The 71,434-nt window shown below is 31.5% G+C and overlaps 9 protein-coding genes, 1 long non-coding RNA gene and 1 pseudogene across 15 annotated transcripts in view; 5 read left to right on the top strand and 6 right to left on the bottom strand.

Annotated features, from left to right (window-relative positions):
* The first annotated feature begins 13,686 nt into the window (after positions 1–13,686).
* On the top strand, positions 13,687–18,404 carry LOC114382217 (F-box only protein 6-like). 2 transcript variants are annotated; one of them, XM_028341487.1, is made up of 2 exons: positions 13,687–13,925; positions 16,685–18,404. In XM_028341487.1, exon 2 carries the CDS (start codon positions 16,687–16,689, stop codon positions 18,001–18,003), a length of 1,317 nt encoding a protein of 438 aa, XP_028197288.1. In that variant the 5' UTR covers positions 13,687–13,925; positions 16,685–16,686; the 3' UTR covers positions 18,004–18,404. The 2 variants fall into 2 exon arrangements, with proteins under 2 accessions (XP_028197288.1, XP_028197287.1); XM_028341486.1 differs by having other exon boundaries at positions 16,755–18,404.
* Positions 18,405–20,099: 1,695 nt separating this feature from the next.
* Positions 20,100–21,232, top strand: LOC114382482 (nuclear transport factor 2B-like). Its single transcript, XM_028341941.1, has 2 exons — positions 20,100–20,505; positions 20,917–21,232. Exons 1-2 carry the CDS (start codon positions 20,209–20,211, stop codon positions 20,989–20,991), a joined length of 372 nt encoding a protein of 123 aa, XP_028197742.1. The 5' UTR covers positions 20,100–20,208; the 3' UTR covers positions 20,992–21,232.
* Positions 21,233–22,051: 819 nt separating this feature from the next.
* On the bottom strand, positions 22,052–23,212 carry LOC114382481. The gene is made up of 2 exons (XM_028341940.1): positions 22,913–23,212; positions 22,052–22,733 (listed from the first exon to the last, which is right to left on the bottom strand). The coding sequence occupies exons 1-2, from the start codon at positions 23,027–23,029 to the stop codon at positions 22,392–22,394; spliced, it is 459 nt and encodes a 152-aa protein (XP_028197741.1). The 5' UTR covers positions 23,030–23,212; the 3' UTR covers positions 22,052–22,391.
* A 1,428-nt stretch (positions 23,213–24,640) lies between these two features.
* On the bottom strand, positions 24,641–35,460 carry LOC114381306 (annotated as a pseudogene).
* A 1,860-nt stretch (positions 35,461–37,320) lies between these two features.
* On the top strand, positions 37,321–37,816 carry LOC114382034. The gene has a single exon (XM_028341267.1). The coding sequence runs from the start codon at positions 37,381–37,383 to the stop codon at positions 37,588–37,590; it is 210 nt and encodes a 69-aa protein (XP_028197068.1). The 5' UTR covers positions 37,321–37,380; the 3' UTR covers positions 37,591–37,816.
* A 718-nt stretch (positions 37,817–38,534) lies between these two features.
* Positions 38,535–39,867, bottom strand: LOC114382035. Its single transcript, XR_003660146.1, has 3 exons — positions 39,719–39,867; positions 39,352–39,470; positions 38,535–39,210 (listed from the first exon to the last, which is right to left on the bottom strand). It is a non-coding gene; the product is annotated as an uncharacterized LOC114382035 (long non-coding RNA).
* Positions 39,868–40,446: 579 nt separating this feature from the next.
* Positions 40,447–41,454, top strand: LOC114382033. The gene has a single exon (XM_028341266.1). It carries the CDS (start codon positions 40,955–40,957, stop codon positions 41,162–41,164), a length of 210 nt encoding a protein of 69 aa, XP_028197067.1. The 5' UTR covers positions 40,447–40,954; the 3' UTR covers positions 41,165–41,454.
* A 1,543-nt stretch (positions 41,455–42,997) lies between these two features.
* Positions 42,998–45,826, bottom strand: LOC114382032. Of its 4 annotated transcripts, none has more exons than XM_028341263.1 (3): positions 45,050–45,826; positions 43,861–43,903; positions 42,998–43,523 (listed from the first exon to the last, which is right to left on the bottom strand). In XM_028341263.1, the coding sequence occupies exons 1-2, from the start codon at positions 45,414–45,416 to the stop codon at positions 43,869–43,871; spliced, it is 402 nt and encodes a 133-aa protein (XP_028197064.1). In that variant the 5' UTR covers positions 45,417–45,826; the 3' UTR covers positions 42,998–43,523; positions 43,861–43,868. The 4 variants fall into 4 exon arrangements, with proteins under 4 accessions (XP_028197064.1, XP_028197063.1, XP_028197066.1 ...); XM_028341262.1 differs by having other exon boundaries at positions 45,035–45,823; XM_028341265.1 differs by lacking the exon at positions 43,861–43,903 and having other exon boundaries at positions 45,050–45,823.
* A 2,296-nt stretch (positions 45,827–48,122) lies between these two features.
* LOC114381514 (MADS-box transcription factor 1-like) lies at positions 48,123–52,579 on the bottom strand. 2 transcript variants are annotated; one of them, XM_028340788.1, is made up of 8 exons: positions 52,326–52,579; positions 50,034–50,118; positions 49,646–49,713; positions 49,447–49,546; positions 49,235–49,276; positions 49,089–49,130; positions 48,735–48,868; positions 48,123–48,459 (listed from the first exon to the last, which is right to left on the bottom strand). In XM_028340788.1, exons 1-8 carry the CDS (start codon positions 52,508–52,510, stop codon positions 48,384–48,386), a joined length of 732 nt encoding a protein of 243 aa, XP_028196589.1. In that variant the 5' UTR covers positions 52,511–52,579; the 3' UTR covers positions 48,123–48,383. The 2 variants fall into 2 exon arrangements, with proteins under 2 accessions (XP_028196589.1, XP_028196590.1); XM_028340789.1 differs by having other exon boundaries at positions 50,040–50,118; positions 52,326–52,569.
* An 11,462-nt stretch (positions 52,580–64,041) lies between these two features.
* On the top strand, positions 64,042–67,480 carry LOC114381982 (amino acid transporter AVT1H-like). Its single transcript, XM_028341212.1, has 3 exons — positions 64,042–64,429; positions 65,421–66,028; positions 66,644–67,480. The coding sequence occupies exons 1-3, from the start codon at positions 64,138–64,140 to the stop codon at positions 67,190–67,192; spliced, it is 1,449 nt and encodes a 482-aa protein (XP_028197013.1). The 5' UTR covers positions 64,042–64,137; the 3' UTR covers positions 67,193–67,480.
* A 3,349-nt stretch (positions 67,481–70,829) lies between these two features.
* Positions 70,830–71,434, bottom strand: part of LOC114382309 (15-cis-zeta-carotene isomerase, chloroplastic-like) — a 3,076-nt gene continuing 2,471 nt past the window's right edge. The window contains exon 4 of the mRNA XM_028341629.1: positions 70,830–71,336. Coding sequence (XP_028197430.1) covers positions 71,001–71,336 — 336 coding nt within the window. The 3' untranslated portion in view covers positions 70,830–71,000. The remainder of the gene's footprint in view (positions 71,337–71,434) is intronic.

Raw genomic sequence — 71,434 nt, forward strand, 5'->3', positions numbered from 1 at the left:
ACATTTTTCATCAAAAAGAAAACGAATCAGACAAGCTGGCTGTATCTTCAGACTTCAATTTCATAAAAATCAGTGGCATTAAACAAAGTTTTATCTTATTTTTTACTACTCATTTGTTTTGTTCTTTTCATGTTATAACTAAGTGTGAAATGTCCACTAATTTTTATAATAATTAATCTTTGCTAAATTATTTAAGAAACCATAAGTTTTAATTTGTAGACCAAATTATAAATTTCGTCTTCTTATTTGTTTTAGAATTTAATTTTGGTCTTTTTATACTTTAATCTCTTAATTTTTTGTAATGTAGTTGTTTGAGTTCTCAATTTAGAAATTGAAAGTTGATAGTTAATTGATTATGTTAGACATGGGTCATGATTTGATTGAAAGTTGATTTAATTAGGTGCACAAAATTAACTTCCAATAAAAACGCAACACATGACAGTAAGCAACCATCAACGTTTAGTTTTAGAATCTGAGACTGAAATAACGAGATTGAAAAAAAATAAGAGATTAAATTTGTTAATTAAATTATAGGGAGATCAAATTTATAATTTTGAGACAAACAGATAAATTAAATTTGCAATTTTGCCTAATTTTTAATTTTATTTTTTTATTTACAAAATTTAAATTGGAGATTTTACTTAAAAAAATTAGTTTAATTTTGCTTATACCAATGTTGGAATTTTATTTTTACTGTTTGGTTTCAGTGTTATTCAATCTTTTCTATTAGTGGTATTAAATTCATGTATCAAATATTTATTGTAGTTTACGGATTAGGTCAAACCGAGTACAATGTGTCTAACTTTTTTTTTCCCCGTTTGCCTTTATAATTTTTGAATTATGCGTAAACTGCAAAGCAAAGGAAAGAAATAGTGTGCAGCGAAGTAAACGAAGATACTATAATATGACAAATTGCAAGCGTTACACGCGTGTCAAATGATGCTGTTGAGCCCTATGTGCACCTGGTTTGATTGAAGACAAGTGTTAGTATAATGTGAATTGAAATTGGAGTAACATTGGTGCCATAAGTGGTCCACCACCCATTCACTTTGACTATATATTAATTAATGCATAGAATAATGGAGGTATCAGACGAAAACTCAACTTGTTATTGGAAAGAAATGATGAATAGGGAATTATTAATTAGGACAAAAAAATTCTGTATAATGTGTGAAAATTGTTCCTTGTCCAATGATTTAGACCCTTTAATTCACTAATTATTTATATTATCGCGCTGAAAATATAAAGGAAGTCCTAAGTTAATTACGTGCATTGGATTATATTATTGATTGTTATTCACCAAATTGATGGGAAGGATAAGGATTTGCAAAGGACAAACTTGTTTACATGACTTAGTTGAGTGGTGGGTCATTTCAATTTCACTGTGGGCATACAGTAGATATATGACTTTAGTGGGATATATGTATATTTAACAATTATTTGAGATTTGAAACAAACTTTTTACAAGATTGTGCAAGCAAAGGTTGGCATTGAGTGGCCTAGTCAGCTCATCAATTCCAGTAATTATTATAGAAATATATAAACAAACATTGTAAGATCTATGTATGCATGATTAAAGCAAGAGGTTCACATGAGCACTTTTGGCGATGTCTCTAAGCTTAATTATCTCCTCTGCACCTGCGAGATATCGACTTATTAATATTTCATTAAGTGCATAATAATAACCTATGTCAAATAACTATTCATCAAGTTGAACCGTTGTAGGTATGTATGTCCCTATATAGGTCCTAGCTAGTAACTAATCGTTTAAAGAATATCAGTAATCAGCTAGTGCTTATTAGAGTTGTGGCTAATTTTGCATGATATGTATCCTTAGTTTCACCATGGAATGGGACCAATCGATTAAAGTGATCAAGAAGAAACCAAAAGTGGGCAACCTCACTCATATCATGTATAGCGTGGTCAAAATCAGAATTTTTAAGCAATTTCTTAATTTATTTGATTCGACAAAAAATAGAATAAGAAAATTTGGATGGAAATAAATGAGAAATTATTTTTTTCTTATTTAATTGAAAAAAAAAAATATCCCGCATAAATATTTTTTTTATCTTCTCACAAAATGGAAATAAAAAAACAGAGGAAGATAATTTTTTTAAAATAAATTTATCCATTTATATTATTTTAAAATGAAATAAAAATATTTAATATGAATATACTTTCTATCTTATTACTTTTTATTTCGATTAAACACAAAAAAATATTCTAATTTTCTTTTTAAATAATTAAAGAGAAAAATACTTTTTCACTTTAATCTATTTTCTCTTCATTTTGTTTTTATTGTGTTTCTCCCTTCAAATAAAGAGTTTTATTCTTTTGGGAGTAAGTTTTTTTTTTCATTTTACTTTCTATATTGAGTTTATTAAATATTTGTGTGTTGGGTGGCTCAAATTCTTGAGCATTTTTTTACTATTGAATATTTGAATTTCAATGGTCAAAATTAACTTTGTTTCGCTTTTGAGCCACAAGTCTTTAAATGGTCCAAAAACTTATCTCTGGTTGAAGTTGTGTTGTTTTCATTCTATTTGTCTCTTTGGTTTTCCAATAAATTTGATCATGTAGTTTCGCATACCCTGGAATTAATATATTAACCGTTTTAAACAATATTAATTATTAATTTTTTAGTGAGATAAATTTTAATTTTTAAACCAAGTCAATCTTATAATTTCTTATCTACTTTCACGTAAGGTAACAAGTTGTATCCAAGCCATTTGATGAATTAAGAATTTAAGATGTCTATTATTACAAAGTTTGATATTGAGAAGTTTAATTGCAAATTTAGTTTTTCTATTTGGTAAATCCAAATGAAGGTCATTCTTACCTAGAATGGAGGATTAAGGAAAACGGCAGAAGAGAAGTCGAAGAAATCAGCTTCCATGTCTAATGAGCGTGAATGAGTTGGCAGTTGGCACTTTCGATAATTAAATTTTGCTTGTTTAAGGAGACTTTTTGTGAGGTATACATAAATACATAATAAAATTATTGCTGCAAGTGATATATAAAAATTAGATTTTGTATATACAAAAGACTATGATCCTCACAAACAAGCTTTTATCTTAAAAGCGTTTGTATACAATCCAAATGATTGTAGGTACGACATATTCAATCTTATCTTGAATTTAGTTCTATTATTGTGGATCGTGAAAGTATATAGAGTTTAATTCAATCTTATCCGAATGATTGAAGATGAAGATAATTAGATAAAGTTGATTTTGTTGATTGTTTTCCTTACCTTTTACATATGAACACTTCAAGGCAATAATGTTTGTACGGTAACAACGATGCTTTCTACCATATATACATGGTTAAGATTATAATTCATATATTTGAGATACATTAGCTGATAATGATTATCACTTATCTGTCTATTTACTTGCTAAAGAGATAACCACCTATTCCATTAATTAAGAAAATATCTCATTATAAATAAAGGAGTGCATAAATAACGAGATATTATAATTATGTTATAACTTTTTATTCATTTGTTAATTGGAGCGGAGTATCTTTTCAGGTATCACTCCATTATCGAGGAGCTTGACATATTAAATAAGAGATCGCTGGTGAAAGATTGGTCTAAAGAGTATTTTAGAATTTAGTAAGAACACAAAGTAAAATAAATTTTTAATTTGTATAAATTTTATCGTATTAGCTTCTTTAAAAATTGATTTTTAACTTGTGCTAAAAAAAATGCATAAGATAAATTTAATTTATAAGAAAATATATTTTTTCTTATAAATACCGAAAAAATTATTCAAATAGACCCTTACACTTGTCACACTTTCATCTTACAAATCATATATTTAAACTACTAATCACTTGTCAAATTTTTATTATACCAGCCAAAAGTAAGAGAACTAAATCAAAATACAAAGTGCAAAAACTGAACACAAAGTGCAGAGATCGAATTTCCTGTTCAATTAGTAGTTACTAGTTTAGAGAATTTGCTTATTGTGCAGTTGTAGTGAGAATGGCATGCATGCAGTTTTGAGGTTACTGAGATGAAACCCATCCACCATGCATCTTATTACTGTCACGATGGAATAAGAATCATATCATTGAAAGGGCGGCACTATTCAATGCTGATGCATATAAGTGACCTTATTTGTGAATTTGTGATTAACACATTTGAGAAATTCCCTTAAGAGGAATCTTCCCGTGCATCCCCACCGGCCACGCCACTTTATTTTGTTGTTGATGGTGGCACATCATATTCCCAATGTGATGCTACAAATATGCATGCATATGGTAATTAATTAATTAAAGGGATTCAACCTGAATAGCTAAGTTTAGTGTGGGGCTTAGTCCCTTAGATTTCCCACCAGATTTTGTTGTGTCAGGTCTATCTTCACATTTTGACATTCTCATATACTGCATGTTTCATCTTGTTCGATCACTAATTTCTTTCTTAACTTAATCGTTGTACTTACTAAAATTTAAAGTTGGAACACATAAACGTGGTTAAGGTGGATTTCACATATCGTTGGACTGAGAGTAGCCTTTGTTAGGAGGACAAGAGGAAAAATTTAAAAAATAAAGGACTCTAACACTTAAGTGAGTATATAAGGAGAGTAAATGAGAATGTATGAAAATAATTACAGGCTTGTAGATAATAGTCTCTAAATAAAGGTGACTTGTAAATAAGGTTAGAGATAATGTATAGCTTAAAGACAAAAGTTAGTAGATAATTGTTACTTACGAGTCATGCGTAACTTTGTAGATAATTGAATATCTTCTAATAGATAAAGAGATGACAATATATTCAAAAAATAAGTGGTTAGAGATAACTTGTCAGTTGGAAGTCTGATTCCTAAGGATACATCGTCCATGCTCCTATAATAAAGTTGACGTGTACATCAGAGTGTCGATAACATGTCACGTGTATTGGTGAATCCATAACAGTACAACAGCTATTCTGCAATGCAATGCAATACTTCAAATGCTTATATTTAATCAGTCATGGCTTCCATGTCAAAGAAAAAGAAAATCCATGTTCCAAAGTTTTGAAGACATCCACTATAGTTTTTGTAGCTATGATCAGATAACTATATAGTGGCTTGCTTATGTTGAGCAAAAACTATGACGTGACACACCATATATGATGTATAATTTTCTCAAGTACTTCTTGACACTTTGAAATTTTTGTGGTGAACATGAGCCCATGGCTCTCTTCATATCTTTATCCGGAAAAATTAGGACTTCCAAATCAATTTGAATCCAGAGGAAGTGTTACTAACAATTGTCGAAAATTCCTTTCTACAAGTAGTTGTTTGATAACTCAAGATATTCTTGTATCTATTTAGATTATTAGTTATGCACAAGTGAGAATTTGACTAGCCAATACTTTATGTAGGTGTGCATAATATTCATTGTTTTGCAGTTAGTTTTGTTTTAATTTGGGCCATTTTTGCAAGCCTCGTTTCCTTGGCCGAATAAAAATCTATAATGGGCTCTTTGTTTTTGTGGTTGAAATGATGGGCTTCAATTTCAGTACTTGAAAATGGGCTCATCATTTGAAGTACCAAAAGAGCACTGGATCGTGAAGAATATGACCTAAAATTGAAGCAAAAAGCAGAAGGGAATTGCTTCGGGCACCAGCATTTTTGCTGGGGCACCCTGTAATTTCCAAAAATGCCAAAAATACCCTTATGGTATTTTCGATTATAAATAGCAGGTTCAATTTTTCATTTTTGTAGCGCCATCTTTTTTTTTGCAAAATTTTTGTCACTTAGTGTAAGTTGCTTCCGTTAAGGGCGGTTTGGAAGCGTATCTGGTCTCCGGTGGTGTACGTGTGTTTGTGAGGAGTATACGGTGAATTTTGGTCGATTTCCATCGTAAAAAAAGGAGAGAAGTGTAAAAAAAATTTTGACGTACGTATGAATTCGCAATCCGTATGGCCATCCGTATGGCCATACGGATTGTGGATCCGTATGTACGTCAATTTTTTTTTTTGAGATACCGGCCATTTTTTTTGTGATAGGGATTAGAATTTTTTTTTTTGTAATAAAAAAACCATAAATAAAATTTTTTTTGCAATGATAAAACAAATCGATTCAAAAAATATTTGAATGATTAATTTTAATTCAGTATATTTGACAAAAAATATTTTCCAATGATTAATTTTAATCCAACGTGATGGCGACGGACGAGAGCATGACATTCTAAAATATATTTGACAAAATAATATTTTAGTATTTTTGTTCTACTAACATTTTCATGTTTCTAATCTAATTTTTCTTTCTCAAATCTAATGTTTGTTTTAAAAATCCAATCTAATCTAAACTGTAATCTAATCCTACTACTAACTAACATAAACATTTCTTAGATAAACTGAATAATAAACATTTCTTAGTAAAAAAAAACCCATATTGGCTCATACGGATCAACAATCCGTATGACTCATAAGGATTGTCAATCCGTATGGGTTTTCCACAGACAAAAAATCAATTTAAAAAAAAAACACATACGGATCAACAATTTGTATGGCTCATACGGATTGTCAATCCGTATGTGTTTTTCACATACAGAATACATCATCAACCAAGAACAATACAAAAATGAAGAAGAAGAAGATGCAGCAACGAAGAAGAACAAGCACCAACAAGCAACATACAGAAGAGACAAAGCGCAATGAACATCAACAACAAACAACAAACAACAACCAACAAAATACATCATCAACAACTGCAGAAATTCAAACGAAAACCTAAACACTTACCTCGAAGGAGACAGAAACAAAGAAGATGCAACAACGACGAAGAAGAACCACCAACCAAGAAGAAGCATCAGCAATGAAGCAATGGAGAGGTCCTACGAAAAAGGAAGAAGAACAAAAAATAAGTCAAAAGAAGAACGAAGAAGAAGACGAAGGACGAAGAAGACGGAGGAAGAAGACAAAGGACGAAGAAGACAGAGGGAAAAGAAGGTAAACCTGAAGAAGGAAGGAGAAGCGAAATGTTGCGAGCACAATGACTCGTACGGACGAGTCACTGTGCTGATTTTATATGAAAAGGGTGAAGAATATTTTTGCCCTTTCACCCGAATTGCTGGTGCCCCAAACAACTGCCAAAGCAGAACTACATATGAGACTCAAAATGAGAATATAACCCGTGGGAATGACTTGTCACATACAATGTATATGTGCAATGATATTGAAACTTGAACAAGCTACAAAATTTTGAATAAATCCTTTCCCAACTATTTTTTTTTCTGTAAGTTTTTCAATTGCCTACACGAAATTATGTCATGTCGGTGCATTTTGTTGATGCGTATATTCAATATTAAAAGAATTGCAATTTGGTTGTGTTTTTCAAACTATCAATCGGATTATTCAAACTCCAATGAATCATATTCATATATCTTTTACACATGCACGCACCTAGTATTTATTAACTTTTTTTTATAAATACCAGTTATGTATATTTTTTTTTATTAAAAACTACAAATAAATAAAAAAAAAGAAAATAAGTTATGCATAGAATAATTTTACATTATTATGAATCATAAATTATTATATATCATTTGTTAATTTTTATAATAAATATTTTAAAATGATATCAATAATAATTTTTAATTGATTCATGCTATAAATTTTTTACACTAACCTTACATAATTGTTAATCTCATGATGAAATATGCGTTAGAAAAGACGTGTTTAATTAGCAATTTATCTTAGGGAGGAGATTGTGGAATAATGAATATGAAGGCACGAGAAAGGAAGGAAGAAAGGAAGTTAGTGTGATGTATACATGTTTAGATTGAAATTAGAAATGTTGTGCATGAGTTTTAATACAAATTCGATGAATAAAAATAAAAATAAGAGTTTTGATTTTTTAATAAAACTATTTTTACCTTAAAAACAATTTTTTTCACCTGAAAATACATGCACTAAGTTGTATAACGCATAGGGGGAAGAAGGATGAATAAGATGAAAATGCAAAGTGAAAGGCACACTTAACGGATGGATGCACACGTAAAAGAAGGGGAATCCATGCATGATGATGATGAGCAGTGAGTAATGATACATTACATTATATACCCACCAAACCAAAACCAACTAAAATATATAACCAAATGTCTCTCTACCTTTCCCTAGACAAAACGAAATCATTACCCACCGCAAAATATGCATCTCATTTCCCTTTGGTAATCATTCGGTTCAATTCAAATTCAAAAGAACTCCCCTAACCCCGTTGCCCTAAGTCCAAACTCTCTTTCACCACGAACCTCCCAATCAAATTCTCCCAATTCTTTTCCTTAATTTGCAAATCATATTCCCAAATACTTTTCCCTTTATTTTCAACATGCATTTCCATTCACCACCGGTTTCCGCCTTTCAGGTTGTTGGATTTTGATGCATAGTCTATTGCATAATGCTTCAATTGCGGGCTAGCTTAGAGCTTCTACTCTACAAATATGCATCTACTTCTATTTCATATAGTTAATTTTATTAAAAAAATTAATTATGAATTCATTTAAGTATTTAGATTGGATACTAGTAACAAATAAGAGTATTATTAGAGGAAAAAAAATACTGTTATCTTATTGCAATTTGAGAGTGAAGCATCATCATATATATAGTAGTTTTCATATGACCGCCAAAAATGAGAGCATAGCACTCAAAATTCTGACCAGTAGGGGCTACTTTTTTTTGGGGGGGGGGGGTTGTTGTTAATGCTGAGCAGTAGGGGGGCTACCTTAACTCATTGCAATTATGAAAAGTGATTCGATAATTTTTATTTTTATTTTTAAGATCATTGATATCTTAATATTATATAAGACATTTGACTAATTTAAGTCAAATATAAAAGACTATGAAGGATAAAAAAATTATTTTCAAATTATTAATGTAACTATATTTCTAAATACTAAACTCGAGATCTTATTATCATATTTGGAATTAAAAAAATATTTTAAGTGCACTTTAGCAATATTATTAGTAATTTGTTTGCTAAACAACAACTCGAATATTGCTTTGGAGGGGTATTTCCGTCAACCCGAAAAACCCATCATAGAGGGAGAAAAAGACTGTGATGACAATCATGCGGTGTGTGTTGAAGAAGGGGCCACAAGGATGCATGACACACAATTTGGTCCGTTGATTCCAAAGTGAATTATGGAAGCACTAACCCATGGGACACGGTGCTCATGAGTCTTTATCAGCTAAGTTTTACCAAGTCATAAATAATAGTTTGAAAATTAAAGTGGGTTGGGTAATGAATGGCAGTGCAGGATTAAGAAACTGCCAAGTGTTAAAAAAAAAATCAAATTCACTGTAATAAAAATTATTTATTTTTTACTTAAAAGTTGCTGGAGTATTCAGTTATTAACTACAACAGTATCTAACTCATTTAGTATTTAGATATAAGCTTACTTTTTAGGGAATGAAATTATCAAAATATATACGTTTGAAAAATAGTTGCATGCATGTACTTGTTTCATAAGTTTCACGCAATTTTTAAGGCTTATTTTATCTAAATGTACTATTTATAGTCTGAAATAAAAATTTAGTTTGAACAAGTATAATTTTTTTTATTCAAATTTAAGCAATGCGTATAATAAGGACACTTGTGTTAAATGCTATGATCAATAATTTTAAACTACAAATACATACTTATCTTCTCAGGCGTTCGTATATATTCATATTACGAACAAAATAAATTTTCATTTAATAATAAACAAAAATTATCAAGCATTACAATTATTTTCGTTAATATTATTTTTATTTATAAAAAAAAAATCTTTTAATATAAATTTTAAAAGTTTATACTAATATTAGGATGTAATATATTAACATTTGATGAATTGAAAATATCTGTCCTCATTTTATATATCCAATTTATATATTAATACAATATATATCGTATTGTTTGTATAAATTTCCAATACTTATATTAAATGTTTAATTTACGCTGACAAAAAAAATACCTATGAAGAAATGGCTAATGATAAATGTTGCCGTTTATTAGTGTATGAAGGAATTTGGAATTCAGTAAAATGATGCCCAACCTGAAATTAATCTCACATACACGCTATTTGTTGTCTTACCCAATAAAAATAACATACATTTTTTATTAAATTACAGAAATCTCCCATAAAGTTTGCTCTATTTACAAATGTCTCTCTCTTCTTTTAAAATCATTGTATTAATATTAATACCCTTCACTGTTAAGTTATCATTTGAAAATTAAAAGATATTTATAATAATTTTAATTCATTTTTAGGAAAAGCTAAAATTGTGTCTAATTTTTTTAGTGACCCAAATAGAGAAAAGGTAGAATTGTGCTAGGTCTTGTTTCTTCTTTTCCCCACAACCAAAGGGAAGTCATGTTCATCACCGTTCTACCTTTTGTGTTCATCGTTGTCACGCTGTGTTGTGTTTTTTCCTCTCTGTTTTCTCCTCCGCGATGGTGCTAGACATGTTTTTCTTCCACAGTTGTTGTACAAGGCGTGTTCTCATCTGCAGCGGTGATAGATAAGCCCCTTATGTTTTAAAAATCTTACACATGCACTCCCTGAAATTATAAAAATATTATACATGCATCCCATTTTTTTTTTACAAATAATACATATATTCCCCTTTGTTTAACAAAAATTATACCCAATATCCATATTCTCTCTCACTCGTTGGAATGTGAAATAAATGTAATAGAACATTTGAACATCATCAAAAACGAAAAACAAAATCAACACCATAAATATTAACCCATAAAAATAAACTAGCATCAACTTCAATGCATTTAGCAACAATATTGACTTGTAAAGATTCAATAATGATGTGTCAAAGATAAGATTTTTAAATGAAAGAAAAAGATGGAGATAATTTCAAGATTAAAATGTTAATAAAAATCATGTGTCTATGATGTGATCTAAAACATAAATAAAATTAACTCCATTAATTATAAAGAGATACAAGTGTAATGAGATCACAAAAGTTAAAAAAATTTGTGTAATGTCAAAAAAAGAATGAGAGACATATAAATATTACATATCTCAAGAAAGATTATTGTAATTTACTCTAATTTTTTCATGTTCAAGTTGAATTAATGCTGGCCATTGCTTCCCAATGCAAATATATGCCGTGCATTACCTTTTTTATTTTAAAAAGGAAGAAGACGTAATCATGGATGGTTAGGCATTATTGTTGAATTTTAAATATATCTTCATTTAAAATATTTAACAAATTAGATATTCATCATTTTCATCATTATTTTAATAAGAATCGAGTTAATGTGCATGTTCTCTCTCTCACTCTCAAAGTCAAAATCCTTAAACTTTAGGGGCTTACATATAAGTGAGTAGCCCCCACTTCGTTTTATTCAATAACAATAATTTTATCAAAATAAATCCTAACTTTTTGTGTTCCTTTACCATAGTGTTACTTAAGATATATTGTTATGGTTTAAGTGTAGGGAATCTTCGGTAAAATTAAACTTATAAAATAACTTAAACTTATAAGTTATAAGTTAAGAAGCCAAAAGATAAAAAAATTATAAGCTAGTTGATTAAATTAAAACTATTTAGTTAAAAAATTAACTGACAAATATAAAAGAATATAGTTAATTATTTGAGTTTAAAATTAAATAAATTTAATAAAAGAATTAGTTTTTTATTAATACAAAAATGATGGAAGCAGCACATGTTTATCAATTGCGTGAATTTTGTCTTCTAAGTTTTAAGTGATTTTAGTTTTTTATTATATGATTTTATTCATTTAAGTTTTAATTGCATCAATGAGGCCTAGCAGGTAAAAAATGCAATTACACCTAATAAAATTTTCTTTTTAACATCATTATATCTTTTTCCTTAATATCAAGACAAGATCCAAATCCTTTCTTCTAATTTATGTAGCTCATAAGATACTTTCCTTTAGGGAAATCCAATCTATATATGTATAGGATCACATTGGATTCCAGTAAAAAATAAATAAATAAATAAATAAAAGGATCATATTGAGATAATATGAAACTTTAAGAGTTTGAGCCTTCTATCCAATAAATCGTAAGTTTGAGCCTTTACTCATTTTTTTGAGATGAGATGAATCATAAGTGTTAATATTCTTGCAAGTATTCCTTAAACTCGAAAACTCCAGCTATCTTAGATTGATGAGCCATTTACTCCCTTAAATTTAATGTGTACTAAAAACAATGTCATGGCATGAAAAAAGCTTAAAACATTTTTTCTTAGAAAAGTAGCATGCCAAAAAGAAAAATTCTGAACTTGTATTCAATTTTTTCCCATTTCATTTTCACAACTTTCCTGGTCACATTGGAAAAAATTAATATATTTTTTGTGACCATGACATGTTGATTAGGGTTAGGCATGATTCAATTTGGATTGGATTTAAGCATGAACTAAAATTGAATTGGGTGAAGAAGCATAAGTTAAGTTAAGTGGGGTTCTATTAAAAAGAATCAAGTTGGGTTATTTTTTTCCTTTTCTTTGATTTCAACCCAAATGACTCCATTTGATTTTGTTTGATCACATCGAGTCAAATCTTGGATTACTTGATAGAAAGTGAAAAAAACTAAAAATTTGGGGGAGAAACAAAAGAAGAGAAATATCATTCAATCTTAGACATCATTCATGTGTTAGTTGTAAAGAAAATAAACAATACAAAAAACTCACTTTCACTCTTCATGTCTTAGTAATTTATCATATTGAAAATATAGAATTATCTTAACGTATTAACTAATTAAGTTGGATAGGGTTTCGAGTCTACATAATTAAACCAGTAACTCGATTTAGATTGATCACTCAATTTAGATTGATCAGGTTGCTTATTGCATGACCCAACTTGATTCATGAATTTAACCAAATCAAGTTAATACGAATTGGATCAAGTTAATTTTTTTTTGAGTTGGTCCAATTTGTGTTCATTGTGAGTTTTTATGGTCTTAAAAAATCTTTATATGACATATAAAAATTAACAACACTCAATATGATGTGAAGATACATTATGTAATAATTTTTCATCACATAACAACCAATTTGAGTCACCACTTATATCAAACATATATTATTAACACAAGACACCAGACCCGATAAAAATTTCTCATTTATTTGTTAACATTTGTTGTGGCACAAAACCAATTAAGGCCTAATTATCCCAACTTAAGAAGGAGACACTAAGAAGGCCTGGTGAAACTTTCACCAACCTCAATGATAGTCTTCAACCGCAATAGAAATTACACATTCAAAGGATTTATCAACCCTAAGAAGAAAAAGATTGATCTCATATCTAAGAAGTTAATTATCAAGAAGAAGACTATAAAAGCATATATCATTATGCACTTCATGGCACGTAATTCCAAAATCACCAATTAACATTCAGACTCTAATTAACTTGATTGTCTGAATCTTTTCAGGTAATATTCTCCATTTTTTTCAATTACTATTCTATGCATCAAAACATCACCTCCATCCAACATACTCGAAGGCTAGTTTTTAAATTAAAGGTGTGTAATAATTTTTTTTTCTTCCATAACTTAACTCTATTTTATAGTTCAATAATGGTTTAAAAGTAAGAATAAAAAAGAAGTGTTTGGAAGAGAGGGGGAAAGGATTTAACAGGGATGGGTTAAGAAAAGAGAAGAGAGAAAGAAAAAAAAGAAGGGAAAATGGCATCCCATATTGAATGAGGATTCTATTGTTATAAAAAAGAAAAGAAAAGAAGCGCACGGGTGTAGAAGCATAATAAGCATGTTAGTTGCGTGGGTGGCAACGTGGAAAAACAAGAGTGGGTAAGAATAGGGAATTAGGGAGAGAAGGATAAGAGAGAGAAAACAGGAGGAGCAGGAACCAGGCATGGAAGGGCTGGCCATGCTGAAGCAGCTCATTGCGCAGCTTCAACACCTCTTTGACACTTACCACTCTCAATCTTCTCTCATCTTTCAACAACAACACCCCAGGTCCCCTCTCTCTCTCTTAGATCTATTCGCCTTCTAGCCCCCCCCTCTTTTTTTGGCCCAGCAGGGTCTTTTTCCTTCTTTTTTTTTTTTGATTTATATATATTATTCTTCTTGTTAATCTTTGAAGTGAATTAACCGGTTAGGTAGGTAAGTTAGGTCCTTTCTGCTCTCCAATGTGTTAGTGTCGGAATTAACTACTTGCACTCTAATTTTTCATTTTGATTCTCATTCCAACACAAACGTAACCCTACCCTAAATTCCAACAATTCCTACGCTCTCTAATCTTTCTCCCTGTCTGCAGTTTCTACGTAATCCTCACACATTTCATGTTCCTTGTTCTTGCTTTCTTTTTCTTCTTCTATAAACTCTTTTGTTGTTATAAAGAAAAGTATGTAAAGTGCGATTTTCAGATTAAATTTTACATTCTTGCATTGTTCCTTGTTTTCTATTGGTTGAAAACTTCTTTTGTTTTTGGGGTAGTGTTTGGGTTTGGAGCAGTTTTTTCACATGACAAAAGACAAAGGGGAAGAGCTGCACTGGATGCCAATTAGTTTTTATTTTTATTTTTATATATTATTTATTTTTCTCTCTTGCGCACGCACGCACGCATATATGTATGCAAGTAATTATTTAGAGAGATCTAGGAGACATGCTAGGAGGATAATACAAGCATACAATACAACCTTCTCCCATTAAACCCTTTCTTTGACTAATAACAAAGAGAAAAGAATATATACTTGCATAAGTTAAAATGAGTTTTTCGATAAGCTAAATGACAGAGATTCTAGAAATTAGCTTATGCGTAGGTTAGTTTTAGCTTAAGTGAAAAGCTTATTTCATTTTTCGTTCCTATTTTCATATGCTCCAAGTTCTTATGAAAAAGTTTATCCAAACAAGGCCTTAATGAACTGCATATCATACTTGGCAATATTAGCAGTAAGCAATCCATGCAAAGATCACAGCCAGATTACTTGATTGTTGGGTTTAACTATTGGATATTTTAATATTTGAACATCTATTGTTTCTAGTGTGTTTCCTGCTAGTCATTATGGGATAAGCAGCATTTTTCTGGATTTTGTGCATTGTTTCTGTGTCATAGTATCACACGAAGGAGGGTTTTGTAGTGCCAATTCACACCTCACTCACATTCCTTATTGGTCAAGTAGATATATCTGAGTGGAACTTTTAGCAAACTTTTTTGAAAAATTCAAGTCCGTTGGCGTTAAGAAAGTAGGAAAAGGAATAAGTGAAAAAGCTAGACTGTTGCTTGGATTTCCATTTGAAACTTTTTTTTTTTTTTTTAATTATGTTTCTTTGGAACACTAATAATTTGAATTTTTCTGATGGAAATATAGCTGATGGACCATTTTTTTTTTCCAATTTGTTGGTATGACAAACTAAAGTTAAATAGATAAGCTTTAGTTAGTAACTCCTGACCTGAGAATGCATATCATCAGAAAAATGGATGTGGTAATGAAGTGGCGACAACTGTGAGGGTTATTACTTGTATGTTATAACCTTACCATCAGGTTTAATCGACTTTTTTTCAGAGCATAATTAGAGCCTTAGAGGCACCATAATTAGTAGAAATTGATTTACTTGAGAAGCACTGTTTGTTTACTTGCCTAAAAGGAACATGCCAACATATGGGATTCTTGAGAAGCACTGTTTGTTTACTTGCCTAAAACCCTAGATGCTAGAGAATATAGATATCTGCTACAATAACACTAAATATAGTGATGTGAAATTGCAATTCTTTTACAATTATGGTTTTGAAAATGTCTGCTTTGGCACCTAGGGCTCTTTTGAGAATTTGGTTTTTAACTGAGTCCAATGGCTTTGTGCGATCCATGTAGCCGACTTTACCTAATTGGATAAAACTATTGTTGTTGTTGTTGTTGTTGTTATTTAAGGCTTTCTTTGGATAAACTTCCCAATAAGCACTTTTAGGAAAATAAATAAAAAGCAAAATGAATCAAACTTCTTCAATAAGTTAAAATCAATTGATGTTCTTATCAATAAAACTTTTGCTTATAAAATAAAACAATTTATGTACCTCAGCTTTTGGAGAAGGTAGATGAGAGAAAATTTATAAAAGTTGAAGTGCATAAGTTGATTTTAACCTATGAGAAAAGTTTAATTCATTTTACCTTGTTATTTTCTTCTCCTATAACTATTTATGGAGAAATTTATTCAAACATGACCTAAGTGGAGTCGTCTAGTGTATCCGACTGTCATGTCGTAAATTAATTATTGTTTTATACACATTCAGGTATGTACTGTAGGGCAGTTTTGCTTGTTCAAATTTATGAAACACTTGCTTGAATTGATGCTTCTTTTGAATCCTCTTGATCCTTTAAATATATTGTTTCATCTCACCTACTATTTACTTGTATCTTTTAAACTTACATGCAATTTCCCTTGGTATATATAGTCTTGATCCTGTAGTCAAAGATCAAGTTTCATTTTTGCTACTGCATATATAACTTTTTTTTAGTGAGATTGGTACTCTGACAAATCAAGAAATTTCAAATTTGTGTACTACCCCTGCAGTCCCAGGCTATTTGTATGTGCAATATCCCTCCCCCATACCTTCGCATAGCGAAGAGCCTCTGGGCAATGGGGTACGAAGTTTTTATAATTTTAGTGGGCTCAGTCTGAATTTGGTCTATAATATCAATTTGTATTTTAGTTGAATGGTTATGTGATTTGCTTTTCAATTACACTTTTTTATCTGTGAATACTGCTGATCTTTGTAGGAATGTTGGTTCAACTTCCACTTAATGTCAGGGAGGATATGATTTATGAAATTGTTTATACTTTTCACAGATGGACGACCTCCCTTGACATTGAAGATAACTCTGTAGATGACTTCTGTGGCCTTGTAATGACAGCTGGAAAGTCTGGCAGTTTCAGGATGTCGGAGCCTGGAAAGCCTCCACCTACTAAGAAGTCTCGAAGAGATAGAAGCAGGGGCAAATCATCTGGAAGATCTTGTACAACTGAAGTTATGGAACAAGAAATTTGGAAAGATTTTCCTGAAGATTTATTTGAGGCTGTGATTGCACGTCTTCCCATTTCCACATTTTTCCGCTTCCGTTCTGTCTGCCGGCAGTGGAATTCCATGCTGAATTCTCAAAGTTTTTCTCAGCATTGTACTCAAGTCACACAAGAAAATCCATGGTTTTACACCATTACCCATGAAAATGTGAATTCGGGAGCCATGTACGACCCTTCTTTGAAAAAATGGCATCATCCAACTATATCAACACCGCCCACAAAATTGATTGTTTTACCTGTGGCTTCTTCTGGCGGCTTAGTTTGCTTTCTTGACATTGGTCATCGAAACTTCTTTGTTTGTAACCCACTGACTCAATCCTTCAAGGAGTTGCCAGCTCGATCAGTCAAGGTCTGGTCTCGTGTTGCTGTAGGGATGATGGCAAATGGAAACTTTGCTGGTTCAGGCTACAAGATCGTATGGGTAGGTTGTGATGGAGAATATGAAGTATACGACTCAGTCAGAAATTCTTGGAGTCGTCCAGGAAACATGCCTGTGGGCATGAAGCTGCCATTGTCGCTCAACTTTAGGTCTCAAGCTGTCTCTATTGGCAGCACACTTTATTTCATGCGTTCAGACCCAGACGGGATTGTTTCCTATGATATGGCAACTGGGGTTTGGAAACAATATATAATCCCAGCGCCACTGCATCTGACTGATCACACTCTGGCTGAGTGTGATGGCCAGGTCATGCTTGTGGGTTTGCTCACGAAGAATGCAGCCACTTGTGTATGCATATGGGAGTTGCAGAAAATGACTCTCTTGTGGAAGGAGGTTGACAGAATGCCAAACATATGGTGCTTGGACTTTTATGGGAAGCACGTTAGAATGACTTGCCTGGGGAACAAAGGCTTGCTCATGTTGTCCTTGAGATCAAAACAAATGAACCGATTGGTTACTTACAACATAGCAAAGAAAGAATGGCTGAAGGTTCCTGGGTGTGTCGTGCCACGTGGGAGAAAACGACAGTGGATAGCATGTGGTACTGCATTTCATCCATGCCTGACTGCGGTGGTGTGATTTCTCATCTATCTCTAACAGCAATGGCCTAGCAACGGCCTGCCATTTCCCCCCTCCAGTCTTGTAGTTCTTTTGCAATTTGCAGGCCTTTGGTGTTGCTGTAGGTAATCCTAATGTTCATTGCTGGTTTAACAAAGTAGATGAAAAATAATATGGGTTTGTAGTGATTCACGTTTTTTCATGCTCTCAGACATGTAAACATTACTTTGGTTTTGTTATGAATGCCTCATCCTGGGAACACCTTGGTAAAAGGTGATATAAAACTGCAGTTCTTTTCTGTATTCAGAGTGTGAGTGGTTTTTTTCTTATATTTGTTTGTGCTATGGGGAGAAGCTGATAGAGGATCCTTGATGAGGTATTCTAGATGGAAGTAAATATAGTTTTCATATTTATTGTTTCCATTACCAACAATTTGATTGCTAAATTAACAACACTGCTAGGCTGTGAAATCAGTGAAAACAAATTTACACTGTTCTGGGTGTCAGGCATCAAAACTAGGCCCTAGTATGATGGTAGTTATATGCTACAAGCTTCGTTGCCTCCGTTATACTAATATATTATACTCGTATAACAAGAATTTGCGCGATGTGGAAATTCGTTCTTATACGGGGGCTAATGTCTAAACATATTTGGAGCCCCTTGACATTGGTTACTAAATGTTCTGGTGTCATTCGGCCACTCGATGTTGAACCTTGCATTGCTGACGAATTTGTGACCTCTAAAAGCCTTTCTTGTTGTAGCAAAACTTAGTATATTTTGGTTTACGTAGTGACTTCTTTTCAATGTTCAGCCATAGACACATTCCAAGAAAAGTGTTGGAGGCTCTTTCGGAGAGTAAACAATTATTTGTCATAGATAATTTGGGTGTGATTTGGTCATTTATTATTCTACCGGACAATCTGCTAGGCATCAAACACTCAAATAGGACAAGTCACGTAACTAGTAACTAGGTCTTTAGGTTAACAAGACGTTAAAAAAAGATTAGGCTAAGCCTTAATATCTTAAATACTTTTTTTTTTCTTATAAATATGTTACTTTTTTTTTTGTCAATAGTTTCTATAATTTTTTGTTTATTATTTGTCTTTGTAAATTATATTATTTTTGCTTTTATTCATTATATTTTCTTAGTTCCTTAATAATGTGACACTTGCGGCATGATATTTATTGGTGACATCATACTTGCTAATGTAATAATTTGTTAACATCCACAACCATTAGTCATATTAGTAGTTTTTAGTGACAAGGACGGAAATGACAAAAACAAAAAAAATTATAAGAGTTAAACTTACATTTATCCCTTTAGTTTACCTCTCTTAGTCACATTAGTTTTTAGTGACAAGGGATGGAAATAACAAAAACAAATAAATTATAAGAGCTAAATTTACATTTACCCCTTTAGTTGACCTCTCTGCTCTTCCTTCCTTCACCCCTTCCCTTTAGTTTATACTTAGGCTACTAAACAAATCCAAATTGCAGGTGTTTTATTATTAGTCTCTGTCATTAATAAGTCAACATTCTTTAATCTTTCAAATTTATAATGACCTCTATTGTTGAGTATTTGTAGGCATTTTTGTTTTTTGGGTCCTTTCATGGTTAGGATAGGATAATTATCTTATCTTATTATTTGTTGCGTTAATAAGGCATTATTTTGCTGCTTATCTTATTTTTATTGCTTTATGATATATTTATGTAAATAAAATATATATTTATGTATAGTATATATAATAAATATAATAGATAGTAATATATTAATTTATACAATATATATAATATTTGTTAATCAACACATTATCTTATTTATATATTTGAAATAACTTTGACACAACTTTTTTAATTTATATTATTAATTTAAAAAATAAATAATTATTATTCAAATATATTTTTTTTTCAAAAAAATATTTGACTAATAATTATAATTTTAAAAAAATTATATAATGTATTAGTATTAATACATTTTAATTATAGGATGCGCACCAAATATTAAATATGATTAAAATTTATGATATTAGATTCACATGTTTTATCCCATCCAAACCACTAAACAAGTACTTTATGTATATGTTGAATTTGATTGGATGGAAATTGAAAATTGGAGTGAATTGTATAACAAATTTTAATTAGATTAGATTAGGTGGGTGGGTTTAAAAAGCCCTATTGGAGAGAGGAGAGGGTGGTGGTGTGCGTGAGAGTGAAGCGAGAAGCGAGATGGATCCAGACGCGTTGGCAAAGGCATTCGTGGAGCACTACTACTCCACCTTCGACACCAACCGCAACAATCTCGCCAATCTCTACCAGGAAGGTTCCATGCTCTCTTTCGAGGGTCAGAAGATCCAGGGCTCCCACAACATCGTCGCCAAACTCACCTCCCTTCCCTTCCAACAGTGCCAGCACTCCATCACCACCGTCGATTCTCAGCCCTCAGGCGTCAACGCCGCCATGCTCGTCTTCGTCAGCGGCAACCTCCAGCTCGCCGGCGAACAACACGCCCTCAAGTTCAGCCAAGTATGTATGTTTTAATAATTGTTTTACCAATGGTTTTCCTCTTGGAGTCTTGGCTACAGTACAGATAACTCGATGTTCCTTAACACTTATTTTGGTTGTATGATGTTTTTTTTAACTCATCCTGTCTTGCACTGTTCCTTTTTAATTCCTCTTAAATCTAAATCTTAATTCCGTAGTATCTATGTAGACACGTGTCTTTGGATTATGTAAATGATCTTCTTTTATATGATTGCAATTGCCAATTATTATTGCTCAGATAGGAACATCGATGTAACTTGATGGTCAATTGATCATCAATGTCTCTTATCTTGGCTGCTTTAGTTTGTTTGCTAATCTACTATTAATTACCTCATTTATGTCGTTATTAATTATTACTGTATTATTCATGATGACTAAACTTGTTGATCTCAGATGTTCCATTTGATACCAACACCACAGGGAAGCTATTATGTGTTGAATGACATATTCCGGTTGAACTATGCGTGAAAGATAGACCTCTGAGTATGTTGACATTTGCCTACAGCTGTTTTGCTTCAGACATTTGCATTTGAGAATTAACGAGTTCATTTTGGTTCGTGTTGAACGCATAATTGTGCCTCTTCTGTTTTAGAATTTCCTGTTGCGATTGGTCAAAACGCTTTCATCGATAAATTGTTGAAGATTGATGCAAATTGGAGGGTGAAAACTTTTATTTTTTTATATATTTGCTTCCAACATCCCTTGCTAATTTTACCTCTTAAAGTTTGTTTATGCATATCTTATATTCGATTTTATGGCTAAATTTAAATGTTGATTTTCTCTCACTGATGGTCGTGAGCTAGCCATTGCTTGATTATCCTTCTAAGATGGAGAAGGAGCGAATTTCTTTTTCCTTCGGTACAGAAATATTTATGCTTAGTCATAAACTATAATCGCCATATATGTGGTAATTTTCAAATAACAGTGGTTAAGTGGTTTTGGAAGCAATCAATTGACTATAGACAATTACTTGATCCTTCCCCCGGACATCGAATGCCTATAGATGACGGAAATGAATAGCAGTCATTTCCAAGTCTCTAGCAAATCTACCTTCTTCCATTCCCCCCGTGAATAAAAGAAAAGAAGCAGTTACTTCCCTTAAAACAGAATGCATTGCCAGGTGCTGAAGAGCTAATGTTGCATGTATCAGTGATGTGAAATCAAATTTGCATTGCTCAGTGGTTAATGTTGAATATTCTTGCCTTCCCAGCTTTCTCCTAGTTCAAACTTGTAAAAGAGAAGCGCAGGCCAGGGAGGGAGGATTCAATGAATTGGGATAATGGGATGCAACACTTGAGCACAACACTAGAATTACTCATGGATTAGAATAATGGAATTTCAGCTAGGTACTGTCCTCTTCACAGTAGTTTGGTGAAAACTACGGTGAAGATACATAGCGGATTGGACATTTTCCAAATTGTCACCCCAAGCGCTCTTTTCCCTTTCAACTTTTGGTCAGGGTTCATATAAAATCACAGAATAGTAAGGCTATGTAAATTAAAAAATAAAAATAAAGATACAAACACTATTTGACTTTGAGGGAATTTGGATTTTTCTTACTACGTGTAGAATTGTATTAAGATTCTAAACCAAGTGATGTTGACATGAAGGTCTTGGTCCTAATCAGTTCTCGTCTAAATCTACTGCAAAAAAATATGGCAGATTGGATACAATGGTAATGCATGATTCATGAATGTGCTACAATAAGACAACACCTGTCAACACTTGCAAAAGGTACAAGGAAGTGGGAAAGTGCAAATCCATTTCCTTCGGCATATCACTTTCAACCAATTGACAATAATAGAGCAAACATCACAAGAAAATGGCAAGTTTCACTAGTTTTTTATTATGAGACATATTTGAAATGATCATGGAAGGAAGGGATGGAGATTCAGATGGGTGTTCTTTGTCATCAGGTTCTTGGATCTAAAAGGGTGGCTTAGTCCATCTTTGACTTTCAAAATAAGAGAAACCTCTGATAGTTGCCAAGCCACATTGAGGACAATCATCACCGAAAGAAGACAATGAGTCACAAAGTTCTGCCTCTTCACCTTCTTCAGCTCTTTGATTATCTCATCATTCTTACTTCCCTTACCTTCCCCACCATTCTCATTTTCACTTTCTGTTTCCTGAGTTAAAGAAGCCACAGGCTCAGAAGAACTAGAAGCCTCGAATTGCTCAAGTATCTCTTCTCCTTTCAACATTTTCAACTGCCATTAAATTTAGCACTTAGAGTGTAACCAATCTCAACCATTCAAAACACATACCATTAATATTAAAATAAAATATATAATAAACAAACACCATATGTAAGGATAAAATTTGGAACTAGTTTTTGCATGACTATATCAATATGCATGAATTGCAAATATACAATGATGATACGTACCTGAGAGACAGAGAAAAGGTGGGAAAGAGCATTTTGGTATTGAGCATCATTGTTATGGAGGGAACCTTGGACCTGAATTGCGTGGTCGATGAGCTCAAGCCTTCGATCTTGTTCCATGCTTGTATATATTGTTTAGACTTAAAAATAAAAAATAGAAGGGTCTTTCTCTGTTCTTCTCACCCACCGGCCACCGACAAGAGGTGTATTATTGAATGAAAAACACAAGAGACGTGGCGTTTTAGTTTTGTTTGTTGGGTCTTCTCCTCATCATCTATAATAGCGTCATCCAAGTTTGGAAGGTGGCGTTAGTGCTGCTTACCTTTTCATGGGAAACACACAATACAATGACTTAGCCTCACCACATAATAAGTGGGAGGGTGGGGTCCTTGTGTTGACTCTTGATATACGTGGTTCTTGACTTACCATTCATGAAAATGTGATAAGCTAGGTGGCGGCATGTTCCCAAGTCATCAATTAACATGTATCTGTATATACACATTATATAGTACTTGCTAAATATTGTTCATCAACCATAGTTTTTTTAACAAGTTGTTGTAACTAATTTATATAAATAAAGATGTTATTCCTTTTGATTTAATATTCTATCATTGATATGATTTGTTAATGCATAATTATGTAAATTAGAGTGTAAACTTTTTAAAGCAATTTTCTTAAATTGCATATCTAAAGGTTGGTCGCAAAAGCTACATTAAATTTAAAGTTTATAATATAATTCAAAATCCTTAGTTAAGAAGGTAGGACTTTACATATATAATGCATAAAAAATAATTCTCCTTAACTTAGCCGTGTTGCGTTTCCATAATTTTATTAGAAAAACAATTTATTAACTTTTGTATAACAAATTTTTAAAAATGATCTAAATTTTACAATATTTTTTGATTAAATTATAATTTTGATCTCACTAGTTTCTTAAATTTATGATTTTGATCCTCCTGAGTTTTAATTATAATATTTGATTTCCTTAATCTTATAAATTAATGATTTTAGTTCTCCTAAGATTATTAACAAATAATTACGATTAATTAAATTATTAAGTTAATTATAAATTAATTAAAATTATTAATTATTAAAAAATTGAATAAAAAATAATTAATCCTAATTTTCCAAAACACTATACTCCTCTTCTTCTTTGCAAGCATCTTTTCTACTTTTATTATCAGATGCAATTCTATGGACAATTGCACCACATTAGAATTAATAATTTTTTAATGATTAATAATTTTTATTTAATTTATAATTAATTTAATATCTTTAATAATCACGATTATCAATTAATAATCTATAAGGAGACTAAAATTATAAATTTATAAAATTAGAAAGACCAAATATTATAATTAAAAATCAAGAAAACCAAAATCATGAATTTAAAAAATTAAGAGAACCAAAATTATAATTTAGTAAAATAATTCATGATAAAAATAAGATATACTTAGACTAGAAAAATCCACGCTCAAAATAAAAAAAGATTTCCTTTTATGCTTCAGAACAATTTATAAATAATTTAAAGTTACACAAAATTGATAAAAAGAAAATAATGTTACATATTAAAGGAATACCCAATGAGAAATTAGATTAATTTGAATCCTCCTTAAAATGGGAATGATACGTAATCATTTTAAATCAGATTAATATCTTAATAATATAACATTTTTATCTTTGTGGTTTCTGTAATTCTGTGTAGTTCTTCTGATGAAAAGACATATAAGAAATATAAACTTAGTCCACTGAATTTGAAATCCTATACCACCAGAGCCTTGAAGCCCATTTTGTACATAAAAAGAGAAAGTGTCCATCGCCATTATCACTATACAACCTAGACATTCAAATACACAGACCATATGAGCGGGGAAGCCAGAAATTTATCATCAAAGATAAATAAAAACTAGGAAGGCCAGAAGAAGGTGTCCAAAAATTGACACAAATCATCATCTTCCATATTGGAAGCATTCTCTTCCGAAGTTGATAACGGTGCTTCATCACTTGTGCTCCCATGTTCAATCTGTAAAAGAATCAATAAGTTATGATCGCACAAAACAGGGAACCTCTCCTTACATAAAAAAACATTGCTATATGCTAGCTTAGCATGTTTAATTAAGCTCCTAATTACTTTATGAAAAGTGTTAGCAACACACTATTTGACACTTTTATTGTTGAGTAAAGCCTCATGCAGCTAGCCCCACTAATAAAGAATGGGATCAGATTGTATTCTGATTTTCAAATTTCAACATTTTATGAGACACCAGAATTGGGTTTCATCTAGTAATAACAGTGTGTCCAAAGAGAATATCATGTGGCTACTCGCTAGCGTTACAGTTATCTTATTTGTCTCTCAGTAAAGAAATGGACTATGAAAGCTATACTCGTAACAATCACTTATTATTTGATCAATCTGAATGCAAAAAGTGGTTTAACTAACTGGTGGTATCCCAGACCTATATTTTCTTTTTTGCTTTCATTAGTGTATTTACCTTGGCTTGACGATACAACGAAAGCAAGCGTCTATATTGTTGACGAGCACCAGTGGAGTGGACCATGGAAAGCACCCGCTTCAAGGCCTTTTCAATTGCTGCATTTAGTTTCTCTTTCCGGAACACATTGAGAAAATCTGCATCATCACTTTCTTCTTCATTTGACTCCATTTCTTGCCGGACACTTTGTATACCAATTCGTTTTCTGCGCCATCGTAACACAACCTTGTCCAAGATTCCTACTGCCCATAATATTAGCTTGGTAACCCCTCACACAAGCCTGCCCAAATAAATATTGAAAAGCCAAGGTTATTCTTGATATATGCATGTGCATGTCTAGCTATGTCTTTTATCTCCCCCCTCCTTCCAATTTATAAACAAATTTATTATTTATTCACATTACAAAGTACCTACATTTCTACAGTGCCTATATCCAGGTACATACAGAACTCTTGGAATTCAATTGGTATAGCAAAACTGTAATAACAACTTCTATTACAGTTACCTGTATCTTAACTATTTTCTGGCGCAATGCTAAGAATTCTATACGACCTTTCCAATTTCGATATTTCTTCTGAATCGACAAAGCAGCTTTGTAATCACGCCAGCTCTGAGAACTAAGTTTTGACATGGCAGAAAGCACTGAAATGTTATTATCAATGCTACCTGCATCAATACAATATCCATCTAGAACTGTGGCGGCAGCATCTCTTTCTTTCCGTTTTCTAAAAGAATGTGCACGAAAAGCAGCTTGTATCCGTGCAGCTGCCTGAGCTGCATTTCTAACAGCATCCAAGGAAGCTTTTAGTGAAACCTGATCCTCACTGGCCACAAGATTTTCTTCAGAGACACTACTGACAGTTAACTCAGCTTCAAGCTCAGAAGATTCTCTAGAAAGCTCACTCTCTTCCAATGTGAGGGACGACAGATGGCTTGTTAGGTCTACCTCTGAAAGATAACCTGCCAGACCCTTATGGTCATGGCTGGCTGCAATAGATGCAGCAGTTTTACCGGTTGGATCTTGTGAACTTGGATCTGTCACTGCTCCAGCAGATGCACCAGAAGCTATAAGTGAAGCAACCATTTTTTCCCTATCATGAAACAAAATATTCAGTGACCTGAATTTCCAGAACACTTAGAATGGAACAGATCATTTATAAAGACTTTTAAAAGCAAGAGTTTCAATCTTGATATGATCATTTATGTCAGAATTTGGTCTAATAAGATGGTTTGATCATGCTAGAAGACCAATAGATGCCTTGGTAAGACGAATTAATTATATGGAGTACAGTCTGATCAAATAGAGATAGGGGAAGACCAAGGAAAACTCCAGAGAAAAGGTTTAAAAACAATTCGATTTAAATGAAATTTCTTAAAATTCAGTTTTTGGTCCAACACAATGTTGTTATTTAATTAATGTAGCCGATCCCATATGGTGGGGAAAGCCTTTTTTGTTGAAACAAAAAACTAAACATTTGGCTTTGATTGATTAGGCTTTATATACATGTTCAAGAATGATTGAAACATCCTGTTGCATGTGAAGCATACTGTTACTGGGCAGGTATTTGATACAGGCTTTATTTGTCCTCCTTGTTCTCTTTCTTTGCATTGGTATTCCCTTCTCCCAAGGATAAAGTAAAGGTTTCTAAGTAGATTTGATCATGTGTATATTATTCAAGGCTTTGAAACAAAAATGCTATCACAATTGCACATCAATATCAACAAATCAGTTTTCTATTACCTCCCAAACCGTGCAGCCCAATGAAGAGCGGTCCATCCATTGATGTCACGGAAATTTATATTCACACCACAACTGAGAATGGGGTTCAAGGCCCACTCAAAACCCAACCCAGAAACCATGTGTATTATCCCCTGCTCTTTCTTGGACAAAGAACAGCCCGTCCCTTCATCTCTTCGGTTAGAAAGCCAGAGCTGCAACTTATCCTTCAGCAGCTCTTCAAGAAGCCATTTAACAGCATCAGATGGTGTTCTAGTGCTATCTAGAAGAGTGTCTATAATATGGCTCCACGAATCATCATCATCTTTCTGTTCTGTTGAAAGATGACTTCCAGATTCTATTCTGTCATCCTTTGTAGTTGAAGAAGAAAGGAGCATCTCTGCAAATCGAACAAGTAATAACAGATCTTCAGGACTTTTGCTTCCTTCTGTTTCCAATGAATTACAGCGAGTGCAACTAGTAGTCTTATTTCGAAACTCAAACTCCCTCATTTCGCTGCATGGCACCCTATTTCCTGAAGTAATGCACAAATTAACCTTTCCAAGATGATTGGATGGAGCTTCACAACAGATTATGCCGTCCTGAATTATCTCTGCAGGAACTTCAACATCACCAAACATACAGGCCCAGGTAGAATCCGAGTCATGGCAGAGAAATGACCCAATAATGATCACCTATGAATATAACTTGGGAAATTAGGATTCAAATATAGACAAAATCAATAGTATTTGTATCATATCATAAATAAAATAATAAAAGTTCAAACGGAAAGAGAGTAGACACAAAGTATATGTCCCAAATGATTAAGTATTGAAATCAAAAGCTAAGAGCTTGCCTTTTTAACTCCCTAGTTATTACATATATAATTACATTATACCAAAAATGCATACGTATTTGAACCATGTTGTGTATGCATTTTAAAGCTCTTCAAGAACATCATAGGTAAAGCTGAGCAGTAGGCACCAAAAAACAATAACAATTCCATCATTCGGCAGATAACAGTCCCTAGTGCAAAGAGTGATAAATCATTAATAGGACATAGTAAGTGTTGAAATTAAAAGGCACAAACCTTTGTAGTCTCGGTAGAATAACAGTATTCTGGGGATACTGCCCTAATGGTAAATTTCTGTTTCTGCACAACAGTCAAGCTTGAATCTACACCCAGAGGTCCTTGATTTTGGAATTGGTCAAAAAATGTTTCATAGTAGTCAGAGTTAGCTCCTGGAGTTTCTGCTAGAGAATATGGTGGAAATTTGACCCCACCATCTTGAGGAAACAATAAAACAGCAAGTGATATGGAACATCAAAGAGAGATGGAAGAAGTTTCATTATATGCAAAAAAAGGGAAATCATCAAGCAAGTTAAGGTAGAAATAAGTCATACAGTTTTCAATATTATTACTGTTGGAGTTTAGCCACTGATTGTTTTCCAGGTTGGCAATCACTCCCCTTCCCGAAGAAAATAATGTATTTTCCTGTTTTAAGCATAGAGATTTTATTTCTTTGCAAGTTGCAAAAGAAAAATGTATTATAAACTCTTGACAGCATGAAGTATATCTTTGGAATACTCACATTTCCAATCGCCTCATATGCATGTTGATCTGGTAATTTGGTCACAGATAAGGGCTTACACGATTCCAGCACTTTCGTCCAGTATATAGTTTTTTCATTTCCACCAGGACAATCATCAAGAAAATCATGATAATATGTGCCACTGTCATCTACAGAAAATACAATAATTTCAGAAGATTTTGCTTTCCTCTCTTTACAGTTGTTGTTTAATTATAATTAGGAGTAGCAAAAACAAACTATAAAGATCTAGTGAAATAAATTGAGTCTGATCTAAAGCTGAATGTGACAGTTTGGGAAAAAAAGTTGAGTGGATCATGAGTAACTAATTTACAACGAAACACTTTGTTGATTGTAATAAGATATGCAATTTATCTTTTCATCAGTGGTAACTTAATCTCACGAAAAAGTAAGAAACGGACTGTGGTTGCAAGGTCATGTACCAAAGCAATATATCGTGCTATGGCTAATATGACTTATGAATTTTTATGGCTAAAGCATTTACTTGTGAGGTCCTATGGAACTTGCTTGTGGCAACCAAGCTTAGCATCTTTCCTCCAATCTGATCTTTCTCAAGAGGACTAAACATATAGAGGTTGATTGTTGCTTCATTAGAGAAAAGATCCTCCTGGCATCATGAAGACTACCATTGTGAATTTTAAGGAACAACTTGCAGTCATATCGACTAAGTCCTTATGAGGTCCTAGGATAACTTACATATGTAACAAGGCATATATGCTCCAACTTTAAGGGGACTAGGGGAGTGCTAATTTTAATCAGACATGTAGTTTATCTTTTAGAAGATTAGATTAGATAACCAGTTTAACTTTTACATAAGATTGGTTTATCTTTTAGATAACATTTTATTTGTATATATATGGATACACATGTTGTAACCCAACTCACTGAATAATACAAACTAGAATGCCTTTTAATTTAATTTCTCAAGCACAAAAGAGGATAAACAACATTGACATATTATCTAACACATAGAGTTCTGTGCATTAAATATTTGAAAACTGTGCTGCATGGTTAATATATTTTTTTACGAAGATTTCTTGAATGCCTCCTGGAGTGATTCTAGATACAAGAGACCTAATTGTGAGGCTTTTGTTTCAAACCTTTTCGATTTCTGGTTACCTGATTCACAATAATCTCCCTACACTCTCTTTTAAAAGATTCACATGAAACAACCAGCATATAACAATTGGGGAAGTTTCACTTAAAGAAAATCTATCAAACAGAAGGGTACCATAGACAAATTAGAAGAATAGAAGATATAATCTATATATATATATATATATATATATATATATATATATATATATGGCTATGATAACCTTAGAGAACTTAAAATAAGTAGGTATGTTATAAATTAGCTGTGAGGTTGGAAGAAGCCACCTGCATATGTTGCGTAAGTAGAAGACAAGCATCTATAACTGAACAAATCTAAACACAATACAAGATAAAAGCGTAAAATAGGATAATAATTCAAATGTTTCACTAACTTCAAACATATATTAATTTTATTCCCCCGCTCCAAAAAAAACATTAACAGCTCAAGTTTGTCTAAATTACCTTGTCTTCCATTATATCCATCACAAGGTTGTCCTAGATCATTTGGTCCAGACAAAGCTGCAGATTTATCTTGCTTATAAACCACCCTTTGATCTTGACCTGACACTAAATCAAGTGCAATTTCATTGAAGCCATCATCATTCAAACTCAGCTGTTCTTCCAATTGGCGCAAGGCTTGTGCTTCGAACGTAACTTCTAAAGACCCAGGAAAAGAAAAATTCTGATTAGGTTCACATGAATCACCAATCATGGATGCTGTTCCTGGGTTGTGAGCAGTATACGAGCTATGACTCTGACTAAAAGCAGGAGAGGAACCTGATGGCAATTGTGTGACATGCTCAGAATTGGATTTCCCCTGCAAAATGTGAGAGTAAACAGTAATGTCAAACTCAACCTTGGGTTGTTGATACAATTCCCAAGCAATGAACAAAATAGATGAACATACTTTTCTTTGAGATGTGTTGCTTAAAAAGGATTCCCACCTTTTCACACATAATAAACTGCAAATACTATATTATGTTTATCTGATATCATGTTCTGGAAACTCACCTCACTTGTTTCTCTATAATGCACAAGAACAATATGATCATATTCCCTGTCAAGAAACAATAGTGTATGAGCAAATATGAACATGCACTACAATAACATATTGGCATATAAATGAACCCATCTTAATATTAGTTACATATACTGAAGGTTGATTTTGTTTCACAGTCAAGATAATTTTATCTTGGTAATAAAGTTGCCTTTAATATACCTTTGTAAGTTTGTGTGTGGATCTTAAAAGATACAACTAGTGGCAACATAATAATATGGTTGGTATCCAGCTAATAGTTAAAATTTACTCACGGCTCCAACATCCAATAGCTCCGTCTCTGAAAAGTACGGTTCTCCTCTCCATGTGCATAGTAACAGTTTAGGATTTCAACATTGCCAACCTAAACATGCAGATTAGAATGACCAATCAGATTGAGAAAATCAATACATAGAATTCTATCGCAAAACAAATGTTGGCACAAAGGCATCAATATAGCAAAAAATAAGTGAATTATATTTAAAAGAGAAAAATGCTCCATACCAGTAAAACTATTAAACAACAAATTGGTTACATCTCAATGTTCTGTTACAGCTCATGCACAAAATGAGTGCTAGATAAAAAAAACTTACTATTTGTCCCAAAAGCTTTTTGGAAGCTATATATGGTACAGAGCAGATTAGGAGATAGATTTGAAAATGAAATTTCCAATGAGGATCGTTAATTATTTTCGATTAATACTTTGTTTCAATATGTCTGAGATTTGAATACTTCTTCCTAATAATTTAGTACATTTATGGACTGTAATTTAATCACTCAGACCTGCTTGAAACATTAGCAGACTTTTGCAATTAAAGCAAGAAAATAAACAAAATCCAAGTAGAAATACATCATGCATACAAGATATTACAGCAACAATGTCAAATTTTTATTATTCAATTTCCTCTAATAAATAAAAAGGAAAGAAAGTGAAGTAGAAGAACGTATAATTTCCATTGGTATGAAAACTTCAAGCTCTCAGTATGGTACAATTATTGTATGTTTCATCTATTTTTTTCTGCATGGTTCTTATTTGAGACTAAAAGAAAGGAAGGAGCTTGGTCCAAATTAGAGTGCAAATTGGGGCATTTGCATAAAAAATAAAGCATGCCAAAAGTTGGCAAGATGGTAATGGCTGACATGAGCTGCAGCAAGACAAATAGATGTCAAAAAAAAGAAAAAGGACAGCATAGTAGACAAGGCTTCCACTTGGAGAGGTTTTGGGAGGGTAGATGCATGTAGCCTTATTGTTGAAGATATACTTTTGTAACTGCATAATATTTTATTTTTCAATTTTTAAAATAGGATTTAGTAAATAAGTTGATTCCCTATCTTTTAGGAGTAAGTCAGTTTTAATGGATTAGCCTAGTCAATAAGTGGTTCTTATCTTTAAGGAGCAAGTTAGTTTTAATATTCTGTTTTGCTAATATCTTGTTATCTAATTAGTTTATCTTTTGCTATTTATTGTATCGCTGCTGAGAACAATTTGAATTAGAATAGAATAATTCTATTTCCTCTGCATACGTATTGTCTTTCTTCTCTCCTCTGTTTTTTATAATTTCCTCCTCAAAACCAACAATTGGTATCAGAGCCTTATTCTTACGGGACCTCTACCATGGAAGGTGAAGCAAGTTTTTCCCACATAACTCTTCCAATCTTTGATGGAGAGAATTATGATCTTTGGGAAGTGAAAATGCAATCCTACATGGAGTCTTTGGATTTATGGGATGCTGTGGAAGAGGATTATGAAATATATCCGCTGCCTGAAAATCCCACCATGGCCCAAATTAAAAATCACAAGGAAAGAAAGATGAAGAAGGCAAAGGCGAGATCATGTTTGTTCACTGGTGTTTCACAAATGATATTCATCAGAATCATGACTCTTAAATCACCCAAAGCAATTTGGGATTATCTGAAAGAGGAATACGCTGGAGATGATAGAATACGAAGCATGCAAGTGCTAAATTTAAGGAGGGAATTTGAGCTTCAAAGAATGAAAGAGTCAGAGACAATCAAAGAATACTCAAACAAATTGTTGGGTATTGCCAACAAGATAAAGTTGTTGGGAAGTGATTTTGCTGATTCGAGAATTGTAGAGAAAATTTTGGTAACGGTGCCGGAGAGGTATGAAGCATCTATAGCTTCATTGGAGAACACAAAGGATCTGTCGAAAATCACATTGGCAGAAGTGCTACACGCCCTGCAAGCTCAAGAGCAGCGAAGGTTGATGAGGCAAGATCGTGTTGTCGAAGGTGCTTTGCCCGCCAAACATCATGAAGTTGATGAAAGCAAAAAGGATTTTTTCAAGAAGAATCAGCCAACAAGCAGCGAAAATAATGCAAACAACAAAAACAAAGATAAGGATAAAAAGAAAAATTATCCACCTTGTCATCATTGTGGCAAAAAAGGTCATGCACCTTTCAGATGTTGGAGGAGACCAGATGCAAAATGTAACAAGTGCAACCAGATAGGACATGAAGCGGTGATCTGCCCCAACAAAAATCACCATGATGAGGGAGCTCAGATTGCTAATCAAGAAGAAGATGACCAACTGGTTGTGGCCACATGCTTCTTGAGTAGTGAATCAAGTGAAAGTTGGTTGATTGATAGTGGTTGTACGAACCACATGACATATGATAAGACTTTATTCAAAGATTTGAAGCCAACTAATGTCTCAAAGGTCAGAATTGGGAATGGTGGCTATATTCCTGTAAAAGGAAAAGGAACTGTTGCAATTTCAACATGTTCAGGTATCAAATTAGTATCAGATGTTCTTTATGTACCTAACATTGACCAAAACTTGCTAAGTGTAGGTAAGTTGATTAAAAAGGGATTTAAAGTGTCCTTTGAACATCAACATTGCTTTATCTATGACAATTTTGGCCGGGAAGTTCTAAGGGTTAAAATGAAAGGTAAAAGCTTTTCATTTGATCCAGCAGAGGAGGAGCATACAGCCTATTTCACTCAAGTCACACCCACGGAACTCTGGCACAAGAGACTTGATCATTGCCGTCTTGAAAGAATGCTAAACATGGAAAAAAGGAAATATGCAAAAGAAAATTTGAAGAAGTTTCAAATGGAGGAATGCAAATCTGTTAGCACTCCAATGAATCAAAAGGAGAAGTTTAGCAAGGAAGAAGGTGTTGATAACATTGATGAAGGATATTGTGGGAGCTTGATTGGATGTCTAATGTATCTCACTTCAACAAGGCCAAACATTCTATTTGCTCAAAAGAACAAAACTGGAATTTTTGTTGACAATCAAGTAGTCATTGCTATTGCAAACAATCTCGTGTGTCATGGGAAGACTAAACATTTCAACATCAAGTTCTATTATTTGATAAAGATGCAACAAAGTGGTGAAGTGAACTTAATTTATTGTAAGTCTAAAGATCAACTGGCTGACATGTTTACAAAGTCACTACCTATCAACAAACTTGAACTCAAAGAATTGGAGTTTGCAGTTCCAAAAGCAAGGAGGAGTGTTGAAGATATACTTTTGTAACTGCATAATATTTTATTTTTCAATTTTTAAAATAGGATTTAGTAAATAAGTTGATTCCCTATCTTTTAGGAGTAAGTCAGTTTTAATGGATTAGCCTAGTCAATAAGTGGTTCTTATCTTTAAGGAGCAAGTTAGTTTTAATATTCTGTTCTGCTAATATCTTGTTATCTAATTAGTTTATCTTTTGCTATTTATTGTATCGCTGCTGAGAACAATTTGAATTAGAATAGAATAATTCTATTTCCTCTGCATACGTATTGTCTTTCTTCTCTCCTCTGTTTTTTATAATTTCCTCCTCAAAACCAACACTTATCACCGCATGTGAAGAGGCTACTTCTAGGATTTGAACCTGAGACCTACATGCAGTTGCACCATGCCTCACCCTCATGTGAAACCTTTTAATGATCATTGTAGGTAATCTTAATTATCACAACACCACGGACACTAATAACAGACCTTAAGCCGTTCATGCGCTTCTCCCACAGTTTTGCCATCTTTTTTCTTCCGCCAGTTATGACCATCTTTACGGAAGGAACGCATGATTCTACGATTAAACAGAAACAGGGATCCACCTGTTAAGAAAGTGGATAGGCAACATCTTCGACAATCAGTAACCTATGATAATCGGAAAAACCTGTCCTTCATTTGAACAAAGAAAACACAGGATGTTATGTTACCAGCTGGCTGATGAGGGGGCTGGTGGGTGAACTTGCACTGGTCGTGATTCCGTAGAATGTAAAGAGCTTCCACAGGCTTGAGCCATCTCCTCTTAGCTTCTTGAAACAGATCATCGATGCTGTACTCCAAACCTGCCATGACAATGTCAAATTAGCCCAAGAATTCAGAACTCATCTTATTGTTTCTTGCTCACGTCAGTCTTGGAATCATGCAGAACTTAATGGTGCCCACACACACACTAAGAAGTAAGAACTTAATAATAATCGTCTTTTCTATATCTGAAACTATAGAAATCCAATCAATTATTCCTCCATGTGGGTAGGAAGGACAACAATTGTGTCCATGAACTTATTTGCTCGAGGCGGATTAGATCGATGGTAGTATAATGAATATTTATAATGCCAATGTATTGTAATTATTATTTTGAAAATTTTATGGATAAGCTTTTGTTATATTTCTTAATTTTAAAAATATTTTTGACATCTAAGTATGTAACAATAAGTAAACAGTGGTGGTTATATGTAATGTAAATTGAAAGTGTCGGAGACATCTAACGACGAATTTCTTGGATAAATTGTACCAAAGTTAGAGAATTATGGATAAGATATGTCTCGCGGAGGAAATTTCGTTCGACTCCCTTTGAAGAAAAGTTAAGGATATGTTTGATTTAGAAGATAAAAAGAGAATAGAAATAGAAGATTTCTTTTTAACTTAAAAGTAATAAAAGTATGAATTCCATATAAAAAGTATAAAGTTCTTTTTTTTCTCTCATCCTAAATCAAACACAACCTTAATTATTGTGTAGCAATTCAGTTGCAGTGAGTAAAGACTTGAAAGTGTGAACAAATGAATATTGGTGGTGGTGACCTGAAGAGAACTCGTGAGTAACGTGAATCAGTAAGAAAAGCATGACCTGACTGGGAATAAGTCGCAAATGTCACTCTTTTGGTAATTGAGTAGACCTAACATGCATCATTTTCTTTGGTTTTTGAATTTCTCCCCTATAGCTACTATACTATTTTGATACCGACAAAATACAGAGAAATTAAACGCTCAAAAGAATGAAGTTAGAGATCGTGTATTCAGAAGTCTATTGATGAAGTCTTCTTGAATAGTTACAATTTCTGTTCATAACTTGATATGGCTGAACTATGTAATAATGTAATGGTAACAGTTTAGGGATTAGGGAATTACAACCATAATCAAGCAACTTTTAAGTAGGGATCATATGTAACAAATTATTTATATATAATTAAATTTAAAATAAATAATAAGTTTTATTTTAAAAAACAATTAGATTCATTACAACTTTTTTTCTTCGAAGGCTGTGTTAAGTTACTGAAGTGGATTTTAATTCTTTTTTTTCCAGCCCAATATTCATCACAACATTTTTTCTTGGAAGGCCCAAACTCGAACGAGTCTACTATGTTCCTGGTTCGCTGCCACCTTAGTGATCAACTTGACTAAACTTTACATTCAGCAAAAAGAAAACTTCACTAAACTTTCAATGCTAGTTTTGCACAAGTTTCAATTATTTAAGTGATGTAATATTATACAATTTTTTTTTGGTGATTGGAGAGATAATGCGTGAATTGGACATTCAAAAGAGATATGAAAGAGATCAAGAATATAAAAAATGTTTTAATTATGAAACTTAGGAGAGTGAAATTCTCAATCTTTTAAATTGTGTATTTTATTCTTTAAATATAGGAGTATATTTTTACAGTTTGAAAATATTTTTTACTTTAAAAAATATAAATATTTTTGTATCAAATCGATTTGCAAGAAATTCCCTGACATTTTTTATATAAAAAAAAATAGTACAGCATTTGTTTCCCTAAAAAAATCATTCTAGTCATTGTAGATATTTTTTTATGAATACAAGTGAATGATTGTGAAGTTGTCATCCTGCTATATAGCTGATGAGTGGAGTTCCTTTAAGAAGATTTATGAAGTATGGAACATGAAACCAAGCCAATTATTAATTAAGTTCCGAATTTCTAAACATGAGTAGTGTCTGTCTGGCTCTATAACTAATATAATTCCTTGCTTGAGCATGAAATAAACGGTGAAAGGTGAAGCACATGGATAATAGTTAGAATTATGATGTGAAGCAAGTTATCCTTAATCCAAATCTGAACCACAAGCACCACGTGCACAGTGGCGGTGAATCCAAACGTAGCTTAATCACCGAGGCCTCCACCCATGCACGACACCTTCCTAATACATAGTATATATATAGCAGTACATATTTTCTCTGAATAGCACAACAAGGACTCTCTGTGTGTTCTTTCTTACTTATCAATACACATTAATAAATTGGAAGAATAGATTAATAATGTTGGACTGTGGGCCTGTGGTTGTGGCTGTGGTGCTATTCGTGTTGTTAATGCCTGGCTTGCTTTTTCAAGTACCTGGACGCTCAAGGTGCCTTGAGTTTGGCAACTTTCAGACCAGTGGTGCTTCCATTCTAGTTCACTCCCTCCTCTACTTTGGCCTCATTTGTCTTTTCTTGTTTGCCATTAAGGTCCACTTTTACATCGGCTAGCTCTCTTTATGTTTGCTAATTCGATCACTTTTTCCTTTTTCTTATTATCATCCATTGCTATCTTCATGTTCTTATTATTACTAGGGTTGTCTTGGAAGATCTTGTGGGAAAGAAAAATATGACTTGAGTCAAGTCTTTGTATTTTCTTTCGTTTGTTGTTTATTTTTCATGTGCTTGTACTCACTTTAACATGCATAATATATTGAGACGTGTATCTTTTTGCTGAGAGGTTGAGATTAAATTAAACCTTTCTATATCAATTATCATGTTGACCAAGTGGGGAGGAATGGATTGACTTCAAAATTAAGACCAAGGAGCATTTCAATTCAATTCACGCACGCCGCAGTGCATAATTCAATTCATTTTCTTCTTTAATCATTGGCAAAGTGCACATCACATAATTAAAGTGCACAATCATAATTGCAATAAAATTATGTTCTTATAATGAACTTTCACACTTTTTTTATACAAACACTATTTTCCTTTACTTTCTCTATCGCAACATTTATATTTTTTTTTAAGTAATGATACCATTCATTTTAATTACTACTTTTCATCCGTTCTAAAATAAATGTTATATTTTAAAAAATTGATATAAATATCACGTTAACTTTTCAATATAATATTAATAATAAAATTTTATAAAATTATTATCTTTTATATTTTCATTTATTTATTAAATTTTCTTAGTTTATGTAATATTAGTAACGTAGTATGACATTTAGTTTTGGACGAAAGAAATATTTCATATATTTATTTTTTTAATCTCTCTTGTGTAAAAAAAATAAGTTTAAATGTAATTTTTGTCTCTTAATTTTATAATTTTATGATTTTGACATTCCATTTTTAAAATGAAATGTTTAATCATTCTATTTTCAAAAATTCCATTCTGATATGTGACATGTCATAAAGAAAACTTCTTTTAACAAAAGAGAGGAGGGTGGGCATAACTCCCCAATTCTCAAATTTTTTCGTGCACCCTAAATCCAAATCACAAACCCTCCATTCGTGAACTGTAACTGTAAACCCTTTGTTCCCAAATTTCTTCCCCGTTATTTGATGTTCTTGATCGATTCCTTGATCTACACATGAACGTTTAGGAAGTGCTTTGAACTACATGAACATTATTTGATGTTGGAATTAAGGATATTGATGGAACGTGTGTTTGAAGTTAAAAGAGGAAGAGGTATATATATATTGTGGATACTTGGTGTGGAAAGGTGCATGGAAATGATAGGTAGAACAATATCAGAGAGTGTCACTCCAAGGTTTCGTAAAATCTTAAACAAAAAGCTGGAGATTCTGGCGGCTTCCTTAACATTTACAAGTTTTAAAGTATAATAAAAAAAATTATATATATTTTCTACGGTTTTAATTATTTTTTCCCTCTCAAAATTATACACATAAGTTTATCAAATATAGATTTATAAGTTGTTATATTTTTTAATTTATAAATATGATCAAATCGAGACTCTGGAAGTTAATATACACTGCATATCATTGAGTCACACCATGCATGGCGAAGCTGCATCTTACCAATGCTTTATTTGTTTATTCTTACACATAGATATATAGATGTGCTTTATTCTTCAACGTGCGACTTAGACCCCCTTCACATAGCTGGCAGAGACAAACAAAATATAGTATGAAATGTGTAAGTTATTATATATGATATGATAAACGCACGGAGAAAGAAGCAAGAGAACAATTAACGTTGAATTGAATTATTGAATAATGAATATTTGAATATATAACGCTTACCCCTAACTCCTAATTAATTAAGCCCTAAGAAGGCCATTATGGTTCCACTTGTCCTTGTTTGGTACATCCTTATTATTATTCTTTACAGCTTCACCCAATCGCATCCCCTATCCATAGTGCTACAGGTATATATAATTACGCATGGAAGCGGCATTTTACTCAAATTAAACTTCAAATATTTTTACTCTTGAAAACATTTGAAGGAAATTAAATTTTATATATTTCAAATTTATAAAAGTTTTAAATACATTTCTAATTTTTAGAAATTTTAAAATTCCTAATCCAAACACAAGGTTAGGATGTGGAGAAGCTCTTCAACTCACGTCTAATATTTATAAACATTTTTCAAGCGTAAAACTAAAAATACCTTTGATTTGATCGATGCTCGTTTGTCCTGATCTTCATTGATATATGGATCTCATTCGCTTAATATTCTCTAAGAATATATATAATATATCACCGTACATATATAAGTATCTGACCAAGTATCAAGATATGTTATTCAACTTTGTAATAGTAACTACTTTAACAAGATGATCAAATTATAAGTGTCTAATTTATTATAAATTTGGTGTGCATTCGTAGTTGATATAATATTAAAATATTTAATGATTGAACTATTAAAATTACACATATAACTAGTTATTAAATAAAATAGAGTTTAATAGTCATAAATGATATTAATCAATAAAAAAATTATCATTAATAATAATTTTAAAGTGATTATTATAAAACTCAATAAATTTATGATGAATTGATTGTATAAAACCATTTTATAATTGATAATACATAGCTTATTTTCCCAATAAAATAAATTATTCAAAGAATAAACTTAGTCCCCATCTATTTGTGTAATATCTTTTATTAAATATACGATAAATTCACATAGATTGTTGTATTTACATATTGTTTTCATTACATCCTTTTTAAATAATAAATTTTTTTATATCAATTTCTATTTATTTCTTAAAAGATGTCCATCAAATCTCAAAAACTCTTAATTTCTCTTATACAAACAAGAAAATAATTTAATTAATGTCCTTGCTGAGGCTACAGGGTAACGTGTCCACCTACTCAACACAAATATGTTATTCATTAGTCGCTTTTCAACTACAGAGACAAAAAAAATCAATTGATTCGATCTTATCTTGCTAGCAAGTTCCATTAATGAAAAGCCACACCAAAACACTAGATTTAGGATATGCTGGCACGTATATGGTTGCTTGCTTAAACATCACTCAATAATGCACCCCACCACAGCACTGACTATGACATGCACCTAAACGAAATTAAGCTATTTCTTTATTTAGTTGATGCTAGCTAGCTAGGTAGCTCTTTCTAATTTATTTCTTGCTTGAGTTATGCCTATTTAATTTCCATTCACTTGGATTTTTTTTATTCTAAGATCGATCATCTTCAATTTCCCTATATTACTTGCAATATTGATTGAACACTACTAGATCATGTGTATAACGTTGTATAGCTAGCTAGCTAGCTTTCTATTGTCTAATATACCTTTGTCTGTGTTGTAAATTAAGGTGCAAGAAGCAAGTAATCCCTCATAATACACACACACATATATATATATATATATATATATATAATGGCGGATTGGGGTCCAGTGGTGATAGCAGTGGTGCTGTTTGTGTTGCTAAGCCCTGGTCTTGTGTTTCAATTGCCAGGGAAGAGCAGAGTGGTGGAGTTTGGGAACATGCAAACCAGTGCAGTGTCTATCTTGGTCCACACAATCATCTTCTTTGGTCTCATTACCATCTTTCTTGTTGCTATTGGTGTGCATATCTACACTGGCTAGCCTTATCGCCCTCACTCCTTTAAATCTTTAATTATTCTATTCTTTTTGGTTAAAGTTTTAGTAATTTTTATCTTGTTATTCTTTTCTGATTTGGTGACTGTATTCTCCCATTTCTCATGTCCTCGTCGAATAATAACTCTACTTCTCTTTAGTCTTTGAGATTCCAAGATTAGGACAACTTTGGTTTGTATAGAATCATAGAATGGAATAACTTGCACGTACTGCACACACTGATATCACATCATATGGCTTAATGTTTTATGCTTTGATGAATTCATTTTCTTTTCATACTTGAACCTCTCCCATTAGTGTGGTTGAAAACGAATAAGAAAAATTAACTAAGTTTGGTGTTATTTAATTATATCAGTGGTGATTTGATTAACTATAATTGGACTCTCGCACTCAACCCTTAAAATCCCTTTTGTTCAATGCCTATAATTGTTTTAAATTAATTATCTGATAAGAATGCCACATCAGTTTTTCTCACTCTTTTTTTTTTCCTTTCATAAAACACTTTTTTTGGTACATAAATGACTAACAAAAGACAATTTTTTGTGCATAGTAAAAACATATGACTCATTTTAAATTACTATTTTTTTTGGTTTTATTCGGATTTTGTAATTATATTTTACCATCGAAAAATACTTTTATCCTTCCTGTACAAAAGATACTTTTATTCTGTTTAAGTATTTTCGGTTTAATTTTTTTTTAAAAAAAAGTATATATAGCAAGCACCTAAGTCAAAATATTTTTTTGGAATATGCAAAATTATGATGTCCATTGTTTTTTTTTTTTTTATGTTCGTCTATTATCTCCACAATCAATACTTTCTATTTTATGTTTTTAATCAATGTCTTAATGATTAACAAAACCCTTCTCTTCAAATCAAATAAGTATGAACGATAATTTTTTAAGAACTTAATATAACTAGATGTTTAATATTCAAATTTGAGATTAATAATTAACCTAAAATAATACAACTTTTCATGTTCCTTTAATATTTATTTTCTAGAGAGAAAAAAACATTTTACATAGTTACAATACATATATTATGTGTTGTACTTTTTGAGATGTACAATGTATAACCAATCTTATTACAACTTTCTATAAAATAATTAATAAGATTATCTTATATTTTTCTAAAAAAATATTATATTATATTATATTATATAAGTAATTTTTTACCATCATGTGGATAAATTAACGTAAGATTGTTTCATCTTAATTAAAAATTTTAAGTTTGAGTCCTAACTCCAAAAAAATATCCTGATTTAGACAAAAAAATAAAAATAATTTTCAATCTTATATTTTTAAAAGTAAAAAAGTGAAAAAAAAAATGATGGGTCAACTTGAAAAGCCCGCAACCTACATTGGGTCAGGCTTTATCATCTTAGAAGACGGAATATAATTTGGGTCTATTTGCTTAACATGTTATTTTCCGTACCTCATAATGATGTTGAACTAACTCGTAATAAGCTGAAATTAAACTTTTTTTTATCATCATTTTATTTTAGTTTTAAATATTTTTTGATAAATTGTAATTTTAAAAATCTAATCCACCATTATATTAGTTCATAAAATAATTTTACAATCTTTTCAGTCCTTTATAAGAACAGGTTTGGATTTTTCTTTTTTTTAAAAATCTATTACCAAATAATACTCTTGAATATTTTTTTCATACCATTTTAGTCTAGATTAATATTTTTAAGCAACTTATAATACTCGTATCACCAGAGATTACACAACATTTATACAAAATTGAAAAAAAAAATTATAACTTTGTTTAACAAGAAAAAAAAAAACTAAAATTGTTAAGAATTAGTGACACTAGAGTAGAGAGCAAGGCATTAATCCATAACATAAGGGCTACAATAAGAATCCTCATCATTCATCAACTACCCTCAACAGCAGAAATGGTATGTTAATAAATAATATCAGCTGCTATAGACAATTAGACACAACAACCATCCGATTTCAAAACATTTTTCTTGATCCGGTACAACCCCTGTTTCTCAGGAGTCAAATCATATTTTCCTTCTCTTTCTATAACTGAACAAAAGGAAATTCACCAGCCTAAGCTTAAGAATTTAGCAAGGTGCGAATAAAGTTAAATAAAATAATTGATAACAGAAGGAAGAAGCTGGGAACAACCCCCGAATACCAAGGTAGTAAGTAGTTCTTCAGAATTTTACTTGGCTATTTCTGATGCACATAGAAGCCATATCCACATAGTTCACTTCAGTAGCTTAATAAAACTCAGTTAACCACGATTCCTGCACCAATAGACAGCACAAAACCCCACACCATCGTACTCCTCATTTTCATTCTTCCATCTGGTCACTTCACATAAGCTTCCATGCTGCATGCAACAACCAAAATTTAGAATTAAGCTGTCAGGCTCATCATGCAAATTAAGAAAGATAAAAAACCCAATATGAAGATAAAAGCCCAATCAAGTAAATAAAACACGACTCCACAGCAAGGGGTGAATTCAGAACATGCAACAATATTGAAATTGAAATTTACAACAAAAACATGATATTAAAAAATACTAGAAAATTTTCTTTTTCCAAGGGGAAGCTCATTATAGTTGCAGTTTATGTAGGCAATGAATCAAAACCAATTTATGGACATAAAGCAAAGTATGTATGTTAAAAAGAAAAATAAATTAATACTCCAAGCCACACAAAATTTACCTAATTAGCTAGGCTGATGAAGCAGAGACCGACCAGCTCTGGCCTGCGGGTGACATCCAAATCTTCTCTTATTTGGTATATTTTTGTTCAGGTAAATGAGTATTGAATTTGAGTGAGTGGTGTTACTATTTTTTTTTAAAAAAATACACACTCCTAACAGTCTTGTTTTATAAGAGCCATGTTTAACAAAAGTACCCCATTCAACCTCCCCTGGCCATGCCATTGCCATATCGTGCCATCTTTTAGTAAGTTGAATAACAAATTAACAATGATTTCCCAATAAGAAATATATATCCAAAAAAGAAACTAGATAGATATCAAATATGATTTACTCAATGTACATTCAAAGTTGAAATAATTTAAAAAATAACTATTATTGCATATCCTTTGTTTTCGAGCTTACAGCTTATTAGAGACCCCTACCCTGAATGCAAAGCTGTTGAGAAATATACAATTGCTGTGGTGGGGAATGGGGATGGTACCATCATACCATATTACCAAGCATCAATGTTTCTGCACTACAATTATTTTGCAAGAAAACAACATAATGAAACTTAATGCTAGTCCTTGACGTATATTACTATACTATAAAATTTATGATTAAAATAAATTTAAACACACATATTTATTATATCAAAATTATCCAATTTTAACCAAACCTAACCTCCAGCAAATGATAACTAACCAACCAAAATCCAAACCTTTAAAGATCCGTTCTTAGAACCAAACAAAAACCGGTCAAAAAGAGAACTTTGTTGTTGAGCTTTCTTCAAAACACATCCTATTGGCTATTTCTTCAAAAAGTAAATTGCCACTCTTCCCCTGTGTTCCCCACATATCCACCCCAGCACAGAGAAGGAAGATAGGAAAAACAAAAAAGGCTCATAAATCATAATTCTAATTTTCTTTTTTTAAAATCAAGGATGCGCTTTAGCTCAAAGTCAGTATAAATTAATCTCTCTAAGATACTGGCATCGAGAATTCAATACCTCAAAGATGGATTTAATTGGGATTTATGAATTACTGTGTTATAAGTGCTAATAATACATTCATTGACTTTGATGACGGTCAATCATGTGGCATATTGGTAATCCGTTGGATTAGAAACAAAAATAAAGATTTCCATTTACAGGAAGAGAAAAAAATAAAGTTGAATTGAATTTAGTTGTCCTACCGGGAATGTCCTTACGTGGCGAGGGTGGAGCGGTGGCGTAGCAGAGAATGGAGCGGCCGAAGACGGAGAGGCTGGAGAGGATTCCGGCGACGTAGAAGAGCATGACCAATCCCAGAACCCACGGCATCAACACGAACCCGATGAAGAACGTCACCGATCCACAAAGCATCAACGCCAGCGATATTCCCAACAGCAAGGAGGCGAATCCCGCCGGCGATATCTGACCCAGCCCGGGACGCCGTGACGCCGCCAACGGCGGAACCTCGTCAGAGAACGTCAACGACGACAGAGGCGAGCGAAGGAGGTTGAGAACGAGCGCGGAGAGCTGGTACAAAGCTCGAGATTGCTCATCTTCTTCATGTCTTGTTCTTCCCCTCATCATAAGATCGTATCTTTTGTTTTTTCCGATGAAATAATGTAAGGAAAAAGAAAAATGGGTAGAAATAAATAAAAGGAGTTGGTTGTGTTGTATTGGCAGAAACGAGGCAATTGGATAAGGTTGTTGTGATTGGATTGAGGGTCAGAGAAATGATTTTGGTTCTGACAATAAGGAACAAAAAATGAATGACATGTTGACGCGGATATGTATGAATGAATGGAAAATAGAAAAGTGATTTGGGTAGGAATGCCAAACAGGATAGATAGAGAGAGAAGAGACTACTTTATCATTCACGTTACCATTTTCAGTTCTGGTGTGCTAAATAATGCTAAGTTACACCCAATGCCATGCACGAACAACAACGATCAGAACATCAAAAACCTTAATTAACTTGATATAACAAGGATAAACCGTGATTAGCTAGACTATCTGCCACCTAATTTCCTTCATTCAACACATCCAACCAAGTATAATAATAAAGGTACAGGTTAACATTTGTCCTATTTTTCAACTACAATAGTTGTTTTAATCAACACAGTAATTTTTATTTCATCATCACAGTTTTCAAAATGAATCTGGTAATCGATTCCATCAAAGACACTTAATTATTGGATCAATATTCAAACATGTGGATTACTAATTGACTCACATCACCAGTCTGTATTCCTATAAAAACTTTATATTTATCTTAGAAAAACAGGATAAAGAAATAAAAAGCACAAGTGACGCTTTAAAATTTAACTAATTATGAAAGGATAAATAATTAATCATATAATTAACACAAACATATAGCTCATTATAATTTTGAGGAGTGCCAACAACACTCTCTTGATATTTTTTATGATTGGTTAGAATTTATTAAAAATCATCAATTTTAGAGAGAAAAACATTAATTTAAGAATAAAACTTACCAAAATTAATAATTTTCAATAAATTCTAATCAATCATAAAAATAATATCATAAAAAAAATATCAAAGAAAGTGTCACCAACACTTCTCTCTTATTGAGTATCCACTAATTTTTAATAAATATATTTTTCATTTAGAAAACTCAAACATAGATCTTAAAAAATCTGAGTTCATCTCCATTCACACCAATAATATGTTGGTTTGTAACCACTTAATTACAGTATAATTTTAATAGATGATGTTTTGACAATATAATACAGTAAAAATCAAATTAAAAATGAATATTACAAATAAATATAAAATTTTACGTTTATTTTATATTAAATAAGCTAAAAAAATATTATTCTTATGGTATATAAGATTTTCGTGACGTAGGAGCTTATCCTGTTGGAATTTTAATTATATTTTCTAAAAAAAACAAAAGGTTTGCGAGCTCTTGGTCTTGGCTTGGGACCAGGCGTCTGGCGTGTTACGGTGAAGTCTGCTTGGCCTTATTCTATAGTCAAAATATTATTTGATGCGAAGTATGCGTGTCACGATAACCATTAAAATTCTCTCTTAAATAGTCATTAATATACAATAATAATTACTATTGTTGTTATTTGTTACTGAAAATATTTGTTGAGAATAATACAATGAGTGAATACTGTATTTACTAACAGTATAAAAGATTTTTTTTTACTAATATTCAATTACAAATTGACATTGACATCTGTAGTTAGTTTGTTAATTTTTATAATAATATTTTTAGAAATTATACCAATAAGTATTTATTTTGCATAGATTTTAAACTCAAATAAAATGTTTTCGAGATAAATTCATAAAGTAGTTACCTCCATTATGATCATAAATGAAGTTTCTCATGAATTTAATAAATCATTATGATCAAGTTCGTCAACACTTTCCTCAAAAAAAAAAAAAATAATAAAATAAAAAACATCGTCAATAAGTTGCTGAGGCCCATTTGTCTTGAGGAGCCTATTTCAGCTAGCCCTGATTCACAATTGCAGGCAAATCTGAAATCCAAGGCCCATGTTATTCTCATTCTCCTTTTCTCTAAATTCACAAATCACTCCCCAATTTTGTTGTTGGACAAAATTATCTTTTGACAAAAATAAGTTTTCCTTGTGTATTCTGTTCAGTGTTCAAAAAACTGTTTTCATTATATATTTCATAGACACAAAGTGTTTATCTATTATCTTTAACGAATTGCAGCTCCAATAACATATATTTAAGCTACTATTATCTTTAAGAAAAATAGATTCTTGTCGTATTAAATTGTTACAAAAAATTTAACACAAGAAAAATTGTATTGTTTTTTTTTGAAATACAAGTTATATATCCTTCTTACAAAATTACCTTTTAATATTAAATTAATTATGATATAATTTATCCTTTTTAGTAATAATAAAATTAATTAATGTGATATAAATTATTTTTTAAATGAAATTAAATTAGTTCTGAAACAATTTACCTTATTAAAAAGTGTTTGTAGACTTCTCACTTATAAATTCTTTGTAAAATTTGATAGACTAGCATTCTTTCATTATTATTGTGCATTTAACTTTATTTTTTTTAACCACTTAATTTACTATAATGTGATTAGTTTTCAATTGAGAAATAATGTATGTTTTCACAATACAAGCGTCCTCACCCATCAAATAATTTATTTTGGTGAAATCAACCATCAAATAATGGCTATGCCTGGAAGAGAAAATTAAACACTAATGCTAAGGAGTGACAGAAGCAAAAGTGTGAGGTCATTGGTAGATATATAGTACAAGGTAATGTAAAGGAAAATTAAAGGCTGCAAACGATAGTTTTATTAATTAGGAAAAGGAAGAAGTGATTATTGAAACATGGAGGAGGCTAGCTAGCTAGGTGCTGTTTATGAAAGCTCACACAAAATCACTGCTTATATTGTTCCTAGATTAATTAGAAGGAAGAGTCAAGTGTAATTAAGTCCATTACGTGCTATTACAAATTTCCGTTTTCCTTGACTTGAAATAGATTTGAAACGGCAGGATCGATCTTTAATTATGCTCCACACTTGACACTCTTTCATGGTAACCATCCTGCCATGTAATTATTCATGCTTGGGCCTTCTGACACCACTGATACTGGATCAGGATGATATCTGCGATTAAACAAATTAATATATTATATTATTAAAATCTAAAGCCCGTTACCCTTTAATCAACATATGGTTCGTGATTGCAAAGTTTAAATTATCACGCAATATTTGTAGTTTCCAATAGTCTATATCAAATTCCATATATACCATGTACACCACAATCTCTTGAATCATGCATTAATTCTTTCATATTGCATGCATGCTAGTTCGGAATAATATGTGTACAACCACAACTATATATGCATAAATTAATATTTGAATGAAGAGGAAAGTAATACCCAATTTGTAAGGTTGGCTCACAGTCCAATGGTTGAAAGAGAGCATGGCCTTGGGGTTGACCTGGATAGCGTCCATGCCCCATTTCTTCAGCACTAGGATTCAGTTGAAGTGGATTTATTTGAAACTCTTCCAACTGCAAACATTAACAGCAGCGCAACTCACTCTTAAGATTGATTTCACTTGTAGTGGTTGAGGATCGAGGGATTTGTCCATTAATTCAAAGTTGAATTGTTTAATCATATCTTACTGCAAATTGTTTAATTTGGTGGTATTTATAGTCCAATTGGTAGAACTATATATGAACCGGAATTTGAGTGACTACTTAATTTTAAGTAGGTTGAAATGTTTCTTACCCTTTGTATGAGATCTCTGTTTGATTCACCTAGAAAGTGTTCCTTCACAAGTGACATATAATTGAATCGGTGAGCAAGGGAAACATGCGGAAGATCAATAGCAGTTAAACATTGACAAAAGAAAGAAAGGATAATTGACCTCATACCTTTCGTTGTAGATCAGAAAGCTGATCCAGCATGAATTGGGTCTGCATATATAGAATGCTATGAGAAAAGTTGATATAGACCATTGACCATTGAGATTATATATGAAGTTATGAGAAAGATCAACTAATTTCTTCTATTCTTTATTGCACAGCTAAAAAAAAATGATTATATATGTCAAAATGGAAATTGGCAACGTTGGAAACTTTAGTACCCTTATTGATCTGATTTGTTTCAAAGACGAATCTAGCTGCCTTTCAAGTGACTCAAGCTCTTTGCTGCTTAGAGGACCAAGATCTTCTCCCATAAGGTTCCTAATGAGTATCGACCAGTCAAATATATATTAATAACTCATCAGTTCGTATTATGTAGCTAGCATATACTTCTAGACATAGTCGAGTCTAGCTCTTTACCTTTGAGAACGCTGAAGAGCTTCATAACGTGCTTTCAGCCTCAAGTATTCTTGTTGACTGCTTAACTCCTATAGTCATGGAAGCAAAAATCATAGCTGTTACAAAAGCTGAATGAATTGTGCATTAATAAACTGGTGAAGCATGCATGTAACAAATTGTGTCCATACACATAGTTAGGCTATAAATGTTTTGCTCCAGACCCTATCAATAGATAGTCTTTATTTATTTTTATAAATTATAACTTTTCTCAATATGAAAATGAAAAACTACCCCCTCCGGGAATCATTGCTTCAACTTGATTTTCTAAGAGAGACACTACTGAAAATATAACTTTATGCAAACACTACTGCAAAAAGGGATACTAGCTAGAACAGTATGGGATTATCACCAATACCAAGGCTTCATTTGTTGCCACATTGTCCTCAGGCGCTCCATAGTTGCATTTCTGGTACCTCTCCAACGTTTTGAGCATGCTGCACGTTGACATACATATATATAAAATTATAATGTATAAACATTTAGAATATCATATAATATAAGTACCAATTAAATGTATAATTCCTTACTACAGGACAGATGCACAATCAGTAGTACTTAGCATCCGAGATTTTATTTTTTTTTTAAAAAAAGGGAAAACTACAGTAAGTTACTGCTTAGTTAACATACTTTCTTTAGTAAGGGTTTCAACTTAAAGTATTATTAAGTACAAATTGTGCCTCCTCTTGAAACATCTTTTGACTTCAAAATTGCTGCAAAGTCCAAATCCGCCTAGCCAAAAGATTATGTTTTCTCAAGCGGTGAACAACTTATAGTGATGAGAAAGCAACTCAGTAATAAATGGAGAAATACATAATAATACACCTTGTGTGAGCTGGATCGATAGTTAGTAGTTTAAGATGTGAATATATAACTAAGACCCCTTTCATCTATCGCTAGATAAGGGCAAGTAACAAACTAAATTTGGCAAGAGAAAGAAATCGGATATATACACTATGGATAATAAATGAGATAGCTCATTTATGTGCCACTAAACGCCCAGAAGTAGACGCAAATGGATACATCATTGTTCTTTACGGTACATTAGATCCTAATGGACCACCGTTGATTTCTGAGTGCGAGAGAGAGGGAAAGAGAGAGTAGCTAGCTGTGGAAGAAGCAAACTTATACTGAGATCGAAGCCAATGTATATCCAGAAAGAAGATCTTGATTTGTCTAGCTACTAGCTAGGCATCGAAACATGTACAACTGAATGAATGGAAAATATGGCAGTGCGTTTATGCATAAGGAGATTGAGGTGAATTTTTTTGTAGTTAAATATTAATGATTAGTTTGTTAATTTTATTAGTAGGAAAAATTGAACTGTTACTCAACCAATCTTATATTTTTCATTTGGTGGTCAAATTATTTACTATACTAGAAGTCCTATAAGAAAAGACCATTCCATCCGATCCTCATTTAGTAGCATAAGTATATCAACCTGTTATAAATTCATCATGATAATTCTCAATTGAAAAAACATATCAAATGTACATCTGCTTTCAATAATATAACATATAACATATGTATACAAATGAACAAAGGAAAGTAATGAGTAAATTAGGGCAGAAAATTAGTACCATCATAAAGCTTGATGAGTAAATAAATAATATAGGAAAAATAGTAAGCCAGAGGCAAATAAAAAAAAACTTTTAAATAATACATGAAAAGGGAAGAAATGGACAGATATATATACTGAGGAAACTAAGAACTAATTGTAGAAATAAAAGAAACCCTAGCTAGGCCCTGAGATGTAAATGCGATAGTGCCTTGCCTTGGGTGAAATAAAATGAAAAGGCAGACACGAGTTAGGTTTTTTGAGTGATTCTCAAACACTGAAGCCAAAAGCAGACACTGGCTGCTAAAACTTGACATAGAAAAAATAATTAATAATGATGTGCATCTTTTCCCAACACTTAATTGCACAGAAACAGAAGCCTGATGAGCAGATCCGAAATTGCTTTTGGGGGAAAACTTTAAAACCAGATCTGCTTGAAACTTAACACAAATGAAGCAAAAAAAATAAATTTTGAATCGCTGGGTTGAGAGCCAAAAGAGGATAAGAAAGAGAATGGTAAAGGGTTGGGGAAGAACAAAGTTAAAGAAGGAAGAGAAAAACAACTAGCACAGACATAGTCATAGAATAGAATAGTCAATACAACAGTGATCTATCAATTGTGTTGTTTTATTGTATTTATATTTCTTTGCATTTCCAGTTGCAGATCTAACATCAATAAGACCACAGAAACACTCAACCTGCTAAAAACGCCGAGACATTCACGGAAACGGAAAAACTCAAAACAGTGAAAAAAGAAAATAAACTTTTCTCATGTTGTTTTCACAAAAAAAAAAATTCATCAGAAGGTGGCAAACGCTAGCTGGTGGTTTTGAATCACTGAAAACAGCAAAAATCAAAGGAAGAGTGTAGTGGAGAACTAGAAAGGTCCTGCGGTTCCTTTTTCGGTGCTAGTATGTTTTATGTGCACATATAACCATATGTGTTTGAAGAAGTAAACAAAAAGAGAGAGAGAGAAAGAGAAAGAGAAAGAGAAAGAAAGGATTTTTTTTTCTTGGTTATGTTGTGTCCATTCCATGTGTTTATTATCCATTTTTGTTTTTGCATTTCGATGGAAAAAAAAAATACCTTGAACCGCTGCAAAACTCGTACTGCTTTCCTCTATTGGAGAAGATGATGAGAGCAACCTCGGCATCACAAAGAACGGAAAGCTCATAAGCTTTCTTCAAAAGCCCGTTCCTTCGTTTTGCAAAGGTCACTTGCCTGTTGATCTTGTTCTCAATCCTCTTCAACTCCACTCTTCCCCTTCCCATCTCTCTCTCTCTCTCTCTACTCTTCCCCTTCTCACGCTCAAAGTAATAATATCCACTCACAAAATTTAGAATATATATATATATATAATCTCTATAATATATATGTAGGCCTTGTATATAACATATACTGTAACATGTATGTATTTTATATGGTGTAAAGTCTAAAGTGTGATACTAAGAGGTATGTACGAGTATTATTAATTGTATTCTACCTTGTTATTAAGAATCCCAGCAAATTAAAAGCATCCTTATCAGGTCAAATGGGAATGGTAATGGATGCTAACTCCAAAATCAAATATCTCTTTCTCTCTCTCTAGCTGTCTTTTTCTCTTAGCTTAATTTGCTTCATAAATCACCTGTGTCCTGTGCTTTGATTACCGGGCCAAGTAAACACTGCTCAAATTAAAATTCAGGGTAATGTGGATACTACTGTGGTGGGAACGCGGTTGATTGAAAAGTAGGAAGAATCAGACGGTGGAGAAAGAAGGACCAAATTAAGGAACATAAGGAGATTGAGGAGGGAGGGGTTGGTAATGGAAATTTCCAAGAAAAATGGGAGAAGCCCTAAATAGGGTCCCTGATGACTAACGATGATTGGAGAGAATATGTCACAACAGTGCCACGTGTCGAAAGGTGAAGTGGGGAGCGGGCTTGATTTTCAGCTCACTGTTTCGGATTCAGGAACTAACCTTAAACGAGGTGAACCCTCATAGTCGTAGGTAGCTCGTATGTTACATGATGCATTTACCCAACTACCCCTATTCTTTCCGATATTTTTGGATTTAATATAAAATTTTATATTCTCATGTAGTTATAGATTATTATATGGTGAGAATTTTAATTTTTATAATAATAAGTAATTTAGGAGATATATTTGAAACATTTTTTAAAAATTGATTGATATTATAAATATTTTTATAGGGAAAATTATAAATTTGGTCCCCCATTAATTTAATTCACGAATTTAATCCTCCTATCTTGTAAAATCGTGCAATATTAGTCTTCTAATGTCACATTTAGATATTGACCGTTAACAAATGATGTTGACTGTTAGATGTCACATTCTTATTAGATGATGATTCTGTCATATGTTATGTTGTGATTGAATGTCAACTGCATAAAAGATGAAATACATTGTTATTTTCATTGACCAATAAAAACATAATATGTGTCGGTCATCATCCAATAAAGATATGACACATGAACGATCAACGTATTGTGGCTTGGGAACTAACATTATAGGATTTTATAAAATAAGAGGACTGAATTAAATTACCGAGAGACAAAAATTAGAAAAAATGGAAATAAGCTGGGAGACAAAAAAAATGTAATTTTGTCATTTTTATATTATATAAAACTTAAATTCTTATAAATAAACATATAATACCCTACGAACAAAATTGTAGATGTATAATATTGTATATTTTTTACAATTAATTACAGAGTATAATTTGGGATTAATAATGTGTATTACATGATATTAAAATAAATGACATAAAAATATGTGTAAAAAATTTAAAAGTCGATTTTTAAAAGTAAACAAGGAATCTTAATGAAAGTTTATTTTTTAACAACTAGGTCTAGGTGTAAACATTTTTAGGATCATAGAACTTTGATTCATTCTAAAGTTACGATAAATCACAAACTTATAAACACTTACACAATAATATTAATAAATAACTAAATCAAGAGGAGAAAAAGATATTTTTATGGAAGATACTTAATGAACATTAAGTATTTTTTATTCAAGAACAAATCATCCCACAACTAAAATCTTAACATCACTTCAACCATATAGCTATTTAACTCGTTAGTTTTTTTTAGGAATATTTAACTCGTTATTAGTTAGTCTAAGTACTTTAGAAGAAATAAATAAAGAACAAATAAAATAAATGAATAATGTTTACGCGTTCTCTTTTTCTTGTGGTCAATTTGAAATCGAAATGTCAGTTCAGCACGTCAATTTAAATTTAATAACAGACTCTTCTTTTACATTGAAATACGCTTCTCACTATTTCAAACCAGTTTGGCATTGTGCTGGAGTCATGAGAAAATGACATAACAATTGCGTGCCTTTCCAGAATTTTTATCTCAAAATTTCATTGTAATTAACCCTGTTTTCTGAAACCCATGCCAAGATAAAAAGGTGTCAATAGCCATATTAACTTTTTATTGCAAACTGCTAATAGTAAAACCTTAAATTCCACCATGCATGCATGCCCTATCTTTGAAGGGGCATTTACCGAATTGCGATTGACTTATACATACTATTATATATATATATAGCACATTTAGCTGAATTAGAACAATTCTTAAAACGGTAAGATCGAGATCGTGTTGTGTTTAATTTGATCGAGGAGGGAAAAACGTACTCCTATCAACTAGACATGTTATTTACCCTTGCAGCCAAAACACGCGCTTCTAGGATTATAGTTCTTGACACCTTGTTTTGTGGAAAATTTTGGAAACCCAGCATGCTTCTAATTCATGACATGCCAAATTAGTTGTTTTGTCAGAAGGTTATCAGCGTAGTATGTGTGGTGTTGGTATACATAAAGCAATTACAATAATAACTCTTTTAACTTAATTGAAGTAAGAAAACTGTGTAGCCAATTTTGCTTTTTGGCAATATACTCATTCCTTTTAATTAATTACTTCATAATTTATAATGATTAGTAAAGCCGAATATTTAATTCAATCCTTAAACAGTAAAATTCTCTCAATTTAAATAATCTTTGGTTTCAATTCTTTTCTAATGACCAGTGTTCATGAAATATGCAATTAGGCTATTAGCAAATTAACCACGCTGATAATTGCTATCTTTTTCATTTTAATTGGGTATTTGTGTATCGGTGAGAGGAAAACAATGCTATGCTATGTGTAAGCCATTTGAAGGTGACGGTACTAATTGATAGTCAGTAATTTTAGGACAGCGACAAAGACAATTTCCTTTGAAAAAAAATGGAGTTATAATTATTGTTTAAACAATAAGGTTATATTTGGATTGGTGGCGGAAAATGAAATGAATTGTCTGAAATATAATAGAATAAGATGGAATAAAAATGTGGTTACATTGTTTGGATATTTTATGATGGAGTGAAACAAAAAATTTATTCCATTGGAACAAAATTAGTTATAATTTTTAATTGGTTTAAGTATACAATTTTGATATTCTTATTTTGTTAAAGTCAGAATTTTATTTTCACTATTTTTAAAGTTCTTTTACTTTGTAAAATTTATATTTTTGGTCTAATCTTTAATTTGTCTATACTTATTTCTTATATTTTAACTAATTAAATCATTTATTGATGATACTTTAAATAAAATGTTATGGCTAGGATTCACTTGAACCAAAATAAATGAAATAAATATATATTTGTAAAAAAAAGTAAGCAAAGTTGATAATTAGGTTGAAATTATAGATTTTTTAAAATAGAAGGACTAAATTGTAGATTGAAAAAAAATAGGATTATCAAAATTATATTGAAGTCCTTTTAATTCCTAAATTATCTTTAAGAGATTAATTATTAGAATAAAAATTATAAAGATAAAATATTTATCTTACAACCTAAAAACTTTAATTTCCATGAAGGACACCCAAATTTGGGAGAAGAAAATTAGGATGAAATAATGGAATGAAATGGATCATTGTCCATCATCTTTAATTATGTTCCAGGTTCAGTTTAAATAAGATCTAAAAAAAGTTGAGAAAATAATATCTACTGAAACCTATAGGTAATCAAGTAAGTTTGTTTTGGCATAAATTAATCATCCGTGTGAAATTGATGAATACTTAACATCATAATTTTTATGGTGACCTTCCAATATTATGTTCCATTTCAATTTTTACAAACCAAACACTAGAATAACTTCTCCCCCACTCCATCTCTGTCCATTTCATCCTTCACCACACCAATGCAAACGTATTCTAAGAAAATGACATGTTTATTAAATTAATTATATGCATGTTTGGTTTAACATTGATGAATTAATTTTTTGGGATCAAAATTGATTTTGGATGCATTTTGATACGTTGTTTTCACATTGAAAAATAATTCAGAATTAATTTTAAATCTAAATTGATTATGATTAAAGTAACTTTGAGTCTAAAATTTTATATTGAATTTTATATGTAACTTAATCATATCACTTTAAAATCAATTTTAAGGTGTATTCAAACACACTATTTTTGGTATCTGAAAACAATTTCCAAAAATACCGTTTCCAATGAGTTTCATCCCCAAAAGATTACCCCTTTCGATTTTACCCTCTAATATTTTGTGGGGCTGGGAAAAGGGCCACATTTTATTTACTGTTTATCTATCTTTCACTCACTCAGATTCAGTGGTACTGGTATGTTCTAATTCCTAAAGGGGGGTTGACGTGAACTGCATATATATGGGCATGCATAATGAATCGTATATGAATGTTGCTGTTGCTGTTGGTCGAGACGAGGAGAGGAGGAACAGTGAAATGAACAATCTCAAGTCTCATACCAAATCCGAGATACAAACATCATGGGGACCCAGCACTCTGCACTCGCATTCTGTGCATCATGGGCACCACCCAAGTATATATCATGAGTTCACTTTTGTTCCTTAGTACACATTACAGATAAGCTCAATAATGAATGAATATGGTTAAGAATTCATATACAATATAATATGACAGCATCAAAAATGTAATGTGAGACTGAATTGCATATAAATTTCGTCAAGTGATCTACTCGATCGATCGCACAATTTAGTTTTAGTTCATTCGGGGTTTCTTAGTTCTTACAAGATGGCTATATATTTTAATTGTATTAGTAATATTTATGCATGATATTGTATTTGAATTTCATCTTTTTATTTATCATTAAAAATATAGGAAAATCGAAAACGAAAGAAAGGGAAAAGTTAGAGAAAAAGAAAAACAAAGTTGATTAGGACGTGGAAGATAGGGAAAGAAATTGATTTGATGAGAAGAGAGAAAGATGAAATTGAAGGTGGGGACCAAGCAATGTTGAATGAAGCGTGGCCAGAGACGCATAGAGATGTCAGATGCTTTACCATTTTAAGGTGAACAACATCAGCATCAACAATAATAACACGTAGACCTTATTCCATATTTGGCATTACCTTTTTAAAGAAGACGTCCCACTGAGTTGTAACCTCTAACAGAGTCTACATAGGTCATAGGTGGTACATCGATCCACATGAAAATTTTCAAATAAAATAATCTAAGATCCTTCAACGTCACCACTCACTAGAACCAAAACCTTCACCATTTTATTTTATTTTTACCGTTTGAACTTTTCAATATATACATCCCTCGTCCTAAACATGAAAAGAGTAGCTGGATTTAGTGTTCATATCCTAGCTGGATTTAGTCAAAAGTGACTGCATATGCCCCACTCGGTGCAACTTCATTATGTTTTTTTTCCATGATAAAGTATCTCAAAAAGAATTAAATTAAGCGTGTGTTTGGATAGTGATTAATAAAATTATTTTTTGAATTAAATTAATTTTGTAAAGTGATATGATTTATGTTTAGATATTTTATTATAAAATTAAGTTAGAAATAAAATTTATTATAAAATTTTGAATTTAATATAGAAGTTACTTAAAGTTGTTTGAGTTTAAAGTCAATTATGAACTCAAAATTAATTCTAAATTATTCTCTAACTTAAAATCAAACATATGAAAATATAACTAAAATTAATTATGAACAAGGTATTCCAATAATTGAAAGTGATGAAACTAATCTCTCAAAAAATAGAGTGTCAGTTAAGAAAAAATTCTTGGTCCCATATGTATGTTATTTTATTCACATTGCCAGAATTAAACTTTTAAGCTTAAAGAATCCAAATTAGTTATTACTTTTGCTATACTTTGAATTATATTTCTCAGCCATGCATGTGAGAGGTAAGCATATAGTTACTTGTTCAACTAATGAACTTGACATGAATTCAAATCCTTATGGCAAATTAAAATGCAAACTAACGTGCACATGCGGGTATTGTGGTGCACTCAAATAAACATGAATGTTGGAGTATTTTCTTTGCAAGAATACCATCATAAAGTCTTCAACAATGAACAATTTGAGACATAACTTAATATGTGTTTGATTTCAAGTTGAAAATTGATTATCAATCAAGAATTGATTTTAGATAGAGTTTTAAATGTTTAATTTCATGTAAAAGAAGAGTTCAAGATTAACTATGGATCCAAAATTAATTTTGTGTTGAAGTATTTTTTTTTGTGTGTGTGAAAACTCCTAACTTTATAATACAAATATACAAACATAAATCACAATTTTAAAATCAGATTTAATCAAAATCAATTTTATCAATATCCATCCAAACACACACTAAATCATCACTTATATAAACTTCAATTTAAAATGAATTTCACCTCTATAATGCATATTTTTAAATTAAAAAATAAATAAATTTCATAACACCCCATGTTGTTGATGTTTTTCTAGTTACTATAGTACTTGCCTTTTTTTCCATTCAAAACTGTATTACTTATCTAAATATGTTATTATCATCTTTAATTATAAAATCTTTTTAATTAAATCATGTGTCTTAAGAAAAATAATTATAACATTAAATTTATCAATTATTTATATTTTTAAAAAAAATTATTTTTTTATTCTCTCTTTATTCACTTATTTATTTTTTATTAATATTTAAAAAGAGAATAATTAAGTAAAAATATATAGAAAAATAATTAATACGTCTAGATACTAAAAAAATCTTATAAAAAAAGATAAATATTTTCTTTAAAAGAAATTTTATAATTAAGAAAGAAGAAATAATTATAAAGTGAATAATCGTTGTATTATCTAATGAAACAACAAGAGGTGAATTGCATTGTAAAAACACACGTGATGATAAGATCATGTGGCAACATTTATACCGTGGAGGCTAATTAATTACTTATGATCCCTACGAGTCTGTCATATCCATTATATGCATGTCAGTTTGAGCTTCTCCGTAATTAGGAGCAAACAAGTGCTCAAATCCCCAAACAGGGAATTTGGTAAACAATGAGTAAAAGTGTCACAGTAATTAAATGAGACCAAAGTCCAAACTCTATTATACTTGAATCCTCTTTGTCAATTCCAATGGGTTTACAAATACACTTGGAACACAAATACGACTTGGGTGGACGTTTATAAGGCTTTGCACTTTCCCCCTTCCATCTCCAACAATTGTCTATTAGAAACATTTTTTTAAAAATGATAAGTAAATTATATGAAAATATTTTTAAGCAAAAATATTAAATTAAAGAAAGAGTTCAAAATCAAGTTTTTTTTTTTTTAGAAAACTTAGAGTCGTTTGTTAAGAATAATCAGTATCTTGATTACGAAAATAAATATTGATTTTATAAATCCATTTTATATTTTGATAATTTATTAGTTTTTAGGTGTCATCACGTAAATTTATCAGTTTTGATGAACAAATTTTAAGAAGTGATATTAGTTTTATTATTTTAAAAATTTCAACATTATGTTGGTCAAAATGAAAATATAAAATTGAGTTTAAATTTTTTAAATAACATCTTTGCTTTAGGTCGAATGAAAAAAAACATTATTAAGAGAAAAAGTTTTAAATTACTAACTAAAGTTGATCAAACAAAATTGTATTTAATTTTTATCGATAAAAAAATTAACAACTAAAGTCCTAAAGTAGCCCTATTGTGTATAAGTAGAATGCCAATTAGTCGTACTTTTAGAGTGCTACACCTGGGAAAGAAAATTACGGAGTATTAATGTGACTACACAACTCATAGTACATGTGACTTGAAAACCCATCGTATTTATTACAAAATCTATATTCAATTAAATATAAAGCCCAGTAGAAAAAATAATCTGAGATGTAGTAGTTTTAGAGAAGTATATCTCAATATATTTCATATTACACAATGCTATATATACACGGATACACGAGGGAACTCGAACGTACCAACGTCAGAGTAGTATTGACCTCAATTTCATTAAATAAATTTTTTGTTTTGAGTCTTATAAATAAATAAAAATACCAATAAACTATCGTAATCTTATCTAACCATAGCGGGACATAATCTACAAAAACCTATAAGAGGAAAAGCCGGGACATGCTAGGTGCACCCAGCAATATTGCTGGCGCACCCAGCAATTAGATGAATGGGCAAAATTGCCCCTGCGTTAAAAAAAATAATTTCTTCTTCCGGAAGAAGATTCTTCCGGAAGCTTTCCGGAAGAACCTTCTTCTGGAAGAACAATTTGTGTTCTACCGAAAGAATCTTTTTCCGGAAACTTTCCAGAAGAACTTTCTTTCGGAAGCTTTCCGGAAGAAGATTCTTCCGGAAGAACCTTCTTCCGAAAGAAGGAATTATTTTTTTAATACAAGGGCAATTTTACCCATTCACCTAATTGCTGGGTGCACCAGCAATGTTGCTGGGTGCACCTAGCATGTCCCGGAAAAGCCCTATATTTTCTTTTTCTAATTGAGGCCCATTTTTGTCGGCCTTATACTTTTTTGTTTCCTTTGAAAAAAAAGATTAAAAAAATTATATTTTGCTGACCAATTTTCTTCAACTTTGGTGATGCACATGAACCAAAAAAAAAATTAAAAAAAATAGCATCAATGTTTATGGTAAGCTTTGGAGGGTTGATTTATGATGAATTTGGTCCGAGTCGATGGTATATATGAATATTTGGATATATTAACTAGCACAAGTTACATGCTCTTACGTAAGGCTTGATTACAGCATCGGAGGTTGGATATAATTCACAATGCTGATATATATACATTTATGTAGTTATGGAAATCTTCTAGCAAACATATGTAAACTCATAATAATCTACTGTTTGGTCAATGGAAATTGGGTTAACTAAACTAAACCTGGGACTACTTATGTCCAAGTAATTCCATGGTAATTTTCTGTATTTTATGATATGCATTAATTTGCGACAAAAGTAGGACCGATTCAATATGTATAATAATACAGAATGTTATTACCACAGGATCTTATGTATAATAATACAGAATGTTATTACCGGGCCACAACTCTTGATAACACATATGCTTAATATACATATATTAATAACAAAAAAATTATTTTTTGGTGTGCCTAAAGCAAAGTCTTGGGCCACCTTAGCCTTGGACTGACCTTAGACAAGAGTTTATGTGCTATGGTGGTGTATCAGTTTTCACACCCAGCAAATTTAATTAAGAAGATTTTCCATTTCATTATTAATTAAACTTCTCGCAACATCTCACAGCAAATTCAAGTACAAACGAAGACAATATGATAAACAATAATTTGTTTATCATCTAAACCAATAAGCACTAGTTATATATACTATTATTGGCATTTAATTAACTTTCACTCATCTTTAGAATAAAATGATTTTTTTTCTTCTCGTGATGATGATACACATAATTTTTCATTATATTAATAAACCAGCTAGCTAGGGCAAGAATAAATAGCATAGCACGTATGTATCATTTGGTTGGATTCGTGAAATTACCTTTTCGCCTACCAAATGAGTTGGACATAATGGGTTTGATGAGTTTGAGTTTTAAAAATTTGATTTGGTATAATTAAAATATTAATGTAAATTAGACTAAGTTATTGTGTGATTTGTGTTATATATATATATATTCTAAAAACTATATATATATATATATATATATATATATATATATATATATATATATATAATTTTGTATTAATAATAAAACTTTTTTTATATACAAAGATTAACAAGATAGATTAGAAGATTTGACTTTTTATCGAAATATTTTCACGAAGATTTAAAAGTTCTTCTAGTCTGTATCTAAATAACTGTAACTAATCTTCAGTTTGAGAATTAATAAAACCTAGAGTGTATTTGATGTTTAAAGGATATTAAAATAGAGAAAAGAATATAGAAAGATTTTTTTTAATTGAAGTAAAGTGTAAAAGATATAGATCCAAAAAAAAATATATATTTTTAATATTATTTTTCTCTTCATTACCAAACACGCCATTAAAGGACAACAACCCTCAATTTGATATTACGTTATATATACTAAAATTCAAGTATTTTTTTTTCTTTCAAAAGCTACTAACTGAATTATGCCTATAAGATATTACGTCTGTAAACTAAGTTGATATAATCTTATTTCATTGTTATTCACATGAAAAAAAAAAACTCATCATTAAATTTTCATCAAATTCAATTTAAGTCTAAACAAATGACCATATAAAAAAATTACCTGGAGTTCTAAAAGTCTAAAGCAAACCTGACTGAACTCATTTTGTAACAATTCTGCTAATTGGATGAATGTCGATTCATATGTTGAAAAATATAAATAAATTGTGGAGTGATTTAAACTAGATCAATTAATCCGGTATATTGGTACACGCACAAAGCTATGTATAATGGGTATCTTCACGTCATGGTGTTAGCAGTGGTGCATCTTGATTCCTTTTTACAAAATAAAATTCCTTCTCTCAACCAAGGGTACAGTAGTGAGTGGTGCATTTTCCATTAACAAAATAAAATTCTTTCTGAGTGGAATATTTCCCCCACAAGAATATCATATATACGTGATTGGGAACAAACGTACGTGAAATAAAATTCGGGTAGGTGAAGAAGCGTTTTTGTGCTCTTGACACCAACTCATGACGCCACATATATATTCGGAGCAGATGCAGATCAACCTAATAATATTTTAATCTACTGATCAGATACGTGTATCATCTATCAAATGCTGCCAAGCTACTTTCTTTTCAGTTTTCATATATTCTTAAATTTGTGTTATGTACTGTTTGTACAGTAATGTATGAACTCGTATTTGTAATTTAATTAATTTAATTTGATGACTATGATTTCCGGGGACGGGACAGTACGTACGTTGAGAATGTGATTCCAAATGTTTAAACAGAATGGAATACCTTGTACCATCAAACTAACTTCACCCAAATTCCCCAGCTCTGTAGTAAATTTACTGTTTGGAATTTGGATAAAAGATTTTGAAAATTTAAAATGTATAAAAATTTAATTATTTCATTTTTTAAAAAAATATAAATATTTTATGTTTCAAATTTCTTTGTTAATAATTTAATTAATTTCCATCATATTCAAATTTCATTTTATGTTATTTGAAATTCTTTTATTTTAGATGCACACGTTAATTTTATTTTTTTTATTGATACAAATGAACTGATAAAATACACTCTATCTAGTCCTTTTTTTTTATAGACACTCTATCTAGTCCTAGATATTGATTTGGGACCAAAACTTTGAGGTGAATTCTTGAATCAAACAAACGGCACCGATCGGTCACTTAATTTGATCACTATACAGAAATTATATTTTTCCTGTAACTTCAAATTAAGTTAATTAGCATTGATTATATTTTTATATATATGTTTTTTCACTTTCATACTTTGGCAATGAAATCAAAAGTAGGAATCTCAGGAATGGCTGATGCCATGCATCTTTATTTATCCAGCTATAAATACGTGTCTTGCATGGCATTTGGTTGGCAAGACACCTTGCATTGCATGAGTGCCTGCAATTGCTAGCTAACTGGTGTCAATTAATATCTTCTTCTGATCAGTTAATTTCCTGTTGAAATTATCCTGAGTTTATAATTAATTAGCATGTGGGGCAAGATATTGCAATCCATAAGGAAAAGTCTCATAAGCCTTCAACAGAAGTGTATGAATTCTCGAAAGAGTGAAGAAGTTGATAGTAGTGTCACTAGTGTGTCTGTGTCACTGCATGATGGTGTGCAGTGGGTAAATTGCAATTGTTGCATAGAGGAAAACAAACAATGCAATTTTGACCACATTAATGCCTCAGAAGGCGCAAATAATGTCCACGCCCAGCGTGATGCCAACGCCAACAGTTCTTTTACTCATGCTGTAATCAACATGGTGGGGATGCTCATAGGTAAACGTACTTTGCATGCTGCTTAATATATATATATTATTAATTTCAATTTTTACTTTTTTTAATTAGCTCATATAACATAACCACACAATTTATCCTCTTAAATGCATCCATCGGTTCAAAAGAGTCATTTTTTTTCATGGTATAACATATATTAACACAGAATATTAACTAATTTTACCGCTGATTAATTTTTATTTTTTTTATCATAAAATCTTATTAATTATCTTTAGCATGAGACTTGAATTACTTAAAAGAATACAAAAATTTAACTCTTTATCTCTCAAAAAAATTAATTTTAAATTTTCTACTGAAAGATAATTGCATGAAACTGAAAAATATTAGGTTTTTACGTTTTTGCCCCTCACATAAAATTGCCTTTCAACTCCTTATCAACCTTAACATAATTAGTTTTGATAAAACGGATTTTGAAACCGTTAACATAAGTAGGATGTATATGTTCAAATTAGTTTCAGCTATAAATTTATATTGAAACGTGTGTTTTATTTTATTAAAAAAGTATAAAAAAATGATTTTCCAATATGAAAATGACTAGGGACTTAATTAACTTTAGTAAGTTTACTTTTAAACGTACCATCATGTGTGAGGTTATCCTCTTGATTTACTATTACCCAACTTCAGCACGACAATAATGTTCAGAATATAGTATATACTAAAACTAAAACTCTATCGGGTGGTGCATCTAAGATTTGTAAGATCACCAATTCTGTCTGTAAAAGGCACGTCTAAAATTGGACATAGCCACGAACTAATTTAAAACATTTTAAATTAGTCATAATCACAATCAAAATTGTAATTTACTCTTATAACCTACTAGGATAGGCTTAATGGTGAGGGGTTTGATTAGTTTGCATAAGGTCATAGCGTAGATTCTAACTTGGTTGTTGTTTTAGAAATTTTCATATTTGAAATCAACAATATGTGTGTTCAACTTGATATATATATATATATATATATATCTTAATTTCAGGTTTGGGGCAACTGTCAACTCCATATGCTGTAGAAAATGGAGGGTGGTCATCTGCATTCTTGCTTATGGGACTAGGAGTGATGTGTGCTTATAGTTCTCACATACTTGGAGTATGCCTTAGAAAGAATCCCAAGTTAACAAGTTTCATGGATATTGGGAAGCATGCATTTGGATCAAAAGGTAGAAACGTGGCTGCAACAATCATCTACATGGAAATCTTCATGTCCCTCGTTTCCTACACCATCTCACTACATGATAATTTGATCACAGTGTTTTTGGGGACAAATTTGAAGCTTCACTTGCCTAATTTTTCTTCATCCCAGCTCCTAACTGCGGTGGCAGTCTTCATTGCAATGCCTAGTTTGTGGATCAGAGACCTTTCTTCCATATCTTTCCTTTCAAGTGTTGGCATTCTCATGTCTCTACTCATTTTCCTGTGTGTAGCAGCCACTGCACTCTTAGGACATGTCCAATCTAATCATTCCATACCTGTCCTCCACCTCCATAATATTCCATCAGTATCTGGCCTCTACGTTTTCGGCTATGGAGGACATATTGTTTTCCCTGAATTATATACAGCCATGAAAGACCCCTCCAAATTTACAAAGGTACCCAACTTCATGAAATTTTATAAACTTAATTATTTGCTTAATCAAAACTTTCAATAAATATAAATTGATCCGGAAAGCACATCATATTTATGTTTGGTCTCTAAAAGTGTTTGTGTGAACAATTTACCGTGTGTTTGGATTCCTATCCACACGTTTTGACGCACGTCACTGAAACAACTATTAGTTGCTTTTAGTGGTTTTTGACATGATATTTTAGTGAAATATGTGGATCACCAATCATAATCTAAATACACACTTAGTCTTCAAAGTTCAAAGGTATTAACTTATATTTTAGTCATTTCATCACAAAATATAATCAAAGTGTGAATAAATATGAGCAATATGAATACATTTGGAGTTTATGTTTACATTTTTTAGTCTCGAAAAAGACTAAAATATGATCAAGTTAACACATTGAGGGACCAAATATTATATATGCCAACACTTTGAAGGACTAAAGATAATCAAAGTGTCACTTTCATGTACCAAATTGTAGATAAACTCTGTATATATTTATGCGTGGGCTTGTGTAAGTTGAGAATTTGTTCTGTTTTACTATAATGTTAAAGCATTTTAGTAATTAATAAAATGTTGTTTGGAAATTAATTTCAGGTTTCTATTGTGAGCTTCGCAGTAGTTACAGGAATTTACACGACATTGGGGTTCATGGGTGCGAAGATGTTTGGTAAGGATGTGAAGTCTCAGATCACACTTAGCATGCCACAAGAGCACATTGTAACAAAGATTGCTCTGTGGGCAACCGTGGTGGCACCTATGACCAAATATGCACTTGAATTCACCCCATTTGCAATTCAACTAGAGCATGCACTTCCAACTTCCATGAGTGTCAGAACCAAAATGATAATTAGAGGCTGCGTAGGTTCATTTTCACTTTTGTTCATACTAACCCTTGCTCTGTCGGTTCCATATTTCGAGCATGTACTAAGTCTCACTGGCTCCCTGGTTAGTGTTGCCGTTTGTTTAATTTTGCCAAGTGCTTTCTACGTGAAGATATGTTGGGGTCAGATATCAAAGCCTCACTTACTACTAAACCTCTTCCTCATCATATTCGGCTTTGTTCTTGCCGTGATGGGCACCATTTCCTCCTCACAGTTACTACTCAAAAGTCTTAAATCACATAACTTGAGGCACAAGGAATGATTCAGCAGCATATGCCCTTCCCCCTTGTTGATCTTTCTTGAATCACCAGTAATGATACATAAACATCTTATTATTGTAAACATCTCTCACTTTTTTTTTTCCTATCATATCATAAATGCTATCATATATTTTTTTTTCTTTCTCTAGGTATTAAATAACATGAGAACGGTAACATTTTTCATGAGATTTGTATACATATACATATGTACTTCTAAATCCGAGTACTTTTAGAGGAGTCTGTATGGATATGATACATTGCATAATTAATGAAAACAAGTTCGTTGTCCATTGCTGGTGTGACGTTGGAAAATTAATTCTGATGAAGAATTAATGGATATGTATATTTAATTATCAAATCCAATATTGGAATTCTGTTTCTTAATTTGGTTTCCCCATTCTACCCCGAAACAAAAGTATTGGATTTGGGTTTCTATTGCTTCTACTACTTTTGTGTCGATGGATTCCAACTTATCTGAGGGACGTCAACGTCATTGGAAGAAGATTCTGAGCAAATTTGAAGCTTCACTTGCCTAATTTTGCGTCTATGTTTACAAAATTATTCCACGCCAATATTCTGCAAATATGAAAAAGAACTGAATATAAAGTTCTAGATTCTGAGCACACAAATTAAAAGATCTCCAATTCAGCTTTAAGACGATTGTATAAATTTCAATATTCCATGAAGTTACAACTACCATATGCGAGTATCCAAACAATCACCAAGTTGACAAATGCTGAGAATTCTGTGCAGGGAAAAAGAGACCTTGTCCCGGAGCAGACTTAAGGTATTGAACGCTCCCTTCAAAACAAGTATTCCTATAATTAATCTATATCTTTGTAAATATTATCAATTATGAATATGAATTTAAGTGATTATTCTTGAAAATGGAATAACTTTTACTCTTTTTTCTGTGTATTGATGTCTATTTTTTAAGTGTTCATGACATACTAGATATTACATAACACATTTTTTTTTTATTACAAACCGAATCGATCCTCCACAGTTTTAGAACAACTTCCAACAGGTGTGTTTTTTATCTTCAAGAGTTGTCATTCATTGAACCATATTTGTCATAGTATTTTACCTAACAAACACTTTAAATATTTTGATGAAAAAAAAGTACTCAACGCGAGGTTCTGAAAAGAACTGGATGCTGATCACATGTTATTATGACATGCGTATAATAATTCTTCTTTGTAAGTAGTAACACCCCCGCCCCCACCCAGGCGCATCAAACTGTTTTTGAGTGCATTACTTTTTCTTCTTTTTTTACAATTTTTGAGTGCAGTACTCAAATGATTGAACTCATCCCAGTAACATGCCTCTCAACTTTTACACACAATATAATCTGAATGATTGAACTCGCATTTTTTAGTGCAGTACTGAAATGATTCAAACACATTTTTTAACACACTTTTGTAAATATTTTTTTAAAAATTGTTAAAATCTATTAAAAATTATAAAATCAAAAAAGAGAATTACTAATGTGAGACCCATAATTTTTTTTATCATTTTTAATAAATTTCAATTCATAAAAAATATTTTAAAGAATATGATAAAGAATGTATTCCTCGTAATTCTAATATAAAATAAGTTTCGTACAGTTTAAATAGAATGCGATTTTAAAGTCTTAAACAACAAATTCAAACACAAAATCAAGGTCTTGTTTTATTTTTAGTTTCTTTAATTTTGATTTATGTGTAAATATTCAGATTTTCCATTTTTTTATCTAATTAATCTTGTATTTTTAAAGTAAAGAAAATATGATTCAATTATTTTTTTCTTTCTTAATCTCATATCCGAAAAAACTTTAAAATCTTATCAAATTTTTAAGCCTTTTAAATTATCTGTATTCCAAATCTATTATAATCTATTACATATTTAGATAGATAATAATAATTTCAGGGTTTTGTAGGGAAAAAAAGGTTGACAGAAAGACGAAAAATTTGATTATTTTTAAAAATAGAGGGACTTATTAATTGATTCAAAATTTTAGGAAATCAAAATTCCAAATTAATCCTAAAATTAGCTATCTTAATCAATTTTACAAGAACTTTTCCATCCTATGTACACATAGTTTGAGGGGTAAAAAAAAATGCTCTTGTTGGGACAAAAAAAGTGAATTTATTACATCAAAATGGCAACAATCATTTATTTATTAATGTATTGTAATCTTTCTATTATTTTTAGTTCACTAACCAATACACTTATTTTTTTGACAAACTAATGCACTTGCTACGTAGGATAAAAAACCGATTTCAGAAAAAAAAACCATACAATTTTTAAAAAGTAGATTATCACTTTTTTTTAATTTTATATTTTTGAAAGAAAATGTATCTATTTCAGTGTTCAGCTCTTGAACTTGTTTTGCTATCCAGCAATAATACAGAAGTTGTTAAACATTTTTGTTTAATTATTTAAAGAGTCAATAATTTGAAATCAGTAATATAGTAATTTTTCAATATTGACCTTTCTTTCTAATTATTTTTAAATATATTAACTTTTTTTTGGAAATTACCAAAATGCAACCAAACTAGGATAATCCCTTTATAATAGTATAATTATAACCATGGCATGTAAATGAGTTAACGCTAAATTATTCTAATTTAACAAAGAGGTATTCAGTTTGAATTCTTTTTGTATAAAAACATTTTTAAGAATTCAAACTCAACTTCGTGGAGTTTATTTCTTAAAAATGCTTTTATAAAAATAAAATAAAAATCTGAAGGAAAACCTCACTGCCTACAGCAATCTTACTCCCCCGCCTATAATCTGATAACACCAACATGGTTTTTTTTTTTGGTTGAAAGGATTAAGGTTATCAAACTCGAGAATTTATGCAAACTCGTGAGAGTTTCATGAACTCGACTTGTAGACTCAACTCGCAAACTCATAAGAGTTTTCTTCATATAAAAATAATATTAAAATATCTATAAATAACATACTAATTAAACATTTCAAGAATATAATAAAGCAAAGCAGTATCACAAAGTTCAGAATATTTAAATAACCAAGTCTAGTAATAATACATCACTATTAAACAATAACTTGTAGAAGTTATAGTAGTGGTAGATCATTCTCATCGAGAGTTTGATGTTATTAAGTTTGATATTATTAAAGTTAAGAATTTTCTATTTGAGAATAACACGCTAAATGAATATATGTTGAATGTTAAACACATAAAAAACAATAAAAAATAACTTATATTTTGGTCTAATTTTTTTAACTTGCTAACTCGTTGACTTGGTGGTAAACTCGAGAGTCTACAGAGTTTACCGAGAGTTTATAGAGTTTACTCAGAGTCTACTAAAAAAAGAGTTTACTCAAGAGTCAACTCGTAGAGTACAAGTGGACTCGTAAACTCGTAAGAGTTAGCGAGTTAACTCGAGAGTTTGATAACCCTGACCAACATGTTCGTTAAAAAAATTAAGAAAACACACAAAGATGGATGCAGTTTCATGCTAAGTCTCCTACATGTGTTACACAAACAACTTGCATGTTATTCTGCAAATATTTTTATTAATCATCAATGATACTCGGTTGCCCATCATACTTTTATACTTTTAATAATTGTAGATATTTTCTGATATGATTGATTGCACTTTGAGAACATTCGTATATTGAAAGAATTTAATGTGTGGGCATCATAAAGTTGCAGCTGTTGTTTTGGATGTGCATGGTAATATCAGTTTTTCAATTCGTTTCTTTTATTGCTTTCTATTATTTTCTTTTCTTTAATCTCTTCATCTCTGTCTATGGACAAACAGTAGATTTTACAGACAAGAGACAGGATGTGTTGTGTTCAACCTACCAATGAAGGTTGAAACTAGCAGCCTGCATAAGCGGGTGTGCAAAGTAAGCACCTAACGTTATTGCAGTAACTGTCAAGTATGGCAGTCGAATAAACTCCTTGTAGAAATCTTTAGGTAACTCTTGTCGGCCATCGAGGATTGCTGCAAAAGGGACAACACTTGTTCGACTCTTAACTAATTCAAAATCCTCCCCATATCTTATAGCCAGTCGCCTGTCTCCATTCCAGACACCAAATAGATGATGTGCAATCAAGCCAATTGAAGCTGCAACAGCCACGGAATTTCCAATCCAAATCGTATGAGCAAGACACCAGATAACCTGCCCAACCATCTGAAAGAGCAAACGTCAAGTGCAAGAAATATGTCTGGAGTAAAAGCAGATGATGGGGCAAGTGGTTACAGTGCATAAAACATGAACTAGGAGGGTGT

This window comes from Glycine soja, chromosome 13 (assembly GCF_004193775.1).
Source record: "Glycine soja cultivar W05 chromosome 13, ASM419377v2, whole genome shotgun sequence".
Taxonomy (NCBI): Eukaryota; Viridiplantae; Streptophyta; class Magnoliopsida; order Fabales; family Fabaceae; genus Glycine; species Glycine soja.

Excerpts from the sequence above, each read along its gene's own strand:
- LOC114382482 (XM_028341941.1), top strand. The coding sequence starts at position 20,209 with ATGGATCCAGACGCGTTGGCAAAGGCATTCGTGGAGCACTACTACTCC. Across the intron at positions 20,506-20,916 it reads ACGCCCTCAAGTTCAGCCAA|ATGTTCCATTTGATACCAAC; the intron begins GTATGTATGTTT and ends TGTTGATCTCAG.
- LOC114382034 (XM_028341267.1), top strand. The coding sequence starts at position 37,381 with ATGTTGGACTGTGGGCCTGTGGTTGTGGCTGTGGTGCTATTCGTGTTG.
- LOC114382033 (XM_028341266.1), top strand. The coding sequence starts at position 40,955 with ATGGCGGATTGGGGTCCAGTGGTGATAGCAGTGGTGCTGTTTGTGTTG.
- LOC114381982 (XM_028341212.1), top strand. The coding sequence starts at position 64,138 with ATGTGGGGCAAGATATTGCAATCCATAAGGAAAAGTCTCATAAGCCTT. Across the intron at positions 64,430-65,420 it reads CATGGTGGGGATGCTCATAG|GTTTGGGGCAACTGTCAACT; the intron begins GTAAACGTACTT and ends TCTTAATTTCAG. Across the intron at positions 66,029-66,643 it reads ACCCCTCCAAATTTACAAAG|GTTTCTATTGTGAGCTTCGC; the intron begins GTACCCAACTTC and ends AATTAATTTCAG.
- LOC114382481 (XM_028341940.1), bottom strand. The coding sequence starts at position 23,029 with ATGGAACAAGATCGAAGGCTTGAGCTCATCGACCACGCAATTCAGGTC. Across the intron at positions 22,734-22,912 it reads ACCTTTTCTCTGTCTCTCAG|TTGAAAATGTTGAAAGGAGA; the intron begins GTACGTATCATC and ends ATTTAATGGCAG.
- LOC114381514 (XM_028340788.1), bottom strand. The coding sequence starts at position 52,510 with ATGGGAAGGGGAAGAGTGGAGTTGAAGAGGATTGAGAACAAGATCAAC. Across the intron at positions 50,119-52,325 it reads GAGTTTTGCAGCGGTTCAAG|CATGCTCAAAACGTTGGAGA; the intron begins GTATTTTTTTTT and ends GTCAACGTGCAG. Across the intron at positions 49,547-49,645 it reads GCTCTTCAGCGTTCTCAAAG|GAACCTTATGGGAGAAGATC; the intron begins GTAAAGAGCTAG and ends GATACTCATTAG.
- LOC114382217 (XM_028341486.1), top strand. The coding sequence starts at position 13,822 with ATGGAAGGGCTGGCCATGCTGAAGCAGCTCATTGCGCAGCTTCAACAC. Across the intron at positions 13,926-16,754 it reads TTTCAACAACAACACCCCAG|ATGGACGACCTCCCTTGACA; the intron begins GTCCCCTCTCTC and ends TACTTTTCACAG.
- LOC114382032 (XM_028341262.1), bottom strand. The coding sequence starts at position 45,416 with ATGATGAGGGGAAGAACAAGACATGAAGAAGATGAGCAATCTCGAGCT. Across the intron at positions 43,904-45,034 it reads GCCACGTAAGGACATTCCCG|GCCAGAGCTGGTCGGTCTCT; the intron begins GTAGGACAACTA and ends TGTCACCCGCAG.